Raw genomic sequence first — 72089 nt, 5'->3', positions numbered from 1 at the left:
GGGAGATGTATAAAATAAAGAGACAGGAGGTCAAGAGAAAGGTGCAAGAGGTGAAAAAGTGGGCAAATGAGAGTTGGGGTGAGAGAGTATCATTAAATTTTAGGGAGAATAAAAAGATGTTCTGGAAGGAGGTAAATAAAGTGCGTAAGACAAGGGAGCAAATGGGAACTTCAGTGAAGGGCGCAAATGGGGAGGTGATAACAAGTAGTGGTGATGTGAGAAGGAGATGGAGTGAGTATTTCGAAGGTTTGTTGAATGTGTTTGATGATAGAGTGGCAGATATAGGGTGTTTGGGTCGAGGTGGTGTGCAAAGTGAGAGGGTTAGGGAAAATGATTTGGTAAACAGAGAAGAGGTAGCAAAAGCTTTGCGGAAGATGAAAGCCGGCAAGGCAGCAGGTTTGGATGGTATTGCAGTGGAATTTATTGAATAAGGGGGTGACTGTATTATTGACTGGTTGGTAAGGTTATTTAATGTATGTATGACTCATGGTGAGGTGCCTGAGGATTGGCGGAATGCGTGCATAGTGCCATTGTACAAAGGCAAAGGGGATAAGAGTGAGTGCTCAAATTACAGAGGTATAAGTTTGTTGAGTATTCCTGGTAAATTATATGGGAGGGTATTGATTGAGAGAGTGAAGGCATGTACAGAGCATCAGATTGGGGAAGAGCAGTGTGGTTTCAGAAGTGGTAGAGGATGTGTGGATCAGGTGTTTGCTTTGAAGAATGTATGTGAGAAATACTTAGAAAAGCAAATGGATTTGTATGTAGCATTTATGGATCTGGAGAAGGCATATGATAGAGTTGATAGAGATGCTCTGTGGAAGGTATTAAGAATATATGGTGTGGGAGGCAAGTTGTTAGAAGCAGTGAAAAGTTTTTATCGAGGATGTAAGGCATGTGTACATGTAGGAAGAGAGGAAAGTGATTGGTTCTCAGTGAATGTAGGTTTGCGGCAGGGGTGTGTGATGTCTCCATGGTTGTTTAATTTGTTTATGGATGGGGTTGTTAGGGAGGTGAATGCAAGAGTTTTGGAAAGAGGGGCAAGTATGAAGTCTGTTGGGGATGAGAGAGCTTGGGAAGTGAGTCAGTTGTTGTTCGCTGATGATACAGCGCTGGTGGCTGATTCATGTGAGAAACAGCAGAAGCTGGTGACTGAGTTTGGTAAAGTGTGTGAAAGAAGAAAGTTAAGAGTAAATGTGAATAAGAGCAAGGTTATTAGGTACAGTAGGGTTGAGGGTCAAGTAAATTAGGAGGTAAGTTTGAATGGAGAAAAACTGGAGGAAGTAAAGTGCTTTAGATATCTGAGAGTGGATCTGGCAGCGGATGGAACCATGGAAGCGGAAGTGGATCATAGGGTGGGGGAGGGGGCGAAAATTCTGGGAGCCTTGAAGAATGTGTGGAAGTCGAGAACATTATCTCGGAAAGCAAAAATGAGTATGTTTGAAGGAATAGTGGTTCCAACAATTTTGTATGGTTGCGAGGCGTGGGCTATGGATAGAGTTGTGCGCAGGAGGGTGGATGTGCTGGAAATGAGATGTTTGAGGACAATGTGTGGTGTGATGTTGTTTGATCGAGTAAGTAATGTAAGGGTAAGAGAGATGTGTGGAAATAAAAAGAGCGTGGTTGAGAGAGCAGAAGAGGGTGTTTTGAAATGGTTTGGGCACATGGAGAGAATGAGTGAGGAAAGATTGACCAAGAGGATATATGTGTCGGAGGTGGAGGGAACGAGGAGAAGTGGGAGACCAAATTGGAGGTGGAAAGATGGAGTGAAAAAGATTGTGTGTGATCGGGGCCTGAACGTGCACGAGGGTGAAAGGAGGGCAAGGAATAGAGTGAATTGGATCGATGTGGTATACAGGGTTTGACGTGCTGTCAGTGGGTTGAATCAGGGCATGTGAAGCGTCTGGGGTAAACCATGGAAAGCTGTGTAGGTATGTATATTTGCGTGTGTGGACGTATGTATATACATGTGTATGGGGGTGGGTTGGGCCATTTCTTTCGTCTGTTTCCTTGCGCTACCTCGCAAACGCGGGAGACAGCGACAAAGCCAAAAAAAAAAAAAAAAAAAAAATATATATATATATATATATATATATATATATATATATATATATATATATATATATATATATATATATATATATATATATATATATATATATATATATATATATTTATATTCATATATATATATATATATATATATATATATATATATATATATATATATATATATATATATATATATATATATATATATTTATATATATATATATATATATATATATATATATATATATATATATATATATATATATATATATATATATATATATATATATATATATGTATCATAAGAAGAGGTAAAGCAGGAAACTAAAGTAAGTGGAATAAAAGTGAAACGATACTGAAAACGTTCATCGAACAAGGAGGAGCAAACAATAGAATTTCTCTCATTTGTGTACAAACAAGAACTACCGACGAGAGATATTGAGCAGAATGAAAACTACTGACGAGGGTAACAAACACGGGACAAAGGGACGGTATGGGTAGACACAGAGGTTGAAGGGTCCAGTTGAGCGTAGACACATCAAAGCCTCAGCAGTGGAACATTGTTTCCGTGCACAGACGACCTGCCAGACCCTGCCACCTCTTCCTCCTCCTGTCAGGCTCTCCTGCCCATATCTGGTGGGGCCGAAGGAAAGGTGCAGTCATACAACACTGCCTACCGTGTGTGTGTGTGTGTGTGTGTGTGTGTGTGTGTGTGTGTTCGTGTGTGTGTGTGATGGAGTGGGATGCCTCTTGCATCAAAGAGGTCATCCCTTACAAAGGAATGAGAAAAAAAAATATCCTTTCCAAAGAGAAGCAGTGACTCATAAAGCCGGGGATGGTTGGGTTACAAGGGCCTTAAAAGGCGTAAATCCTGCCCGGAGATCGAGGTCCATGTGGAATCAAGAGTTTTTCTGCCATGAATGAGTGACTAAAGCTGCTTTTGGTAACGTTTGATGACCAAACATTTTCCTGCGGGAAGGATGACACAAGTTTCCAAAAAAATTATGTCGAGGGAATAACAGACTCATTTAGGTTCACTCATGCGAGAATAAACTCGAGTTTGTTAAGGTCTCGAATGTAGGTCCTCATCTGAGTGGATACTAGAATCAAACCACGTTCAGAGAAAGACGCACAGAAGCTAGGTTACCCTCAGCAAAAGAGACATATCCAAAGACTCTGTCATCAGACATTCTGCCCCGTAATCTGAGAGTGTTGCCTGATGTGCACCTCAGTGTTACAGCCGTACCTAGTCAGAATCTTTGGTGTTTTACCTCTTAGAAGGTCCAGTGTTATGGATTTTTCTGTTACTTTAATCATATCATGATAACTTTTCTCAGCTTTAGAATCATCGAGGTTAGATATTAGATATTCTCTTCCTTGTCATCTTTGTCCTTAAATTTTCCCTTAATCGCATCTTTCAGAAGATATCTTCTTCCAAAACACTTTTCTTGCTACGTCAGTCCTACGGTAAACTTCGTCCTTCCACAACGTAAATCTTCATCTTTTCTTCTTTTTCTTTTTCTTCTTCTTCTTATTATTATTATAATTATTATTATTATTATTATTATTATTATTATTATTATTATTATTATTATTATTATTATTATTATTATTATTATTTTATTTTTTTTTTATTATTATACTTTGTCGCTGTCTCCCGCGTTTGCGAGGTAGCGCAAGGAAACAGACGAAAGAAATGGCCCAACCCCCCCCCCCCCCATACACATGTATATACATACGTCCACACACGCAAATATACATACCTATACAGCTTTCCATGGTTTACCCCAGACGCTTCACATGCCTTGATTCAATCCACTGACAGCACGTCAACCCCGGTATACCACATCGCTCCAATTCACTCTATTCCTTGCCCTCCTTTCACCCTCCTGCATGTTCAGGCCCCGATCACACAAAATCTTTTTCACTCCATCTTTCCACCTCCAATTTGGTCTCCCTCTTCTCGTTCCCTCCACCTCCGACACATATATCCTTATTATATATATTATTATTATTATTATCATTATTATCATTATTATTATTCTTCATACCTTTAATGTCCCACTCAGCTTATCTTTATCTTTCTTTTCCAGATCGACATTTCAATAAATTTTCGTTAGATTCTTATGCTCTGCTTTCAAGGTCGATGTTTCTCTACATTAAAACCTATTTTCAATGTTAGATGCGTTCTTCTTCGTTACTGCAAATCAAGTATCTGCTGCCTTTTCTCGTTGTTGAAAGCTGCTTTACCCACAGCAATTACAGTCCTCACTTCTTTGCAGAAATGACCATTGAAAGATACACTACGTACCTTGTACTTGAAAAGGTTGTATTCTAAGTGTTCGATATTCAGTCTCCATAGTTACTGAACCTTGTTCTTTCCTCGCAAAAGTCCATTCGTTGGACACCTTCACCTGTGCTGCTGATAAATGTTTTGTCATTAGCACATCTGACTGCTTTTACTAGTTCCCGTCCAGATTTCATTCATATGACACTGCTATGACATGGCATGACATGATTTACCAAATCCGTCTCCTGTATTGATCTTCCAATAAAACGTTATGAAAAGGCTCTAAATCTCTAACTTATCAAAACACAAAAATCCTTTATACAATTTTCTTACCAACACAATGTCTAGCAAAACCAGCTAGTCTTGCAAATTTGTCACCAGTGGAAGGAATTTTTCCGCTTGCGTCTTTTCCAACATTATTCCTGAGACGTATAGCCAAGGCTGAGAGGCCTGCCCTAGTTGCTTTAATGTGGAAATTTACTTCTTCCTCTCTGCAGTAGTTTGTAATCAATTTCCTCGTGACTTGATGCTCTGTGAAGAAAGCGGTTTTATGCGGCACAACGCTACATCTGTCCTAATCTGAGACCATATGATAGACGCTTTTCAACCATCAGTTTTTCTTCTGCTTGATTCTCGAAACTCCCGTCCCTGCTTTCCTCAGGCCTGACAATATTTAGTGTAATTCTTTATTTCAGAGTTTGCAGCAGCATTTGTTGCATTAGAAGAGGTTTCATTTTGAAAATTTGCAATGTGTAACACTATATACACATGGCTTATATTTTTCTATCTCTTCAAATATTCTTAAGAAAGATATTAGAACCTAACCCCGTTTTCTGATTTTTTCATGACTGAAAGTAATGAACTATCACACATCTTGTTTATCTTAGTCTACCAGCAGGTGCAGCAATGTTAGTCTATAAGAGTTTTGATATTCTTTATTTCATCACCCTAATGATTACCTCCAGGCATCTACTATAACAAAGTCCCTAGTAATCCTTGTGGGATTTGGAGATTCATACATACAAAATAAATACATAACTCTGAATTTTCATTTTCAATAATGCTCTGAATAATATGATACCTAAAAATTTTATTGATCTTTTTTTTAATCCTGAAAATTTTTCCATCTATATAACATATAATTAATAATCATGATATCTGGCTGGGTTCGTAGTGATCTATCATCCAAATGACAGGTTGCCCTCTACATCCTCCAGATTACCTGCAATTTCACAATAGCTAGTTGTTGTTAAAGGATATAGTGTACTCGCCTTGATCGGTCCATTTGGTTGCAGAATTTCACAGGTCTTCCTTTGATTAGACATACAGGTCTGAACTGCTATGCATCAGGCACTGGTGCCATGCACAGATCACAGGACCGAAGGGGGGACGTATTGTGATAAATGCGTCTGGTTACACTAGGAAGGGAAAGCAGGGCTTGTGACTGTGTATCAGTGCGACTGCTCCGGATCTGCCCGGCTGTCTGGCCTACTTCTGTGACGCCTGAATCCGACCAAAGTGAACTGGGTGCTTGTCAAGGTTCAACACCAAAAAATATCGTCAGTCTTACCACATATGTCTTCACGTGTCAGCCACCCTCATTGTTAGAAAATCTTTTATGCCAAACAGTTTACTTTCTTTGACAGGTATATATACTCGGGCTGGTTGTGCTAATAGCAGGGAAAATAATGACTGATCGCTCATCCCTGTAATTACTGTAATGATCATTAGCATAATCATTTTCTAACTGAAACAAGACGACAGAATGGGTACTGCTGAAGATATTACCATCCGTACTACAGCCTACAAATCTAATCACCAGTAATTCACCACATTACTTAATTCGATTATAGTTCTATCAGCTAAGCAGTCCAAGGACTCAAATGTGCAGCTTCATCTTTGGAAGAATAGACCACCTATGGATTTTCAATAGAGTTGAGAGGATGGAGCCTTGAAAGAGTTTCTGTGTAGTAGACACTTCTCTCTGGCTCAGCTCAGACTATCTGCAGGATCAAGGGATTGAAATGGTGCATATGTTAGCATTATCTAAAGTACCTCCAGACCATCTGGTCGAGCAGAGGATAACAAACATTTTCGTGTTTTCATCTATATTAGAGTATACAGTGAGGCATGACACTACAGTCCAACGCTCCGTGATTGAATGGTGCATATTGCTCGTTACAAATTGATTTAGATCTCAAGTCGGACAATTATTCACAGCAATATAAAAGAAATGTAATTGACAGTTATGATCACCCTACACACTCCACACACTAGTGTTCATTCTACGCAGATCACACTCTCGTAATCCACTACACACACCACACACTAGTGTTCACCCTACACACACCACACACCAATGTTCACCCTACACACACCACACACTAGTGTTCACCCTTCACACACCACACACTAGTATTCACCCTACACACACCACACACTAGTGTTCACCCTACACACATCACACACTAGTGTTCATCCTACACACACCACACACTAGTGTTCACCCTACACACACCACACACTAGTGTTCACCCTACACACACCACACAATAGTGTTCATCCTACACATACCACACTCTAGTGTTCACCCTACACATACCACGCAATAGTGATCACCCTACACATACCACACACTAGTGTTCACCCGACACACATCACACACTGGTGTAGTGTGTGTTCACCCTACACACACCACACACTAGTGTTCACCCTACACACATCACACAGTCTGTTCTGTCTCTGTCTTATACTGGGTCACACGTCTGCCTCTGTCTTATACTGGGCCACGCGTCTGCCTATGTCTTATACTGGGTCACACGTCTGCCTCTGTCTTATACTGGGTCACACGTCTGCCTCTGTCTTATACTGGGTCACACGTCTGCCTCTGTCTTATACTGGGTCACACGTCTGCCTCTGTCTTATACTGGGTAACACGTCTGTCTCTGTCTTACACTACACACGTCTGTCTCTGTCTTATACTGGGTCACACAGTCTGTCTCCGTCTTATACTGGGTCACACGTCTGTCTTATATTTCAACAATGTTCCTCATCCTCTAATATGCTGGACATTGAGGACCTGTTACTCTTGTACAAACTGAAGTCCAGATCTGTGGTTCCTTATCCTATGCGGTAATGCTTGGTTTGTGATAATTCCAGCGTGAATGTGTGTGTGTGTGTGTGTGTGTGTGTGTGTGTGTGTGTGTGTGTGTGTGTGTGTGTGTGTGTTTGTGTGTGTGTGTGTGTGTGTGTGTGTGTGTGTGTGTGTGTGTGTGTGTGTGTGCGAGGCTGCAAGTTTGGGTTCTGGCATTGTTGGTACAACTTTAGAATTTAGTTTTAGGTTTCGTTAATACTCATATCTTGCGTGAGAATGTTATCATATATATATATATATATATATATATATATATATATATATATATATATATATATATATATATATATATATATATATATATATATATATATATATATATATATGTAATAGAAATTATGGGAACCAATGATTAGCATACTTAATTACCATTTAATTGCTTGTCGGTCATTTAAATCTATTCAGCAGTTTAAAGTGACCCCATTTTATTTCGAAATTTACAATTCATATAAATCAAGCTTACAATTTGTAGTTACCTGTAAACTCTTCGAATTACTTAAATATCAGAGAATGTCCATTTATCTTGCACTTGCTATTGTAACGTATGTATATCTTAAGTTCCAAACAGAAACTGGTCTGTTTATGTCTCGGAACTTTAAAGTTTCTATAACGTTCTTTATTCATTTTAGAAATGATAATGTTCTTTTGCAGTCCAAAGGATACAATTTCTTTTGCAATCATTCAGGATTCAATAGACCGTTTATTTCCATGTGTTGGGCCTCGCTGTCTGGGATACGCTTTATCGCCATCAATCCACTGAGTTTAGTAGAACACAGATAATCTTTATGGTCGTCATTGTTCTCCAGCAGCGTCAGTTCTTGTTTTTTACGAGGGTCTGTCTATACCTCACAATACGAGACATTATTTATCAAACATTGATTTCAAAAGAATTTCAGTAGTTTGATGAGTATGTAACAGAAGCAGCTGCCGTCTGAGAGTCTTCGTGAAATCTTTATTTCTTAAAAATCCTGGACGGACGAGTTGGTGACGACACTGTCATGAGAACTCTACAAGGTTCACCCAAAGCAAAGCACTTCTCAATGTATTGTTAACACCACTACTCCTGCTGCTTGCTACTCCCTTTTCTACACTCCAGTTCTGTGTTGTGTTAATGTGTCAAAGTGCTGGTTGTGAACTAGAATATATTGCATTGTTATTAGCCATGTGTTCCCCGGATGTTATTGGTGTGTCAAAGGTCACTCGCTGGTTGTTTGGTGTTACATAGTGTGGGTGGAGTGAGATATTTTTCGTCGTGGGTTGTCGATACGTTTACTGGTGTTTCACAGGTTATTATATGTACAACAATAGTTTGTAGGCACAGGATGGTTATAGCAGTGTCATTGGTTGCTAGCTTGCTGTAGCTGTATCAGGGATAGTTGGTTGGGCACCTGCGTGCTAGAGGTTACTAGGTGGATCTTCGTGGGTTTTAATGATCAGAAGTTTGTACGTGTCAGTGTCTCTTTAACTTTATCTTAATTCTAGGTTCTGTTACTTGTCAGGGATTATTCTTTGCGTGCCATTTTTCATTACCATCAGTAGTCTAACAGACGCTCTGTAATATATGAGGAGAGAGAGATCTCTATGCAATTTGTTGTCAATGAAACTTAGATACCAAATTTGAGATTACTTTCTTACTGCTTATTGCAGCTTTCCGTCCGAATCACCAGTGTAATTTCTCAGAATTAGTAGTTAAACGTGAAGAATATGGAATTATACAAAATTAGAAATATTGCATAGTTTACGTAGATCTTTCACATACATATTATCTTAAGATACGATATATTACGATATATTCTTGTCTCGTCCAGGACTTGTTTTAGTTTAGGGAAATGATTATTCGAATACTATGTACTCGAATATCCTTCATTTCCCTATTAGGGGCGATCATAGCCTAGTGGTAGTGCTCCAGCCTGTTGGACAGGGGTCCCGGGTTCGATCTTGGCTGTTGGAGGTGTGTATGTTCTATGAAGGTGCGCGTTCACATGCACTTTGTTCGCATTCATATACCTCCGCGTTGTGCAGTTAGGTTCGGTAAAATGTTATCTGCTGGCTGTGCGAACCTGATGGGAAATAACCAGTGTAAACTCCGTTGCTCACCAACGCGAGACGAAGGGTATTCGAGTACATAGTATTCGAATAGTCATTTCCCTATTAGGGGCGATCATAGCCTACCGGTAGCATTCCCGCCTGTTGCACAAGGGTCCCGGGTTCGATCCTGACTGTTGGAGGTTTGTATGTTCTATGAAGGTACGCGTTCGTATGCACTTTGTTCGTATATATATAGATGTGGAAAGGGAGCTGTGGTTCTGGTGCATTACACATGACAGGTTGTGACTGAGTGTGAACGAATGTGGCCTTTTTTTTGTCTTTTCCTGGCGCTACCTGGCTGGAGGAGCGGGGGGGGGGGGGATTGCTATTCCTTCTGGCAACTGTTACATGGTACACGTATATAATTTGGTTTCTTTGATTCTCTCTCGTTTAACCTGGCTAACTACATAAGTGAGACTAGAAGCATGATTTCCAACAGTCTTACTTTTAATTGCCTTAAACGATAATTCTTCTCATCGTCAGATGATTATCAAAGTTAATCTAACAATTCAGTGATGAAGACTGAGAAAAGTATCATGGAACTACCCTCAATATCATCGCCACCTTCACTATCATCACCACCACCAACACCAACACTTTCACCATCACGGCCACCTCCACCACCACCACCATCAATGCCACCATTATCACAACATTTCAACATAATGACCACCATAGACACCACAGTCAAAACTATTAGCATCAACACTACCTCCCACAACCCGTACCACCGCTAACACAACTTCTACCACTATCATCATAGTCTCTACCACACCAAAAACAACCGCCACTGTACCAGCTTCCATCAACACTGTCATCACCTAACAACCATAACAGTCACGAACACCTAACATCATCAGCACTACTATTCCATCAGTTACTACTGCAGCCATCCATAGAATCATCACAACCATGACCGCTGTGAACACCTGTTACATCTGCACTACTATAGTCTCCTCTACCACTACTACCACCACTACCACCACCAACACCACTACCACCACTACAAGAATCATAGATATGAACACATTGCAATCAAGACCATCTTAACTGCCACTACTATCACCACCATCCCTACCACGACCACAACCATCGTGAACATATTGATATCATCCACACCATCTTCATCATCACCACCACCACCACCATTCCTATCACCACCATCATCATCATCACCACCACCACCACCATTCCTATCACCACCATCATCATCATCACCACCACCACCACCATTCCTATCACCACCATAACCATCATCACCACCACCACCATTCCTATCACCACCATAACCATCATCACCACCACCACCACCACCATTCCTATCACCACCATAACCATCATCACCACCACCACCACCACCATTCCTATCACCACCATAACCATCATCACCACCACCACCACCACCATTCCTATCACCACCATAACCATCATCATCACCACCACCACCACCATTCCTATCACCACCATCATCATCACCACCACCACCACCACCATTCCTATCACCACCATAACCATCATCATCACCACCACCACCACCATTCCTATCACCACCATCATCATCACCACCACCACCACCACCACCACCATTCCTATCACCACCATCATCATCATCACCAACACCACCACCACCATTCCTATCACCACCATAACCATCATCACCACCACCACCACCACCATTCCTATCACCACCATAACCATCGTGAACATCTATCACCATCAGCAGTGCTACCCCCTCCATGATCACGACGACCACGACCAGCATCGTCACTACCAGCATCATGGTCTCCAACACACTAACAGTTCGCCGCAGGTTAGTCTCAGTGATAGAGCAAAACACCGTAATGGGATAGGCCTCAGGAAAATCCCCAATCACAAGGACCAGTGGCAGGCAATACGAGGCATTACCCTACCAATTACGACCGTAGCGTCGCCAAATGTAATTGTAATTACTGCACGTATATTGGTACAGTATCTATTAATTACACAGTAAAAGTGGTATTGGACTCTCCTGCGGGGTTTTCCTGCAGTAATTGACCTGCAGTGGATTCATGCCTGAGAGCAGGTGTGTGTGTGTGTGTGTGTGTGTGTGTGTGTGTGTGTGTGTGTGTGTGTGTGTGTGTGTTGGTATTTGTTGGTAAAAAGTTATACTTGCCTGTGTTTTCGCATATGTTATTTTGTACATGTTTGCGTGTGGATGCATGGTGTTACATGCGCATACATGTCCAATATCTACATAAATGTCATCGTGTACCTCAGACATGTGGCAGGCATGAAACTTAAAGTCGGTGACACTGAATGGCAGCCCATATGGTCTACAGACTGAGAGGGGCTTTAACACGTCTATACAACACTAGCTCCCTAGCATGTCTAAACAAAACTGTCTCCTTGTAACAGATCTGCATAGCACTGGCTTCCTGCCACGAGTCTGCACAAGAGAGGCTTTTTGATAAAGGTCTGCACAAAACTGACTCCTTACAGGCCTGCAGAACACAGGCTCTCACGCTGTTTGTGCTCATTTGGTCTGTTGAGAGGCCTCGATCTCGGCCAACTGTAGATACCAACCTCTCATTACTCACACATCATCGCTCATACCGTGAATGTTGTACAGTGTTGTACAGTGTGCCAACTGATTCGATGAACATGCTATGGGTAAAATGTGCTGCCTCCTCGGAAAACTTTTGATATACTGCGCTCCGGTACATAATCTTATTCAGTGTCGCATTGGTCATCATTTTCCACTGTGATTTTCTTGACTTTATAAGCAAAGTGTTAACCTCCGTGGAAAAGTTAAGCCAAATGTCTGTAAGGTTTTGTAAGAGGCCACACTCGATGTTTAACATTTTAGTATAAAGATGAATGACTATTTAGTTACGAACATTCATACATTCATACATTCATTCATTTCTAAATCTACCATCTCGTCCTCTTGATGATTGATTCACCAGTATCTACCCTTCACGAAAGGATCCAAAATCACGATATTCATATCCTCCTCAAAGATTAACAGAACATCAGCCTACCATCGTATTGCGCAAAATGATATAGATACACATTATGATTTTGGTCGAGATAAAACAAAATAAGATTTTCCATTTCATTACCCCTCAAAATATTGCCTAATTATCCATTGCTGATTGAAAAGTATTTAAATATTTTGACAAAGTTAAGACTTTAAATTTCCTATATTTGTTTATATGTTTATTGAATTGATTTTCTAGATATCATGAAACAGGACCCGGACAGTGATTCCTTTTGACTACTTTGTAGTCTCTCTCTCTCTCTCTCTCTCTCTCTCTCTCTCTCTCTCTCTCTCTCTCTCTCTCTCTCTCTCTCTCTCTCTCTCTCCTTAATAGAATTGAATTCAACATTGTAACTAGCTATTGTACATGTTAAACTCCCTCTTCTCTTGCTTTTCAGTTTAAAGGTTGATCAGTATCTATGTGCACAGACTGTTTCTGGATACTGTGTAAACAGACTTAATCAGTCTGATATAAAAGAGATGTTGACTTTATTAGCGACCATTAGACTCTCTCTACTAAGACCAAACATAAATACAAGCACAGAGGAAAGTGACGTCATATCCAACGATAACGACTTCGGTTAATGCGATTTCCTTTCATAACAAAGTTAGATTATTAAACGACGATCCTGTGGATGTTACAGTTTCATTAATGTAATGGATATATTCATGATACATTCTAACCAAATTTCTCAGTATGCTTCATACATACATAAGGTGGATCACTTATTTTTCCACATCCGGATCACAAATGATGGTAATTGCTTTAACACACAGTATACTTTGTATACATGGTTCTTATTATTACTTCAGAAAATTATAAAAATAGTTTTATAACACTAACATATCTTGCATTGCATTGCTGCTTCATGCTATAAATATTTCATATTATCATAATACGCAATGGCTGTTTATTAGAATGTTTTATGAAGTCTTACCCTAGATATACTGTATTAAAAGGGGCATATAAGTTGAACAAGCAAATGATCACTGTTCAAATAACATCTTTTATTCATTTATGGTCTAGTAAAAGACTTTACTCGGCAGTCGCTCAACTAGACGTATTCATAAATTTTTTCTCAAGTACCAGACAACAGCCACGCTGAAAGTTAAGAAACGCTCGGGACGTTTCCGAGTTCGAAAATGTCCTACCGACAGAAATACATTCCTTTATGGCTTACAAGTATAAATGTAACAATTGTAATGCATTGTATATTAGCAGTCGAAAGAGAATATTCGTCGTAAAATTTTAAGCATTTTCAAGTTCTGTCTACTGAAAGTAGCCGGTCACTACCAAACCATCATGCTCAGCCAATGGGACACTGGTGTGTGTGTGTGTGTGTGTGTGTGTGTGATCCGCCCCTCACCTCACGGCGTTAGTCAGACAGTAGCGTCCCAGCCCAGACATGGGCCTGGTGACAGTGAATCACTAGGGGTATAGAAACTTAAACATACTCCTGGATACCAGAAGCTTTTTGCAGGGCTGCTCACTTGAATTCTGAATAGGTACGTGTCACCTCACATTACTGGAGGCTTATATATAACAGTTCTATAGATATAGTTTCATTTCATTGTTCTGCCAGAGCCCCCCAGTCGTTAGCTTTTCTGCTCCACACTAACAGACTGTACGTTGAAATATTTTCATGTCGTCATTGGACACAAAAGTTAGTGTCAGTAAACCAGCCGTTATTCCTGGTGTTACATATTTACTTCCCAATGACAGTGATAACAGACGTACCTTTGTACACACACACACACACACACATATGTATATATATGTATATATATATATATATATATATATATATATATATATATATATATATATATCATACAAACCTCCAACAGCCAGGATCGAACCTGGGACCCCTTGTGCAAGAGGCAGGCATGCTAACCGCTAGGCTAAGGGACTGTATAATAGGAAACATTTTTTTTTTTTTTTTTTTTTATACTTTGTCGCTGTCTCCCGCGTTTGCGAGGTAGCGCAAGGAAACAGACGAAAGAAATGGCCCAACCCCCCCCATACACATGTACATACACACGTCCACACACGGAAATATACATACCTACACAGCTTTCCATGGTTTACCCCGGACGCTTCACATGCCTTGATTCAATCCACTGACAGCACGTCAACCCCTGTATACCACATCGCTCCAATTCACTCTATTCCTTGCCCTCCTTTCACCCTCCTGCATGTTCAGGCCCCGATCACACAAAATCCTTTTCACTCCATCTTTCCACCTCCAATTTGGTCTCCCTCTTCTCCTCGTTCCCTCCACCTCCGACACATATATCCTCTTGGTCAATCTTTCCTCACTCATTCTCTCCATGTGCCCAAACCATTTCAAAACACCCTCTTCTGCTCTCTCAACCACGCTCTTTTTATTTCCACACATCTCTCTTACCCTTACGTTACTTACTCGATCAAACCACCTCACACCACACATTGTCCTCAAACATCTCATTTCCAGCACATCCATCCTCCTGCGCACAACTCTATCCATAGCCCACGCCTCGCAACCATACAACATTGTTGGAACTACTATTCCTTCAAACATACCCATTTTTGCTTTCCGGGATAATGTTCTCGACTTCCACACATTTTTCAAGGCTCCCAAAATTTTCGCCCCCTCCCCCACCCTATGATCCACTTCCGCTTCCATGGTTCCATCCGCTGACAGATCCACTCCCAGATATCTAAAACACTTCACTTCCTCCAGTTTTTCACCATTCAAACTCACCTCCCAATTGACTTGACCCTCAACCCTACTGTACCTAATAACCTTGCTCTTATTCACATTTACTCTTAACTTTCTTCTTCCACACACTTTACCAAACTCCGTCACCAGCTTCTGCAGTTTCTCACATGAATCCGCCACCAGCGCTGTATCATCAGCGAACAACAACTGACTCACTTCCCAAGCTCTCTCATCCCCAACAGACTTCATACTTGCCCCTCTTTCCAAGACTCTTGCATTTACCTCCCTAACAACCCCATCCATAAACAAATTAAACAACCATGGAGACATCACACACCCCTGCCGCAAACCTACATTCACTGAGAACCAATCACTTTCCTCTCTTCCTACACGTACACATGCCTTACATCCTCGATAAAAACTTTTCACTGCTTCTAACAACTTGCCTCCCACACCATATATTCTTAATACCTTCCACAGAGCATCTCTATCAACTCTATCATATGCCTTCTCCAGATCCATAAATGCTACATACAAATCCATTTGCTTTTCTAAGTATTTCTCACATACATTCTTCAAAGCAAACACCTGATCCACACATCCTCTACCACTTCTGAAACCACACTGCTCTTCCCCAATCTGATGCTCTGTACATGCCTTCACCCTCTCAATCAATACCCTCCCATATAATTTACCAGGAATACTCAACAAACTTATACCTCTGTAATTTGAGCACTCACTCTTATCCCCTTTGCCTTTGTACAATGGCACTATGCACGCATTCCGCCAATCCTCAGGCACCTCACCATGAGTCATACATACATTAAATAACCTTACCAACCAGTCAACAATACAGTCACCCCCTTTTTTAATAAATTCCACTGCAATACCATCCAAACCTGCTGCCTTGCCGGCTTTCATCTTCCGCAAAGCTTTTACTACCTCTTCTCTGTTTACCAAATCATTTTCCCTAACCCTCTCACTTTGCACACCACCTCGACCCAAACACCCTATATCTGCCACTCTGTCATCAGACACATTCAACAAACCTTCAAAATACTCATTCCATCTCCTTCTCACATCACCACTACTTGTTATCACCTCCCCATTTACGCCCTTCACTGAAGTTCCCATTTGCTCCCTTGTCTTACGCACCCTATTTACCTCCTTCCAGAACATCTTTTTATTCTCCCTAAAATTTACTGATAGTCTCTCACCCCAACTCTCATTTGCCCTTTTTTTCACCTCTTGCACCTTTCTCTTGACCTCCTGTCTCTTTCTTTTATACTTCTCCCACTCAATTGCATTTTTTCCCTGCAAAAATCGTCCAAATGCCTCTCTCTTCTCTTTCACTAATACTCTTACTTCTTCATCCCACCACTCACTACCCTTTCTAAACAGCCCACCTCCCACTCTTCTCATGCCACAAGCATCTTTTGCGCAATCCATCACTGATTCCCTAAATACATCCCATTCCTCCCCCACACCCCTTACTTCCATTGTTCTCACCTTTTTCCATTCTGTACACAGTTACTTCTTCACACAGGTCTCCTTCCCAAGCTCACTTACTCTCACCACCTTCTTCACCCCAACATTCACTCTTCTTTTCTGAAAACCCATACTAATCTTCACCTTAGCCTCCACAAGATAATGATCAGACATCCCTCCAGTTGCACCTCTCAGCACATTGACATCCAAAAGTCTCTCTTTCGCACGCCTGTCAATTAACACGTAATCCAATAACGCTCTCTGGCCATCTCTCCTACTTACATAAGTATACTTATGTATATCTCGCTTTTTAAACCAGGTATTCCCAATCATCAGTCCTTTTTCAGCACATAAATCTACAAGCTCTTCACCATTTCCATTTACAACACTGAACACCCCATGCATACCAATTATTCCCTCAACTGCCACATTACTCACCTTTGCATTCAAATCACCCATCACTATAACCCGGTCTCGTGCATCAAAACCGCTAACACACTCATTTAGCTGCTCCCAAAACACTTGCCTCTCATGATCTTTCTTCTCATGCCCAGGTGCATATGTACCAATAATCACCCACCTCTCTCCATCAACTTTCAATTTCACCCGTATTAATCGAGAATTTACTTTCTTACATTCTATCACATACTCCCACAACTCCTGTTTCAGGAGTATTGCTACTCCTTCCCTTGCTCTTGTCCTCTCACTAACCCCTGACTTCACTCCCCAGACATTTCCAAACCACTCTTCCCCTTTACCCTTGAGCTTCGTTTCACTCAGAGCCAAAACATCCAGGTTCCTTTCCTCAAACATACTACCTATCTCTCCTTTTTTCACATCTTGGTTACATCCACACACATTTAGGCACCCCACTCTGAGCCTTCGAGGAGGATGAGCACTCCCCGCGTGACTCCTTCTTCTGTTTCCCATTTTAGAAAGAAATAGGAAACATATATATATATATATTTCTTTCAAACTATTCGCCATTTCCCGCGTTAGCGAGGTAGCTTTAAGAACAGAGAACTGGGCCTTTGAGGGAATATCCTCACCTGGCCCCCTTCTCTGTTCTTCTTTTGGAAAATGAAAAAAAAAAAAATAATGAGAGGGGAGGATTTCCAGCCCCCCCGCTCCCTCCCCTTTTAGTCGCCTTCTACGACACGCAGGGAATACGTGGGAAGTATTCTTTCTCCCCTATCCCCAGGGATAATATATATATATATATATATATATATATATATATATATATATATATATATATATATATATATATATTGACGTATTGTCAGTGGAATGAACCAGGGTATGTGAAGCTGCCAGGGTAAACCATGGATGTCTGTGGGCCCTGGTTGTGGATAAGGAGCTGTGGTTTGTGCATTACGACAGATAAACAATGGATGGGAAGGAATACGGCCTTCCTTCGTTTGTTCCTGGCGCTACTTGCTAACGCAGGATACAGCGATATAGTATTGATAATACATATACCTGAAGTGTATACTTATTTTTTTCATACTATTCGCCATTTCCCTCTTTAGTGAAGTAGCGTTAAGAACAGAGGACTGAGCCTTTGAGGGAATATCCTCACTTGGCCCCCCCTTCTCTGTTCCTCTTTTAGAAAATTGAAAAAGAGAGGGAAGGATTTCCAGCCCCCCACTCCCTCCCCTTTTAGTCGCCTTCTATTCATTATACTTGATCACTATCTCCCGCGTTACCGAGGCAGCGCAAGGAAAACATACGAAAGAATGGCCCAATCCGCCCACATACATATGTATATACATAAACGCCCACATATGCACATATACATATATATACATAGACATATACATATATATACATGTACACATCCACACTTCCTGCCCTCATACGATCCCGTCGCCACCCCGCCACACATAAAAATGGCACCCCTTCCCCCCGCGCGCGAGCGAGGTAGTGCTAGGAAAAGACAAAAAAGGCCACATGCGTTCACACTCAGTCTCTAGCTGTCATGTGTAATGCACCGAAACCACAGCTCCCTTTCCACATCCAGACCCCACAAAACTCCATGGTTTACCCTAGACGCTTCACATGCCTAGGGTCAATCCATTGACAGCACGTCGACCCCGATATACCACATCGTTCCAATTCACTCTATTCTTGCACGCCTTTCACCCTCCTCTATGTTCAGGCTCCGATCGCTTAAAATCTTTTTCACTCCATCTTTCCACCTCCAGTCTGGTCTCCCACTTCTCCTCGTTCCCTCCACCTCTGACACGTATATCCTCTTTGTCAATCTTTCCTCACTCATTTTCTCCATGTGACCAAACCATTTCAATACACCCTCTTCTGCTCTCTCCACCACACTCTTTTTATTACCACACATCTCTCTTACCCTTTCATTACTTGCTCGATCAAACCACCTCACACCACATAGTGTACTCAAACATTTCATTTCCAGCACATCCACCCTCCTCCGCACAACCCTATCTATAGTTCACGCCTCGCAACCATATAACATTGTTGGAGCCACTGTTCCTTAAAACATACCCAATTTTGCTCTCCAAGATAACGTTCTCGCCTTCCACACATTCTTCAACGCTCCCAGAACCTTCGCCCCCTCCCCCACCCAGTGACTCACTTCCGCTTCCATGATTCCATCCACTGCTAAATCCACTTCCAGATATCTAAAACACTGCACTTCCTCCAGTTCTTCTCCATTCAAAATTACTCCCAGTTAACTTGTCCCTCATGTGCAGAGTGGAAAAAAGGTGGGAGCAAATGACGTAAAGGGAGTGAGGGAGGAATGGGATGTATTTAGGGAAGCAGTGATGGCCTGCGCAAAAGATGCTTGTGGCATGAGAAAGGTGGGAGGCGGGCAGATTAGAAAGGGTAGTGAGTGGTGGGATGAAGAAGTAAGATTGTTAGTGAAAGAGAAGAGAGAGGCGTTTGGACGATTTATGCCGTAAGTAGTGCGAATGAATGGGAGATGTATAAAAGAAAGGCAAGAGGTCAAGAGAAAGGTGCAAGAGGTAAAAAGAAGGCAAATTAGAGTTGGGTGTGAGAGAGTAACATTAAATTCTAGGGAGAATAAAAAGATGTTTTGGAAGAAGGTAAAGTGCGTAGGACAAGAAAACAAATGGGAACATCGGTGAAGGAGGCTAATGGGGAAGTAATAACAAGTAGTGGTGAAGTGAGAGGATGGACTGAGTATTTTAAAGGTTTGTTGAATGTGTTTGATGATAGAGTGGCAGATATGGGTATTTTGGTCGAGGTGGTGTGCGGAGTGAGAGGATCAGGGAGAATGGTTTGGTAAACAGAGAAGAGGCAGCGAAAGCTTTGCGAAAGATGAAAGCCAGTAAGGCGTGGGTTTGGATGGTATTGCAGTGGAATTTATCAAAAAAGAGCGTGATTGTGTTGTTGACTGGTTGGCAAGTGCCTAAGGAATGGCGGAATGCATGCATAGTGCCATTGTATAAAGGCAAAGGGGATAAAGGTGAGCGTTAAGATTACAGAGGTATAAGTTTGTTGAATATTCTTGGGAAACTACATGGGAGGGTATTGATTGTGAGGGTAAAGGTATGTGCAGAGCATCAGACTGGGGAAAAGCAGTGTAGTTTCAGAAGCGGTAGAGGATTCGTGGATAAGGTATTTGCTTTGAAGAATGTATGTGAGAAATACTTAGAAAAGCAGATGGATTTCTGTGTAACATTTATGGATCTGTAGAGGGCATATGATAGAGTTATGGGAAGTAAAAGACATGGAAACATATGTTTTAGTCAGCAGAAATCGTTTTGGCCAACTGAATATCATTATAAGGTCTGGTGTTACGAGTACAAGGTACAATAAGTCTATACTAAGTTGAGAGCAAGTGAATAAGAGTAAGACTGAAGGTAGATTGCCGAAAATATGAATGTGAGAAGAGGAAGAAAGAATGAATAAGATTTACCGAAGAAAGATATAAGGAGGGTCTGAGACAATCCAGACTGTTCGTCCTTATTACCATCCTCACTGTTGCTGCAGATATAGCGTGATAAAATGGGATCGTAAGGAGCTTAACAATGGCTTAACTGGATATCGCTGGTACTGCAGCTGTGAGAAGCTTCGAAAAGGCGGCTGGTGTAAAAATTGGCAGAGCGGAAGGAGAACTGCTGGAACGTCCAGGCTTTCCAGGCGACCAGATGATCTCACTGTAGGGAAATATGGCAGTTATTGCCATGATTCCTCTCTTCTACTTTGACCCTATCTTGTAATGACCCTACCATGACCCCACCGCTGCCATGATCTCTCCTCCCGTCTCAATAATTTCTACCAAGACGTGCTCTCTATCATAATCCTACTAATTCCATGACCAACCATCTGCATTGTTTCCACTTTGCTGTGAACTGTCTTATGATGATGACACTTCCACGAGACCATCATGAACCTCCGCCCCTCCTCTCTTTTCAAGATTCCCTGCTTGTTTCGATTTTCCTCCTACCAGGAGTCTACTTCCTATATGGCGCCTTACCTACCGTCCACTGTGGTGGTGACCTTCCCTCCTGCCATGATCCCCTGCCATAACTATCTGCTATGTCCCCACCATGGTGTGGTTGGGGATTCTCCTCAATGGCCGATTCATATTTTCACCTAACAGTATGTTGTCAGACGACCACAGTTCTCATATATATTGCTTGTGTGCCTTTATGTGTGTGTGTGTGTGTGTGTGTGTGTGTGTGTGTGTGCGCGCGCGCGCGCGTGGGTAGGTGGGTCGGTGGGATTGCATGTAAGTGCTTGTGCGCCTGCGTACGGACTTGCAAAAAGGATATATATATATATATATATATATATATATATATATATATATATATATATATATATATATATATATATTTTCTATTTTTCATTTTTTTGGCTTTGTCGCTGTCTCCCGCGTTAGCGAGGTAGCGCAAGAAAACATAAGAAAGAATGGCCCAACCCACCCACATACACATGTATATACATACACGTCCACACACGCAAATATACATACCTATCAATCTCAATGTATACATATATATACATATACAGACATATACATATATACACATGTACATAATTCATACTGTCTTTCTTTATTCATTTCCATCGCCACCTCGCCACACATGGAATAACAACCCCCTCCCCCCTCATGTGTGCGAGGTAGCGCTAGGAAAAGACAACAAAGGCCCATTCGTTCACACTCAGACTCTAGCTGTCATGTAATAATGCACCGAAACCACAGCTCCCTTTCCACATCCAGGCCCCACAGAACTTTCCATGGTTTACCCCAGACGCTTCACATGCCCTGGTTCAATCCATTGACAGCACGTCGACCCCGGTATACCACATCGTTACAATTCACTCTATTCCTTGCACGCCTTTCACCCTCCTGCATGTTCAGGCCCCGATCACTCAAAATATTTTTCACTCCATCTTTCCACCTCCAATTTGGTCTCCCACTTCTCCTCATTCCCTCCACCTCTGACACATATATCCTCTTGGTCAATCTTTCCTCACTCATTCTCTCCATGTGACCAAACCATTTCAAAACACCCTCTTCTGCTCTCTCAACCACACTCTTTTTATTACCACACATCTCTCTTACCCTGTTATTACTTACTCGATCAAACCACCTCACACCACATATTGTCCTCAAACATCTTATTTCCAGCACATCCACCCTCCTGCGCACAACTCTATCCATAGCCCACGCCTCGCAACCATACAACATTGTTGGAACCACTATTCCTTCAAACATACCCATTTTTGCTTTCCGAGATAATGATCTCGACTTCCACACATTCTTCAAGGCTCCCAGAATTTTCGCCCCCTCCCCCACCCTATGATTCACTTCCGCTTCCATGGTTCCATCCACTGCCAAATCCACCCCCAGATATCTAAAACACTTCACTTCCTCCAGTTTTTCTCCATTCAAACTTTCCTCCCAATTGACTTGACCCTCAACCCTACTGTACCTAATAACCTTACTCTTATTCACATTTACTCTCAACTTTCTTCTTTCACACACTTTACCAAACTCAGTCACCAGCTTCTGCAGATTCTCACATGAATCAGCCACCAGCGCTGTATCATCAGCGAACAACAACTAACTCACTTCCCAAGCTCTGTCATCCACAACAGACTTCATACTTGCCCCTCTTTCCAAAACTCTTGCATTCTCCTCCCTAACAACCCCATCCATAAACAAATTAAACAACCATGGAGACATCACACACCATTGCCGCAAACCTACATTCACTAAGAACCAATCACTTTCCTCTCTTCCCACTCGTACACATGCCTTACATCCTCGATAAAAACTTTTCACTGCTTCTAACAGCTGGCCTCCCACACCATATATCCTTAATACCTTCCACAGAGCATCTCTATCAGCTCTATCATGTGCCCTCTTTCTTTTCTAAGTATTTCTCACATACATTCCTCAAAGCAAACACCTGATCCACACATCCTCTACCACTTCTGAAACCACACTGCTCTTCCCAATCTGATGCTCTGTACATGCCTTCACCCTCTCAATCAATACCCTCCCATATAATTTTCCAGGAATACTCAACAAACTTATACCTTTATAATTTGAGCACTCTCTCTTATCCCCTTTGCCTTTGTACAATGGCACTATGCAAGCATTCCGCCAATCCTCAGGCACCTCACCATGAATCATACATACATTAAATAACCTTACCAACCAGTCAACAATATAGTCACCCAATTTTTTAATAAATTCCACTGCAATACCATCCAAACCCGCTGCCTTGCCGGCTTTCATCTTCCGCAAAGCTTTTACTACCTCTTCTGTATTTACCAAATCATTTTCCCTAACCCTCTCACTTTGCACACCACCTCGAACAAAACACCCTATGCCAGCCACTCTATCATGAAACACATTCAACAAATCTTCAAAATACTCACTCCATCTCCTTCTCACATCACCACTACTTGTTATCACCTCCCCATTAGCCCCTTCACTGAAATTTCCATTTGTTCCCTTGTCTTACGCACTTTATTTACCTCCTTCCAAAACATCTTTTTAATCTCCCTAAAATTAAATGATACTCTCTCACCCCAACTCTCATTTGCCCTCTTTTTCACCTCTTGCACCTTTCTCTTGACCTCCTGCCTCTTTCTTTTATACATCTCCCACTCATTTGCATTATTTCCCTGCAAAAATCGTCCAAATACCTCTCTCTTCTCTTTCACTAATAATCTTACCTCTTCATCCCACCGCTCACTACCCTTTCTAATCTGCCCATCTCCCGCCCTTCTCATGCCACAAGCATCTTTTGCGCAAGCCATCACTGCTTCCCTAAATACATCCCATTCCTCCCCCACTCCCCTTACCTCCTTTGTTCTCACCTTTTTCCATTCTGTATTCAGTCTCTCCTGGTACTTCCTCACACAAGTCTCCTTCCCAAGCTCACTTACTCTCACCACTCTCTTCACCCCAACATTCTCTCTTCTTCTCTGAAAACCTCTACAAATCTTCACCTTCGACTCTACAAGATAATGATCAGATATCCCTCCAGTTGCACCTCTCAGCACATTAACATCCAAAAGTCTCTCTTTCACGCGCCTATCAATTAACACGTAATCCAATAACGCTCTCTGGCCATCACTCCTACTTACATACGTATACTTATGTATATCTCTTATTTTAAACCAGGTATTCCCAATCACCAGTCCTTTTTCAACACATAAATCTGCAAACTCTTCACCATTTCCATTTACAACACTGAACACCCCATGTATACCAATTATTCCCTCAACTTCCACATTACTCACCTTAGCATTCAAATCACTCATCACTATAACCCGGTCTCGTGCATCAAAACCACTAACACACTCATTCAGCTGCTCCCAAAACACTTGCCTCTCATGATCTTTCTTCTCATACCCAGGTGCATATGCACCAATTATCACCCATCTCTCTCCATCAACTTTCAGTTTTACCCATATCAATCTAGAGTTTACTTTCTTACACTCTATCACATACTCCCACCACTCCTGTTTCAGGAGTAGTGCTACTCCTTCCCTTGCTCTTGTCCTCTCACTAACCCCTGTCTTTACTCCCAAGACATTCCCAAACCACTCTTCCCCTTTTCCCTTGAGCTCCGTTTCACTCAGAGCCAAAACATCCAGGTTCCTTTCCTCAAACATACTACCTATCTCTCCTTTTTCTCATCTTGGTTACATCCACACACATTTAGACACCCCAGTCTGAGCCTTCGAGGAGGATGAGCACTCCCCGCGTGACTCCTTCTTCTGTTTCCCCCTTTAGAAAGTTAAGATATAAGGAGGGGAGGGTTTCTAGCCCCCCGCTCCCGTCCCCTCTAGTCACCTTCTACAACACGTGAGGAATGCGTGGGAAGTATTCTTTGTCCCCTATCCCCAGATATATATATATATATATATATATATATAACATACAAAGCTCCATCAGCAGGATCGAACCTGGGACCCCTTGTGCAAGAGCCAGGTTCGATCCTAGCTGATGGAGCTTTGTATGTTCTATGAAGGTGCGCGTTCATATACACTTTATTCGTATACATATATATATATATATATATATATATATATATATATATATATATATATATATATATATATGTATATATGGTGTGGTTTTAGAAGTGGTAGAGGATGTGTGGATCAGGTGTTTGCTTTGAAGAATGTATGTGAGAAATACTTAGAAAAGCAAATGGATTTGTATGTAGCATTTATGGATCTGGAGAAGGCATATGATAGGGTTGATAGAGATGCTCTGTGGAAGGTATTAAGAATATATGGTGTGGGAGGCAAGTTGTTAGAAGCAGTGAAAAGTTTTTAATGAGGATGTAAGGCATGTGTACGAGTAGGAAGAGAGGAAAGTGATTGGTTCCCAGTGAATGTAGGTTTGCGGCATGGGTGTGTGATGTCTCCATGGTTGTTTAATTTGTTTATGGTTGGGGTTGTTAGGGAGGTGAATGCAAGAGTTTTGGAAAGAGGGGCAAGTATACAGTCTGTTGTGGATGAAAGAGCTTGGGAAGTGAGTCAGTTGTTGTTCGCTGATGATGCAGCGCTGGTGGCTGTTTCATGTGAGAAACTGCAGAAGCTGGTGACTGAATTTGGTAAAGTGTGTGAAAGAAGAAAGCTGAGGGTAAATGCGAATAATAGTAAGGTTATTAGGTACAGTAGGGTTGAGGTTCAAGTTGACTGGGGGGTAAGTTTGAATAGAGAAAAACTGGAGGAAGTGAAGTGTCTTAGATATCTGAGAGTGGATCTGACAGCGGATGGAACCATGGAAGCGGAAGTGAATCATAGGGTCGGGGAGGGGGCGAAAATTCTGGGAAGTCGAGAACATTATCTCGGAAAGCAAAAATGGGTATGTTTGAAGGAATAGTGGTTCCAACAATGTTATATGGTTGCGAGGCGTGGGCTATGGATAGAGTTGTGTGGAGGAGGGTGTGGTGTGAGGTGGTTTGATCGAGTAAGTAATGATAGGGTAAGAGAGATGTGCGGTAATAAAAATAGTGTGATTGAAAGAGCAGAAGAGGGTGTTTTGAAATGGTTTGGGCACATGGAGAGAATGAGTGAGGAAAGATTGACCAAGAGGATATATGTGTCAGAGGTGGAGGGAACGAGGAGAAGTGGGAGACCAAATTGGAGGTGGAAAGATGGAGTGAAAAAAATTTTGAGTGATCGGGGCATGAACATGCAGGAGGGTGAAAGGCATGCAAGGAATAGAGTGAATTGGGACAATGTGGTATACCGGGGTAGACGTGCTGTAAATGGATTGAACCAGGGCATGTGAAGCGTCTGGGGTAAACCGTGGAAAGTTCTGTGGAGCCTGGATGTGGAAAGGGAGCTGTGGTTTCGGTGCATTATTACATGACAGCTAGAGACTGAGTGTGAACGAATGTGGCCTTTGACTGAGTGTGAACGAATGTGGCCTTTGTTGTCGTTTCCTAGCGCTACCTCGCACACATGAGGGGGGAGGGGGTTGTTATTTCATGTGTGGCGAGGTGGCGATGGGAATGAATAACGGCAGACAGTATGAATTATGTCCGTGTATATATGTATATGTCTGTGTGTGTATATATATGTATAAGTTGAGATGTATAGATATGTATATTTGCGTGTGTGGACGTGTATGCATATACATGTTTATGTGGGTGGGTTGGGCCATTCTTTCGTCTGTTTCCTTTCACTACCTCGCTAACAGCGTCAAAGCAATATATATATATATATATATATATATATATATATATATATATATATATATATATATATATATATATATATATATATATATATATATATATATGTATATATATATATATATATATATATATATATATATATATATATATATACATATATATATGTATATATACATATATATATATTCCTATGAGTCCACGGGGAAAATGAAACACGAAAAGTTCACAAGTGCACTTTCGTGTAATAATCACATCATCAGGGGAGACACAAGAGAGAAATATAACAGTCAGTTGATATACATCGAAGAGACGAAGCTAGGACGCCATTTGGTAAACATGTGATTTATCTCTTGTGTCTCCCCTGATGATGTGATTATTACAAGAAAGTGCACTTGGGAACTTATCGTGTTTCATTTTCCCCGTGGACTCATAGGAATATCTTGATCACGTGCAAAATTGTGATCCTTTCCAATATATATATATATATATATATATATATATATATATATATATATATATATAAAATACTTAGTCGTTGTCTCCCGCGTTAGTGAGGTAGCGCAAGGAAACAGAGGAAAGAATGGCCCAACCCACCCACATACACATGTATATACAGAAACGCCCACACTCGCACATATACTTACCAATACATTTTAATATATATATATATATATATATATATATATATATATATATATATATATATATATATATATATATATATATACATAGACATATACATATATACACATGTACATATCCATACTTGCTGCCTTCATCCATTCTCGTCGCCACCCCGCCAACCCCCCCCCCCCTCCCCTCCCCCCGCGTGCGCGCGAGGTAGCGCTAGGAAAAAACAACATTCGTTCACACAGTCTGTAGCTGTCATGGGTAACGCACCGAAACCACAGCTCCCTTTCCACATCTAGACCCCACAAAACTTTCCATGGTTCACCCCAGACGCCCCACATGCCCTGGGTCAATCCACTGACAGCACATCGACCCCGGTACATCACATCGTTCCATTTCACTCTATTCCTTGCACGCCTTTCACCATCCTCTATGTTCAGGGCCCGATCGCTCAAAATCTTTTTCACTCCATCCTTCCACCTCCAATTTGGTCTCCCATTTCTCCCCGTTCCCTCTATATCTGACACGTATATCCTTTTTGTCAATCTGTCCTCACTCGTTCCCTCCGTATGACCAAACCATTTCAATACACCCTCTTGTGCTCTCTCAACCACACTCTTTTTATTACCACACATCTCTCTTGCCCTTTCATTACTTACTCGATCAAACCACATCACACCACACATTGTCCTTAAACATCTCACTTCCAACACATCCACCCTCCTCCGTAAAACCCTATCTATAGCTCACGCCTCGCAACCATATAACATTGTTGGAACCACTATTCCTTCCAACATAACCATTTTTCTTTTCAAGATAATGTTCTCGCCTTCCACACATTTTTCAACGCTCCCAGAACTTTCCATGGTTACATTCGCTGCCAAACCCACTCCCAGATATCTAAAACACTTCACATTCTCCAGTTTTTCTCCATTCAACTTTAACTCTCAGTTGACTTGTCCCTCAACCCTACTGTACCTAATAACCTTGCTCTTATTCACATATACTCTCAGCTTTCTTCTTTCACACACTTTACCAAACTCAGTCACCAGTTTCTGCAGTTTCTCACCCGAATCAGCCATCATCGGTGTACCATCAGCGAACAACTGATTCACTTCCCAAGCTCTCTCATTCACAACAGACTGCATACTTGCCTCTCACTCTAAAACTCTTGCATTCATCTCCCTAACAACCCCATCCATAAACAAATCAAACAACCATGGAGACATCACGCACCACTGCCGCAAACCGACATTCACTGAGAACCAATCACTTCCCTCTCTTCCTACTCGTACACATGCCTTACATCCTTGATATAAACTTTTCACTGCCTCCAGCTACTTGCCTCCCACACCATATATTCTTAAAACCTTCCACAGAGCATCTCAATCAACTCTATCATATGCCTTCTCCAGATACCTAAATGCTACGTACAAATCCATTTGTTTTTCTAAGTATTTCTCACATACATTCTTCAAAGCAAACATCTGATCAACACATCCTCTACCACTTCTGAAACGACATTGCTCTTCCCCAATCTGATGTTCTGTACATGCCTGGACCCTCTCAATCAGTACCCTCCCATATAATTTCCCAGAAATACTCAACAAACTTATACCTCTGTAATTTGAACACTCCCCTTTATTCCGTGTGCCTTTGTACAATGGCACTATGCATGCATTCCGCCAATCCGCAGGCAGTTCACTATGAGCCATACATACACTGAATATCCTCACAAACCAGTAAACAACACAGTCACCCCCTGTTTTAATAAATTCCACTGCAATACCATCCAAGCCCGCCGCCTTGCCGACTTTCATCTTCTGCAAAGCTTTCACTACCTCTTCTCTGTTTACCAAATCATTCTCCCAGACCCTCTCACTTCGGACACCACCTCGACCAAATCATCCTCTATCTGACACTCTTATCATCTAACACATTCAACAAACCTTCAAAATACTCACTCCATCTCCTTCTCACATCACCACTACTTGTTATTACCTCCTCATTAGCCCCCTTCACCGATGTTCCCATTTGTTCTCTTGTCTTACGTACTTTGTTTAACTCCTTCCAAAACATCCTTTTATTCTCCCTAAAAGTTAATGATACTCTCTCACCCCAATTCTCATTTGCCCTCTTTTTCACCTTTCTCTTGCACCTTTCTCTTGACCTCCTGCCTCTTTCTTTTATACATCTCCCAGTCATTTGCACTATTTCCCTGCAAAAAATCGTCCAAATGTCTCTCTTCTCTTTCACTAATAATCTTACTTCTTCATCTCACCACTCACTACCCTTTCTAATCTGTCCACCTCCCACGCTTCTCATGCCACAAGCATCTTTTGCGCAAGCCATCACTGCTTCCCTAAATACATCCCATTCCTCCCCCACTCTCCTTACGTTCCTTGTTCTCACCTTTTTCCGTTCTGCACTCAGTCTCTCCTGGTACTTCCTCACACAAGTCTCTTTCCCAAGCTCACTTACTCTCACCACTCTTTCGTTTTCAGAGCGTTTCTCTATCTCTGCGAGAAACTTACAAAAACTTGGAGCACACTGACCTGTCCATGTTGGTCACCTAAACCTTGTAACTTCAACTTCTGATCAGCAAGACTCTGCACTTGATTGCGACGCCATTACCTCTGTCAATAAGACAAAGCTTCTTGGGTATTAGGTCTTCATCTGCTCACTAATAGCTTGCCACCTGTTGACCAAGATTGTAAGTCCTGGCATGTAATATCTTGAGAATCAGACCCTATCAGCCATGTCATTATAAAGTGCCTTCTGGCTAGGAACATCTTGCTTCCTCATGTCTAAAATCTTGCTTCCTTATAAGTAAGACCTTGAGTCCAGGTCAGCGTAACGTGACCGTGAGGTCAAAGAGACCTTATTCTAGGGCAGCTGGATCTCATCCCGCAGTCAGTGCTATCCTAACCACAGGTCAGTAAAACGCTGCCTTTCCCTCGGCTGGAGGTTACCTCCAGCTAAGTGCAGCATACGTTCCCCATAGTCAATAGGATTTTACCTGTATGTAATTGGAGTGTCAGCTCCTAGAATGTCTGTAATTGATATAATTCTGCATCTTGATTAGTCGAAGCTTGAATCTTGCCCGGTAAAACTTTACCTTTAGATGAGGGAAAGACCCTACATCCTGGTCTAAAAGACCTTATTTCTAGATCACTAGGAGATAACCTCTAAGCTTGCGAAGGATCCAATTCCTAGTTAGTAAAATCATATGTTCAGGAAGATTTGATATCGCTTGCATATCATAAGTACTTTGCTTATTTATGAGTCGGAGAGCATTGCCTATCAGTCGTTATGATCTTGGCCCTCGACGTTTATGGAATATAAGAAAGCCATCACCCTGCACCAGTCATCTCGAAAATGGCACCACAGTTCACAAGCTCCGTCAACCCGACAGACCTCGCCAGGTCTACGACAGTGAACGCTGCTTGAAGTGTTTTCCTGACAAAATTTTTTACAAAACAGACCGTCCAACAGTACTTATGTTCTGCGGTGGAAATGTAAGTGAGCATCCGCTCAGTGAGGTACATGATGATCTGCTCTTAAGAATATTTAAGGAATCACAGTGTTGATGGTTATGGAATCTCCTCACCTTCTGCTTCCAGTGGTGGTCATGACTACTGTTGTATCAACACGAATAAAAATATTTTCGTTGATGCAGAGGGAGAATATCCTGTCCTTTCCATCCACGCAAGAATCTGAAAATAAATTTACGGTCCAAGTTTTCTTCAGGGGTCATAGAGCGGACCACCTTGGCCGGAGGTCGTCCTTCTTTCATCATTTTCTTCTGCTTCTCCTCCCGCTCTTCTCAGCATAGTTTCTCAGAGGCAGGGATAATCCGTCCTCAGCTTTCTTCTTCCTTCTCGGATTATATTCTCCCTCGTTATGCGGTATGAAAATTATGCGAACTTGATTTCGGTCATGTGTAAGAATAGTCTCATATTTCATGCTTTATGTTGACCTTATTGCTTCCTCTTGCACACCTCGTATCATATTTCCGCTTGTCCCAGAATTTTTCTTTTTATGAAACTATTGTGTTATGAAGTATGATGCCTCAATGTGGAATATTAAAACCGAATAGTATATTTTACAAACTTCTTCCTCAGCTGCCATCTACTGTGCTATCACTCCACTCCAGTACACTTGGTGGGGACCTGCGGTATGGCTACTTACTACCCACTCCACGATAAACATGCAACTAATTTGGTTCTCCACAACTTTTTAGTACACGTGGAGTACAGTGCTGTTGTGACTTCTCTGTATGTCTAATTTTCCTCCTTTCCACAACACAGAAATGCAACAGGAAAAGATGGAGAAAAGGTGATGCAAGATCATCCTGGGTCCCATTTACACCACCTATCAAGAGGCGCTCAGCACACTAGGTACTCTCAGCTCTCTCCAGCCATCAGTTAGACTTCAGTCGGCAAATACTAGGATGCTACGCATCATTTTCAACATCGTCACTTCTACCATCTGAGATCCATTGTCTACGGGTACCAGTTCCTCAACCAATACAGACATACCTTGACAACGTTGAGCAGAAGACTCATAGGTAAGGCTCTGCGTTGTTTGTACTCCTCGTCGTTGAACACGAATACCCCAAGTCTGACACAAAAAGACACTAGTTTCAAATAGGCTGTTTCTGATGTTGGTAGTTCCTCATCCACACTGCTATCTACTGCCTTACTGACAGTTTGTATGGCCTCCTCCAACAAACGTTGGTAAATAAGTTGTAACATCAAAGTTCGGCAATGTATTCTTGTCAGGGTCAATGTTTTTCATCTTCTCAATTAAATCTGTTTTTACATGTGTTCACCACTGATGGTTCCTAAAGCGTTAAACAGTGATCTGGTTAACCTGTAGGCCAACTATGCGGTGCATTTCATATGCCGATTGTTGTGGAAGTCATTGTTATACCTGACTTATGAACTTTCGTGAGGCTTCTCATTATTGGTGGGTTGGGGAGGGGGTTCTTCGAAAGACTTTGTTGATTTCTTTCCCATCTTTGATCTGTTTAGTATTTTTCTCATTCCTTTCGAACTTTGTTGCTTTGTTGTTCGCATACCCCACATGTTTCTCTTCAAGGAATGTTACCTCATCATTGAGCGAGTCCATCATTTCATCAACAAAATCAATACTGTTCATCATAACTACTCCAACACCCTTGTCCACCTGTGTTGACTGTCAGTATGGCCTGGTCTTCACAACCACTTGGGCTTTTTCATTCCGTTCGGGAAATGCAGTTAGTCATTGGCCAAGTCCATGCAACATGCTTATAATGCTTGCGTGATCTTTTTGTCGGCGTCATAATCCTTATACTTGTAATTCCTGGTCACAGGTTCAACATGATTCTTTCTGTCTTCCTACTTCCAGTCTGTAACGCTAGCAATGACGACTCTACTACTGTTTCTGTTTCGTTAAAGAGTTTATATCATATTCCTACGTCTTCCTACCCACGGGTTTTACATACATGCACTGATTTTCGTTGCAGTTTCTCCTTCTGTGGATTGCAATTTCTTTCCAGTTTATTGATTAAACGGTGGGACAACGCTGCATAGCTCGTGTCATCCATTAATTTGTTCACTTTGCTTGATGCAAGCAACCCTCCCCTAAACTGTCTCAGAATGGCTTCCCACTGTTTCGGAGGTGACCTGGTAGCAGCTATCTTGGTTGCATTTGTTCGTCTAAGCAATATTGTAGGAATATCCAGCCATTCAAGTAACTTATGATCTTATTTCTTATGTAGTTATCTTTTCCATGTGTGAATCGAACAAACAAAATCTACAAGTTAAAGGATGATACACGCAATATACCGTTGTCTCAACGATAGATCAATAAATTGAAATAAAAGCAGTACGCAGAAACAGTGAGCGGAAAGAAGTGGGAAGGTCGGACATGGTGTCGACGAAACAGCTGTGGCAGAAACATTGAAAGAAGCATTATCGCTAAGTTGAAAATATGATGGGAAGTGGAGAGCATAAACGGACGCTCGTGTCGTGTGTATGTGTGTGTGTGTGTGTGTGTGTGTGTGTGTGTGTGTGTGTGATTGCTATTTGCATGTTATGAGGAAGGAGTTTTACACTTCTGTTAACCTTTCATATGTGTAAAATGTTTTCATTCATGTACACACACACACACACTCACACAAGCTTAAGCCAGAGGTGTTTGCTTGTGTTTATAACTCTGTGAGCGTCTTTGTACTTAGGCATAAATCTTGTGTTCATACTTGTCCAGAGAAGTCCCTTTAATGACCCTCACATGAATTATTTATTTGAAAGGCCGTCAAATTGCTGATTATATACATTTATCGAGAGTTACAGGAAGAAAATTAGCTATATAGTGACATATGAGGCACGCATTCAATTTATGATGTCTTACCTCTAGCTTTTACTCTGACGAAGGACAATGATGAATTATAATTATTCCTTTACACAAAACCTCTCATACAGAACTTGATGGGGAATCGAAGACTTTGTTAAACAGGGCGGTAGTTCCCCTTCACTTAGAGGGCGAGCTAGTCCTGGACGCTGGTATCGAGGCAACACTATATGTCATCAGTACACCAGACCCCAGAGCAAGCTGCTCTTGTTAGATCATTTAGGATACATTGTAAGTTTTTTTCTGCCGTGCAAATGATTTGGAAAATTTCATATAGGAATCACTTGCCTATCATAAACAACCGCATAGCTAACAGCAAGTATTATGATTATGTTGAAGTGAACATGTGAACTCACATTATCATATGGATCGAACATTCTTTTGTAACTGTTAATGGTCTTTTTCTTTCCATTCTGTAACTCTTTGTCTATTTGTTACGAAATTTAGAAAGTATGTCTATGACAAATAAACTTATTCGTTGGAGAGAGAGAGAGAGAGAGAGAGAGAGAGAGAGAGAGAGAGAGAGAGAGAGAGAGAGAGAGAGAGAGAGAGAGAGAAGATTTTCAAGGGAAGCTGTTGCCAAAAGCAGTATCTTCCCAGCTAAGTTGCATCCCTTCCCACAGTATCACCTGAGACCGCAGGCCTGGATGAGCCTGCGTCAGATTGCAGTCGATCACGCCTTCTTGAGTTCTTTATGAAGAATATTTTAGTTTCCGCTTTACATAGGTCGACACGACGAAACCTGTAGCCTTGAGGCCGGAACGCTTCCTTCATGCAGTAGACAAGAGGTTGACGATGTTCAGACCTACGACTCCTTCCATAGTATTGGCTACAAGTTTTGCCCTGGCCTCATCCTAGGATCATTTCTTGTGTTGCTTCAGTGTTGTTGTTACAGAGATCGTGGAGCGGAGTGTGACTTCACGTTAGGTTCTTCTTGTTTCTCCTAAATAGCGTCAATCACGTAGCATCGTTCACTGTCGGCTGCTTAGAACTGCATCTTTGTATAAGTTTGCATGTGTGGGTAAGATTCATCTTGGAGTCTTATGAATGCAGCAAAATCAAAGGTCTACTTTCAGAATTATGAACAAATCTGTTTTACTTCAAATCTTTATTCCAAAGCTATAAACATTGTCATTACAAGTTTCTGTTCAGTCTCTCCCTCGGTGAACATATACATTGGGAAAGACTAATGTTGGGAAATAGTATACGTCTAATAACTTGTTTAAATGCTGTTCATAGTTTATGATACCTGTGTGATTGCAAAAGGGTCTGCGGAAGTTCATAATTTTGTCTCAGTCATGTAAAATGTACATGTTTAGATGAAGCTATTTCAACCTGATAACGCGTTTCTCTTCGGATTTTCTAACTGGTACTAAATGGTTATTCATTTATATAATGTTAACAGGTCACGCTGCCCAGAAGTTCCTATTTTTCAATTGCAGATTTGATTCTTCTCCAGTGTGATAGGAACGTTAGATCCACTTTTATTAACGACTTTTTTTCAAATACATTAAAGTGTTTTTGGAAGAACATCCTTGAAGAATAATGTTCTTGATCAGGCCATCAGTAACTAGACAGCTGACATATTCCATCGCAGAAAATTTCTGTCTGTAAAGTGTATCGATCAGTCAGATTTCTCTGAGACCCCGCAGTGAGTTGCTGTGCTCTCTTTACACCCATTCAGACTTCTGCGACGTCACATTTTAGTGTGAACGTATACCGTCTTTGTAAACTTGTGACGTCATGGCACATTTCGTAGAAGAATTTCTCCGCTGATATCTTGACAAGAGTGTTTACAAATGAGGAGGTGGTTGCTGCATTTGTTTTCACTTATCTGAGGAAGAGCTTAGGACAGGTGATAATGATGTTTGGAGCAAGAATTTTTCCATAAGATTAGGCGAAATGATACGTAACACTGCGTGAGATGCGTGAGAATCATGCGTGAGATGGACACACGTGCGCTCTGAATCTGGACCATCCTAATGGAAAATCCCGCCGCAAATTCTGCCCAGATAATGTAAATGCTTGAAGATATATAAAATGAGCCGACCATTTTACCAGAAAGAAGTCTCGGATAGGAGAAACAGGCATCATCGGTACGAGAGAACGACGGTTTAGGTCAAATCTACTCTAAATGCGGCATGTCTTACATGAAGTGGTTGCGTTGTGAATATCCTGAACTGACAACGCAGAGCGTCATCCAGGGACATCATACAGCCGCCCCTAGAAACACCTTACACACACCGTCATCACACCCCACCTTACCACTGGCACCTTCCTCACCTTATCACTTACACAATTTCACTTTGATCTTTTCACACACCGCACGTCACGACTTACACACATTACCTTATGTACTTTAAGAATTGTAATCTTCATCATTCTTGAGGATACTACCAAACTGTGTGCCAGTTTGTCCCCAGATTCACTTTCTTTTATTTCTTATCTTTATTTTCAGTTATATAGTGTTTTCCCCTGAACAATTTTTCATTCATGTTTCTTCGCCATATTTTGTGAACTGATATGATTGTTAAGTTTCTGTAAATATCAGATTACAGGAAGATTAGCGAAAGAACAAACTTGTACAAGGGAAGTCAATATGAAATGGTGGAAAAGCCAATTTGCGGTCTATTTGATAATATCTACATAGGACAGGAGAGAAATTGAAAAAAGAAAACAAGTGCAGATATTTAACAGAGAGAGAGAGAGAGAGAGAGAGAGAGAGAGAGAGAGAGAGAATAAGTCAGGACTTGATAACTGTTGGTGTGGAGAACATGAGAGTAATAGGAGGAGCGGAAGACTCTGGAAGCATTTGGCTCCACAGGAATGTTTTTATAACTCACCTTCGGTTATTAAGTCCTCTGCGTATAATCATACGGTTATTAATTCCTCTGCGTATAATCATACGGTTATTAAGTCCTCTACGTATAATCATACGGTTATTACGTCCTCTGCGTATAATCATACGATTATTAAGTCCTCTGTGTATAATCATACGGTTGTTGTGACGGTAAAATGTATTACGAAGGTAAACTGTATACTAGAAGGTAATAAGACAATTACGCACTTGACTACCCTTGCGTCGTAATTATTCAGAAAGTCTTAAGATTATGGATTTCTGGCACCTGTCTAATATGCGTACACAGACGTTATGAAAAAGTGCCCGCATTTTTACATGCATGTCACGGTGGGCTGGGTTGCAGTTGTGCCTTTCATTCATAATATGGTTGATAGATGGTTGTTTGTGCTTAGGGACTATCGGTTACCAGGATTATTAAGACCATCAACGTTAAGCTGTATCCACCAGCCGGAAAATCTATTACACCTTCTTCAGGTGTTAATTATATTTCTGAGACTTCATACACTCTCATTCTCTTTATGGCCCATGTTTTCATTACTGATGATGATGATGATGTATAATGTTCACTGATTTTGTTGTAGTGAGCTTGCTGATGATATTTTACAATGCTTGCTAATGATGTTTTATAATGTTTAATGATGACGTCTTGTAGTTCTTACTGTTTTCTAATGTTTGGTAATGCTTAGTATATTGTTTGTAATGCTTTAGGATATTTTGTAGCGCTTACAGTTAGTTTAAGATGTTTACTGATGATGTCGTATGCGATATACTTGTACTGTTTGACTCTGACTAATCTTCTTGCATAATACTTGTTTTATACTATACTTTTGAAGCTTTCTCGAGTAGTTGTGTTCAGACAGCAAAGTAACCTAACCAGACCCATGTGGTTTAGATCAGTAGTTTGTATTTAACAGCAATAGTGAAAGTCGGGATAATAGCATTTCTGATAGTACTTATTCAAATTGTGATGTTACAATATCACAAGAGTATTATTTGTAGAGTTGTTTAACGAAGGAAAATATCAGCTGTCTAGTTACTGCTGATCTGATAAAGAAAATTATTCTTCAAGGATGTTTTTAAATACTGTAATGTATTTCAAAACAATTGGCTGATAATACTGGCTCTGCCATTCCTATTACTATTACACTGTAGAAGCATCAGATCTTTACGGAAGACATAAAGAGGAGAATAAAACAAGTACACAAGTTCTGGTTTATTGTAAAAATATCTTCACAAATTTATCGAGATGTACAAAAACTCCATATAATTTTATAGTTCGGTTTACACCATTTTAAGCTATTATGACTGCTACCACTTTTCTTTGGTATCACAAAGTGAGTTTTCTCTATTTTCTGAGTTCGTAAGGTAGATGTAGTGTAGCAATGAAGTGATTTGTCTTAAACATATATACACTAATGAAACACTTACAAACAATGAATAGATGTCCAAAGCTTTACAATATCAACAATTTGTAATGCACCAATGGGCAAAGACTAACGTAATTTTCTTTGCCTTTATTCTAGCAAATATGTGACTATGGGATCCTGGCTACGGGAGAAGTTATATGCTCACAGGAGGTCATGTGGTGATGGGTGTTGCACCGAGGGAACCAAAGTGTCTGTTGTGTCAGGACTGAAGGAAGAGTCAAGCCCTCGAGCCGCACTCCGAGATCGCTCTCGTCACCACTGTTCACGTTCAGTAAGAAAGATTCATGAATATGTGAGTTCTCTCTTGTCACATTGCATCACAGCTTAGAAGTTTCACCAAATATGCATTCCATTTGATAGGCATCCCTTTTTAAGTCACAATTTTAACGGGTCTTCAGAACGATGATCCCTTCTTCCCACTTCATATCTTTTCACACACCATCGTGGTATACGTTTATTTGGAAGAGTCACTGTCCATTGCATGTGTTAACGTGTGGTGGCAGACCTTTATAACAGGACAACAGTCTGTGTTCCTTCACGTATCAAATGGATAATACAAAAACCTGTATGTAAATAACGGATGGAAGAAACCAGCAGCACTGACACCCTCGCCCAGTTTGTGACAGTTCCTAGTCATGACACATAGACGGAGTGGTGGCCCAGCGTAGGTGGAGCAGGATGGTGAAAGGAAGAAAAGGACGGAAGGAAAAAATTATGTAAAGTCTGGAGGATGATGAAGGAAGAGGGAGCAAGAAACGATTGTAGAAAGATGTGTTAAGAACTTAACAGTGAATAGAGTGAAAAAGAAAATTTAAATCACATATATTTTGCTAAATTGTACGACAGATGGTTCATAGTATAAGACGCTGATGGAATGACTGGCTGTGTAAGCCAAGTCACGAGTGGTGCTGGCGGATAATACGCGGGAGATGGGCCCTACAGGTTTACATATCTGAATATTAAATAACACTGACCACAGGAAGACAATCCGAAATCATGATATTCCTGATGACTATCTTTTAGCAGTATATTCAGTCGCTTCATAAATCAGTTTAATCAGCAGTTACATTCAAGTCCACTGTCATCCATACTAAGTGAACTTTTACAAAGTTGGAGGAAGTTATGGTTCAATTATTTTCTTCATCCACAAACATCTGAGAGCTATCACTAGGTACATCTGTGTACGTGGCCACACCCATATCATGCATTCAGGAACATTTAATTGCTGCCGTTTTGTCTCTGAGGATGTATGGCTGCAGAAGTCTTCTGTCACTGGAAGATCCAGGATACAGATGCAAGAACCTTGTGTAAACATTCTCCTTTTACCTTTAAATCACTTGAGGTAACTCAGCTAATGAATTATGTAATAAGTCAACTCAAATCTCCATAACAAGGAGTAGGAAACACCACAGCTCCCATTCCTAACAGCAAGGTACACCACAGTCACCACACCCTGCAGCAACACACACCACGCCCTGCAGCAAGGCACACCACAGTCACCATACCCTGCAGCAACACACACCACACCCTGCAGCAAGGCACACCACAGTCACCATACCCTGCAGCAGGGCACACCACAGTCACCATACCCTGCAGCAAGGCACACCACAGTCAACACACCCTGCAGCAGGGCACACCACAGTCACCACACCCTGCAGCAACACACACCACACCCTGCAGCAAGGCACACCACAGTCACCATACCCTGCAGCAGGGTACACCACAGTCAACACACCCTGCAGCAGGGCACACCACAGTCACCACACCCTGCATCAACACACACCACGCCCTGCAGCAAGGCACACCACAGTCACCACGCCCTGCAGCAGGGTACACCACAGTCAACACACCCTGCAGCAGGGCACACCACAGTCACCACACCCTGCAGCAACACACACCACACCCTGCAGCAAGGCACACCACAGTCACCATACCCTGCAGCAGGGTACACCACAGTCAACACACCCTGCAGAAGGGCACACCACAGTCACCACACCCTGCATCAGACACACAGTCAACACACCCTGCAGCAGGCACACCACAGTCACCACGCCCTGCAGCAAGGCACACCACAGTCACCATACCTGCAGCAGGGTACACCACAGTCAACACACCCTGCAGCAGGCACACCACAGTCAACACACCCTGCAGCAGGGCACACCACAGTCACCATACCTGCAGCAGGGTACACCACAGTCAACACACCCTGCAGCAGGCACACCACAGTCACCATACCCTGCAGCAGGGCACACCACAGTCACCACGCCCTGCAGCAAGGCACACACAGTCACCATACCTGCAGCAGGGTACACCACAGTCAACACACCCTGCAGCAGGCACACCACAGTCACCACGCCCTGCAGCAAGGCACACCACAGTCACCATACCCTGCAGCAGGGCACACCACAGTCACCATACCTGCAGCAGGGTACACCACAGTCAACACACCCTGCAGCAAGGCACACCACAGTCACCATACCTGCAGCAGGGTACACCACAGTCAACACACCCTGCAGCAACACACACCACAGTCACCATACCCTGCAGCAGGGCACACCACAGTCACCATACCTGCAGCAGGGTACACCACAGTCAACACACCCTGCAGCAGGCACACCACAGTCACCACGCCCTGCAGCAAGGCACACCACAGTCACCACACCCTGCATCAACACACACCACGCCCTGCAGCAAGGCACACCACAGTCACCACACCCTGCAGCAGGCACACCACAGTCACCATACCCTGCAGCAGGGTACACCACAGTCAACACACCCTGCAGCAACACACACCACACCCTGCAGCAACACACACCACAGTCACCATACCCTGCAGCAGGGCACACCACAGTCACCATACCCTGCAGCAGGGTACACCACAGTCAACACACCCTGCAGCAGGCACACCACAGTCACCATACCTGCAGCAGGGTACACCACAGTCAACACACCCTGCAGCAGGCACACCACAGTCACCATACCTGCAGCAGGGTACACCACAGTCAACACACCCTGCAGCAGGCACACCACAGTCACCATACCTGCAGCAGGGTACACCACAGTCAACACACCCTGCAGCAGGGCACACCACAGTCACCACGCCCTGCAGCAGGGTACACCACAGTCAACACACCCTGCAGCAGGCACACCACAGTCACCATACCTGCAGCAGGGTACACCACAGTCAACACACCCTGCAGCAGGCACACCACAGTCACCATACCCTGCAGCAGGGTACACCACAGTCAACACACCCTGCAGCAGGCACACCACAGTCACCACGCCCTGCAGCAAGGCACACCACAGTCACCATACCCTGCAGCAGGGTACACCACAGTCAACACACCCTGCAGCAGGGCACACCACAGTCACCACACCCTGCAGCAGGGCACACCACAGTCACCATACCCTGCAGCAGGGCACACCACAGTCACCATACCTGCAGCAGGGTACACCACAGTCAACACACCCTGCAGCAGGCACACCACAGTCACCACGCCCTGCAGCAGGGTACACCACAGTCAACACACCCTGCAGCAGGGCACACCACAGTCACCATACCCTGCAGCAGGGCACACCACAGTCACCATACCTGCAGCAGGGTACACCACAGTCAACACACCCTGCAGCAGGCACACCACAGTCACCATACCCTGCAGCAGGGCACACCACAGTCACCACACCCTGCAGCAACACACACCACACCCTGCAGCAAGGCACACCACAGTCACCATACCCTGCAGCAGGGCACACCACAGTCACCACACCCTGCATCAACACACACCACGCCCTGCAGCAGGGTACACCACAGTCAACACACCCTGCAGCAGGGCACACCACAGTCACCACACCCTGCAGCAACACACACCACAGTCACCACACCCTGCAGCAGGGCACACCACAGTCACCATACCTGCAGCAGGGTACACCACAGTCAACACACCCTGCAGCAGGGCACACCACAGTCACCACGCCCTGCAGCAAGGCACACACAGTCACCATACCTGCAGCAGGGTACACCACAGTCAACACACCCTGCAGCAGGGCACACCACAGTCACCACGCCCTGCAGCAAGGCACACCACAGTCACCATACCTGCAGCAGGGTACACCACAGTCAACACACCCTGCAGCAGGGCACACCACAGTCACCACACCCTGCATCAACACACACCACGCCCTGCAGCAAGGCACACCACAGTCACCACACCCTGCATCAACACACACCACGCCCTGCAGCAAGGCACACCACAGTCACCACGCCCTGCAGCAAGGCACACCACAGTCACCACACCCTGCAGCAGGGCACACCACAGTCACCATACCTGCAGCAGGGTACACCACAGTCAACACACCCTGCAGCAGGGCACACCACAGTCACCACGCCCTGCAGCAAGGCACACCACAGTCACCATACCCTGCAGCAGGGTACACCACAGTCAACACACCCTGCAGCAGGGCACACCACAGTCACCACACCCTGCAGCAGGGCACACCACAGTCACCATACCTGCAGCAGGGTACACCACAGTCAACACACCCTGCAGCAGGGCACACCACAGTCACCATACCTGCAGCAGGGTACACCACAGTCAACACACCCTGCAGCAGGGCACACCACAGTCACCATACCTGCAGCAGGGTACACCACAGTCAACACACCCTGCAGCAGGGCACACCACAGTCACCATACCCTGCAGCAGGGCACACCACAGTCACCATACCCTGCAGCAGGGTACACCACAGTCAACACACCCTGCAGCAGGCACACCACAGTCACCATACCCTGCAGCAGGGCACACCACAGTCACCATACCTGCAGCAGGGTACACCACAATGTCCAGGAGTCTCGTGGTCCTAGCACACAATGTCCAGGAGTCTTGTGGTCCTAGCACACAATGTCCAGGAGTCTTGTGGTCCTAGCACACAATGTCCAGGAGTCTTGTGGTCCAAGCACACAATGTCCAGGAATCTCGTGGTCCTAGCACACAATGTCCGGGAGTCTCGTAGTCCTAGCAGAACAATGTCCAGGGGTCTAGTGGTCCTAGCACACAATGTCCAGGAGTCTCGCGGTCCTAGCACACAATGTCCCAGGAGTCTCGTGGTCCTAGCACACAATGCCCAGGAGTCCCGTGGTCCTGGAGCGCCCACAAATAAAGCAAGTCATTAACAGTTCATTTTCAGCAGTAGTGATATGTTTACACATGGAATAAGGGAGAACAGGCAGTAAATAATGCGTACAATTTTCTCTATAAAAACATTCTCAAATATTGTAGTGTGCATATTATTCATATGCCAAGGGCTTGGTATAAAACATACTGAAGTAATCTTTTCAATCATTTATGCCCTTCTCCAATCCTTGATCATTCAGCGAGGTACTGTTTATAGAAAGTCACCACTCCATGGTTTGCACCACCAATTGTAACTATTTCTTGTGTACTTGTGGTTGTCAAAGAAAAACGTAAGAGCGGAACACACTTCTTAAGTACCATAAATTTTTTTACATTTTCATTATTTCTCTGACGATGCTAAGTTATAATCCCGTAGTCTGTCTTCACAAAATTCCTGTTTGTTATCATGAGGTTCTTAAACTATACTTACAACTGCCTGGCACTTGATCATATCATCAAAACGAGCCAGTTGCTAGATTTAATGACATTAAGTTTTTAGATTTACTAACACTGTCAGTAGTTCCAGCAATGTAGAAAGAAGGGAGCGGGGCGAGTGATACACGGCCTCTGTGAAAACCTTCAGTAACAGTCACTGACGAGAACTGTTTTCCGGGGTAACTCCCTCACTGCACCTGGATTCCTTTAAAATCGCCATATCAACCTTAAAAAAGTTGAGAAATCCTACGTTCACACTTTCTCCGCCCAATAGCTGCCCAAGGTGGTGGTATCCGAAAGTTCTGATGAATCTAGGGACTACCAAGGGCTAGACTCATCATACCCGGGAGGACCGGATGCAGATAGTGGCTGCCAAGAGCTGTACTTATCTAAAACGACAAGATAGTACCTCCTCCGAAAGTGTTACAGAACTCTGAGGAGACAGTGACAAGCATTTACACGGATCACTCTGTCCACGTTACTTAAGATGTAGTACACATTTCCCTGAGCGCCTCATGTTTTCCCATATCATCTCTCTCAACCTGACCAGAAACATGCGATCATCTCATTAAGACGGTAGTGGCTCAAGCGGAGACGGTGGCCACATGGCTGCTTTTCTGAGAGCTCGTCTTGAGGATGTTGTAAGACCGGTGGAGTTGTGCAACTGCTAAAGTGGTGGCAGTGTGCGGCTGTTTGGAGACGAGATGCTATGCAAGTCCTTATTATATATATGAGAACGTTGGGCCAAGAGTGGCCGACAAGCGGAATAATGGAGGTGAGGGAAATTAACTCTGCGCTGGTGATTAGACGGCACTCTCCTGGTGACTTGTGGCTAAGAAGGTGCCCACTGCTCGGGGGTGAGGGGGACCACCCTCCCGCATCCTGTCTCCCCCACGACGTAGCGTCCCGTATACACTGACGCTCTCGTCTCGACCCATTGTGGGCGTCTGGGAAGAATGATGACCCCGAACAGGGTGAAGCGCGCCCGCCAAGTCATGCAGGGAAGTTGTGGTGGGCATGCAAGCCTCAGTTATATCGTGTCCATAGTCCCTTGGGTCCACTATTCCCTGTGGCATGTGGGCAGCGTGGGCAGAATAGGGGTGGTAGGGATGTGGAGCGATACTAGTATATACGACGGGGTCTTCACGACGCCTAATGGTGGTACTGAGAGGAGCTCCCGACACTACTTCCACGTACTCCACGTCCACTCCCTGAAATACAGGTAGCTACATGTTACTGATTACATGAACATATCTGTGTTCACTGTTTTAACGATAAAGTGATATATACTGCCTATGCCCCTATACCTTTGTAAGGCATAATAGTTATTTACAGAATTCTTCCCAACTCGTGTTAAGGAATCTGTCATCAGCTATCCATCCATCTTTCTGATCCATCTAAAGTGATTTATTACACACTCTCAATCAAGGTAAATTTAACGTATTTCACTAATTTACTTACATCCCACTTCAATCATTCTATGCACTGCGCATGCACGGAGGTGTTGTCTGGTACTCTGCTGTAGCTAGTCATGAAACAACTAAGTCTGTCAGACGATAAGTGCAAACAATTTACCTTAAAAATGAAAACAATAATGATCTAAAGGTGGCCGGTGAATGTAGGAATAATTAGACTTCTGCCGGCCAATCTGAGAGTGCATTATAATAATAATCAAATTTGAAAGTGAAATGGAGGTATTGTAATCTGAATTTTGTGTCCCTCTGAAGGAGGGAACCATGAAAACTTTTGTCACTTTCCGTTCATTTCCTTTCTTAATTTTTCTAACAATCCACACTGGTTAGATCATATGCATCTTCACTATAGTACAGACGATGTCAAGGTTGTGGTGAAGATGAGGGTGTAGTGACGATAGTGACGTGTGACCAGTAAGAGATAAGCGAAAGGCCAACATGGCCAAAGATGGCCTTGGTATCAACTCGTAAGGTTCAAGTAAAAGGTAAACGGTGTCAAGGTGTAGTGGAGATTTAGTTTAGTGAAGATGAGGATGTAAGGAAGTTGGCCTTTGACACGTGACCCCTAAAATGATCACCATTAGATCAAGGCCGCCCGCAGAAACTAGTGAAGATAATGATGTAGGGAAGTTTAAAGTTGCCGTCAACTGAAGTTAAGAATTTAATGTAATGAAGATGAAGATGTAGTGTACGCCAGAATGTGAAAATTAGGCGCAGTGAAAATCAGTGTATACTGAGGATGGCGAACGAACTGACCTATACGACTGTAGTGAAGTTAAGGGTGCAGTGACGATGGGAATGTTGACAAGATGACAGTGCAATATAAATGAAGGGTAAGGAAAGAGTACCTTTTTGATCTATGGAAATATAGCGAAAACAAAGCTCTAGTTAAAAAAGGGTTATGAGAGTTAAAGTACAATGAAGATAAGGGTGTACTGAAGATGGCTTTTGATCTTGCCATAAAGGAAAGGCTAAAAGGAGGTAGTATCGAGGGTGCAATGAAGATATAAGTATAAAAAAGCTGCTATAAAAATGGTGTAGTAATTGTGATGGTGCAGTGAAGATGAAGATTTCGTTACAGTAAGATAGTGATAAGGAAGTTGTGAAGATTGCTTTTGACATAAGGCATACACTTGCAGTGAAGATGAAGACAGAGTGAAGATAACAATCTGAAGATGGCCTTTGAAATGAATTCAGGATTTTCGAAGGTGTATTGGTTAATTTGCTTGCTTCAGCTTCCGTAATGAGCACAAAGGTTAGTGATACAGTTGAAGAAATATTACGTTTGTCCGCAAATAAGGTTTTTATAACTTTTAATAAAGTTTTGAACAATTAGCAGCTTTCCTATGTATAGTGAAGAAGCTTTTGATCTGACCTGTAAGGGTCTGATCAAATGCATCTTTACTGAAGATAAGTAGTGTCCAGGATATAAGGTAGATGAAGGTGTCGTGAAGATGAGGGTGTTGTGAAGATGAGGAATGGGTGAAAATGAGATTTCTAAGGACGGCCTTTTGACTTGACCTGTAAGGTTTGGCTCAAAGGCTATTGGCGTCAAGGGTGTAGTAAAGACCAAAGGATGGTGAAGATGAGTTTGTGTAGCGAAGGAATATGTGTAGAAGACGGCTTTTGACTTAACCAGTAAGGATTAGCTCAAAAGTGAATGGTGTCGAAAATGTATGGAAGATACGGGGCATAGTGACGTTGAGGAGATAGTGAAGAGTGTGTACTGACAATGGCTTTTACCTGACATATAAATGAAGTTGTAATGAAGGTGTGGGTATAGTGAACACAAGGATGTTGTGAAGATGGACTTATACTACATGTATAGGTGAAGTGAGCACAGATTTTATCGAGGATGCAATAAAGAGGCATTTGGCATCTCCCTTTGTAGAGAACATATGGTGAGTGGGGGTGTGGGGAGAGACAAAGAGTTCCTCGAGAATGTTGGCGTATCTAATTGTAATAGCATTTTTACGTCATTGAACGAAAACAACAATCATTGTATGCTTATTTGAAGATAAGAGGAGTGGGGAGCTGATGGCCCTTTATCCTGGGACTCGGCAGGCCTCACCTTGTGCGGGTCTGGTAGTGTAGTGGTGACCCCTGCCACGTTGTTGCCTTGAAGGATAGCCACCGCCTCCACGCACCTCGGCGCTCCCATCCCCACGGCCTCCTCCACGCCCATGTCTTCTTCACCTTCATGAGAAAATACCATCTTGGAGACGAAGCTAATTGACGAGTGAGGATGTCAATGTTTCTGTACCGGTCGATCACTTTAGATTCAGTCTGTAGCTAGAACGTGAGTGGTTGGATTCCCGTTCTAATTGCTACATGCATGAAAGTAAGTGGTAACTATACCTACCTACCATTATAACTCATACAGGACAATTCTAGTGTATACACAGCATCAATGTAAAGACTTGTTGCTCTAAAAACTCAGTCCAACGTTAATGTACATTCATTCTATAAGAAGGATTTACACATCCAAACATGTGTGTAACACATACCCACACGCACACATATAAGAGCAAAAGACCCGGTACTTATATATAAGGTTGAATTGGGGCAACGCGATTGTAAAACTCTCTCCCTGTACTATAGTAATAACAAGTTGTGATGACACACATATACATTCATATGCACGCAGAAACCGTTGATAACAACATTACAGCCTCAAACGAATTTACTTTAAACCTTAATCGTGTGCGCACTTGCCTCACACAAATGTATGTACTATTCAGAGTATTAAATCAGAGTACTCACTTCCTCACGCCACTATACACAGTGCTTCACACTCGTATACTCATCCTCACACTAACGTACCTAGTCTCACGTTAGTATACTAACATCTTAGCACTAATGCTTTGATAGCCTCGCCACACCATAGTCAGCCCCAACATCGGCAGGCGCTTGAGCTATACATGTCTCATTAGAAGGCAAATTGATAAAGAATACGTACTCACGTCACGTACCGCTTGCAGCAGCCGTAGAAAAAAGAAAAAAGTGTCCCCAATATTTTATGTAAAACTCATATAAAAATGACTAATTAAAATGCAAATTAAAAACTCTCCTATATAACATACACCGTAAAATGTTACCCATATTTTTAAGAGGGCTTTATCGCATAAACATTATCAGCCTGGAAAAAAAAAAATCATTCACCATAGTTTCACACGACAGAAATTTCCATGACCACAGACACAACTGTGCTGCTTAGTACATCTAACGAGGGAGACAACTATGCACTCGTAACCTGCGACGCACCTGTGGTAATCAGTGCACGTGAGCACCTACACACCTGTGTTGCTAAAAAGGACACCTGGACAGTCCTTGGCTGTTGTTCCACAATCCCTGACCATTATCTATACTCCTTACCACACATCAGTCCTCACCGGCGATATTTCCCCCACACCAGGTTCTGATATTTCCCTCACACCAGGTCCCCACATGTGATCCTGACCACACACAAGGTCCTCACATGTGATCCTGACCACACACAAGGTCCTCACATGTGATCCTGACCACACACCAGGTCCCCACATGTGATCCTGACCACACACAAGGTCCTCACATGTGATCCTGACCACACACAAGGTCCTCACATGTGATCCTGACCACACTCCAGGTCCTCACATGTGATCCTGATCACACACCAGGTCCCCACATGTGATCCTGACCACACACAAGGTCCTCACATGTGATCCTGACCACACACAAGGTCCTCACATGTGATCCTGACCACACTCCAGGTCCTCACATGTGATCCTGATCACACACCAGGTCCCCACATGTGATCCTGACCACACACGAGGTCCTCACATGTGATCCTGACCACACACAAGGTCCTCACATGTGATCCTGACCACACTCCAGGTCCTCACATGTGATCCTGATCACACACCAGGTCCCCACATTTGATCCTAACCACACACAAGGTCCTCACATGTGATCCTGACCACACACAAGGTCCTTACATGTGTTCCTAACCACACACCAGGTCCCCACATGTGATCCTGACCACACACAAGGTCCTCACATGTGATCCTGACCACACACAAGGTCCTCACATGTGATCCTGACCACACACAAGGTCCCCACATGTGATCCTGACCACACACCGGGTCCTCACATGTGATCCTGACCACACACCGGGTCCTCACATGTGATCCTGACCACACACAAGGTCCTCACATGTGATCCTGACCACACACAAGGTCCTCACATGTGATCCTGACCACACAAAAGGTCCCCACATGTGATCCTGACCACACACAAGGTCCTCACATGTGATCCTGACCACACACAAGGTCCCCACATGTGATCCTGACCACACACCAGGTCCTTACATGTGATCCTGACCACACACCAGGTCCCCACATGTGATCCTGACCACACACAAGGTCGTCACATTTGATCCTGACCACACACCAGGTCCCCACATGTGATCCTGACCATACACAAGGTCCTCACATGTGATCCTGACCACACACCAGGTCCCCACATGTGATCCTGACCACACACCAGGTTCTCACTGATCCTGACCACACACCGGGTTCTCACATGTGATCCTGACCACACACCGGGTCCTCACATGTGATCCTGACCACACACCGGGTCCTCCTCACATGTGATCCTGACCACACACCGGGTCCTCACCTAAGGGTCAGCGGAAGCTTATTCTGTAAAATTGTTCATGCAAGACTTTCATCCTAGAAATAGCAGACATGACTGAAAGGATAACTTTAAACATCAATAGGTTCTCTGACCATCTCTTATTTTTATCAAACAAAATATTTGCAGATATAAATACGTCTCTGGTGTCATATGCCTCAGAACAGCGCGACTGATAACTAAGACTGGTATTTGTTGTCAGCAACTCACTGTGGCACGTTATAGCAAAACAAGGGGGTTATGACGGGTGCTGGGGCAAGATGGGGCTACAGTGGAACTTTAGCAGGTATTTCCAATGCCTGAAGCCCGACCGAGTCAGACTGGGAAGATCAACTCGAGATAGACAGACTGCTGAAGCGCTGAAAAACACTGGGGATGGTATCTGACCAGGTCTACAAAATCGTTGAATAAGTTGCTGGGGATCAGATTGAAGTTACGGGTACGCCGAGACACACTAGAAGTAGGGATTTGAAGCTGCAGGATGGTTGAACACAGAGTTGGGGGCCAGGCTGGCGCTACACATCGAGTGTTGGGGAATGGGGACAGATTGGAAATATGAGAGAATTGTAACAAACTGGAGCAATGGTCTCAGAGTTACTAGGGGCGCAGTCCGGTACGAAATCATGCGGAGAGCATTTAGTGAACAAGCATAGCCAGTGTTATCATGGTGGAAATGGTCAAGAATACAATGAACAAAGATAAGGAAGGATTGTCCACTGCTGCAACGTCACTCTCACTATCACGAGGCAACAGAAACTTGTTCAGAGACACTTCTCACTCAAGATAACTTCCTTAAAAGACTTGGAGACGCTGGGTTGTCTAAGCATTTCTTATGAAAAATGAAAACTTTCCAGATATGACAGACAGGGTTTCTGGCAAAAGGCATTACAAAAAAGAGCGGTCGACCACGAACAAGCTCTGGTGTGTACTTCAGCTCCCTGTGAGGCATCGCTAAGTCCAAAGTTTCCAGACTGGATACGTGTGGTAACTGTTTGTCTACATCCGACTACACCCACACTCCTGACCTTACAATACTTGGTCCTCACCTGTGCCCCTGACAACATCCGGGTTGCCAGTCTTGGTCAGGGTGCGCGTTTCGTCACCGCTACCGTCACCCACGTATACATTAGTGAGTGTGGGCGGAGACTCAGTCTTCGGAGTGTGGTTCTGCGGGCGGGTTCGGTGGGCGTAGTGCGTAAGGACCAGCCCTGCCACCACCAATAGGAGCACCGCGCCAACACCGCCCACAACGGCACCCACGACGGGAGGAACGAAGACCTCTTCAGGAGGGCCTGTGGCAGGGAGATGTGAGAACGTTAGTCAGATCAATAATAATAATTTGACATTCATGAGAGTAGGATTAGTCACACTGAGGTTGTCTTCTGCTAAAGTACTGCAAGTTACAGTCGGAAACCTTTTCAACGGACGTACTAGAGGAACTTTTTCAATGATATTCGAAGGAAACTTTGATTAATGTGCCAGAAATTATTCAGCTGACATTCTGGGGGAGTGTCTCGGAACAAACTTCAGACAGGATCAAAATAAGTGGTAATAAATTAGTCAAACAAAAATGGTTCAACACAAATGTTACACAAACTTAGACAGCTTACGAAAAACAAGCTAACTTTAAAAGTGTTTTGAACTGTGAACTTCATGGAACACAAGCGCACCGAGTTATTACTTTTTAAAAGAACATGTGTATCATATTCACAGTTGTTCCACGCCTGCTGGAGAAACTGTGGTCAGTATCAACAGTGAAGGCACTACATCCTCGCTGGAAGCGTAACCTAACCTTCAGTTAGAGGGCACGTCAGTCTCCTATACGGTAGGGCCCCATATTTCACCTTGTACCCAGTTGGAGCACTTTCCATCTTCCTACTGCGGTTAACACACTAACCGTCTAATCACTGAGGAAGAACATTCGTCTAAACACGTGGAGCATTATACTCTGCGTCTAATCAATGGTATAACACATTCACAGTCTGACTAATCACACTAACAGTCAAACAGATAGGTCACTATCTTTACCGTATAACCGCTGGGGCACCATACTCACCTTCTAACCTATAGGGCACCACACAGGAAGACTGAGGTTACTCACCCATGCGTTTCTCTGCCACCTTCATGATGTCTGCCTCGAGGGTGACGGAGGCGCTCTGTCCACGGTTGTTGGTGGCGCGCACTTTGAGGGTGACGCCCATGCCGGCCTCCAACCCACGCACTACGAACTCCGGTGCAAGGCTATAAGGGAATGGGAAGGAACGCTTGGTCAAGAGCCGCTGTCTACCTCTCTTACCACAAGCACTGATGGTCAACAGTCAACAGCACACACATCACTGGCTCTGCAACTTTTCCAGTGATGGCTACCACTGCGCGGAAACACCGGGTGTGATGTTAGTGGAACTGTTGTATGGATAGGCGTTACGTCGAACAGATCTAACAAGTCTTAAACGTAAAATACTGTTACATTAATCAGAGTCTCTCTTTCTGGTAGGTCTGTGCATGATTCTTAGCTAGCGAATCACGCGCTAGCTCGCCAGGGTTCGATCCTGTAGAGGGCGTTGATAGAGAGTGAGAAAGAAAAAGTACTTGTGAAATTTTGCCAAAAGGTAGGGCTAGCACACAAAGCTTGAGAGAGAGAGCTTGAGAGAGAGAGAGAGAGAGAGAGAGAGAGAGAGAGAGAGAGAGAGAGAGAGAGAGAGAGAGAGAGATTTAATGCTATCCTATAAGAAAACCTCTAATACATTGTTTAATGTCTAGGAGCACGAAAATGGATCGTAAAGAAATCGAAAGAAAATGGCTTCTGATGTAAAACTACTGTTTAAATACGTTCCGGTGTGATGCTGTGTTCTTCTCCTGAGGTACAGAGATAATACTGATACAAGGAAGAAACAGCGTAGTAAACTATGGGAAAACAGATCTGTGAGTCATGCAAGTAGCACTGGCCTGGAACAATAGCAACAATGTTTCCGAAAATGAGCCGTAAAGTACGAACACCAAAAACGAGTTTAAATGGAAATGATCTAGAAATCTAATCCCTGGATACACTGGTATAAGTTTCAATCTAATATAATTTATGGTCCCAATGAAATAACGATTGAAGTACACTGATATCGCATAGTCGCTCGAATAAGCTCAGTCGTATGAAAAAAAGAGAAAACTGCCGCCAGAAATACTGATATCAAAATGGTTGGAGTTAAAGAAACTCTCAACTTTTTTTCTTAGATATGGAGAAACCTGTTTCCACTCAGTGAACTGTTGAGATAATTCATAGCCACAGACCCTTATACCTGTGATCACGGTTAACATAGGTCATGTTGTCGTGAAAATAAGCATATTAAGAAAATATAAAACTGTCGCAACCAGAGAGCACAATTCCACGAAGAAAACTAGGATTTTTGCTTGAAGCATCAAACTGAAAATATAAAAAGGTTAGTTCTGGGGATTTCTTTACCGTCAAGTGTCGTCTGAGCCAGGATAAATGTCGTTTGTCTTGATGGTTAACTCAAGACTTTCTAGACGTAATAACTTCAACATGACAAGAAGTAGCATCAAAAATAATACTTTTTCTTCACTCGTTACCACCGGAAGGATCAATGTTAGTGATCTTCAAGATATTCTGCCACGGATTCCTACAGAAGGAGGCTTATAGACAAGTGAGGTTCCGCCAGTAAGTGGCATACAGACTAGTAAGGTTGTGATAGCAAGTATACAGACTAATAAGGTTCTGACATCAGGAGGTGTACATGCTAGTAAGGTTCTTAACACACGAGGTGCACATCCTAGTAAGGTTCTAACACAATATAGTGTAGAGACCAATAAGGTCATAACAGCAAGAGGTGTAGAGACTAGTAAGGTTCTGACAGCAGCAGGTGTAGAGAGTATTATGGTTCTAACAGCAGATGTACAGATTAGTAAGGGTCTAACAAGAGGTGCAAAGACTAGTAATCAGATAGTGAACAAATTGGTTATGGCATTAAGCTTTTGATGGCAAAATATCTTGTTGGAGAAACAAGCTATCAACAAGTTTAGTAGCCTTGCGAGGTAGAAAATAAGTTAACGTAAAGTCTAATGCCACATGAAGCGTAAGCTAGAGATAGCGCAAGATATGGTTATTTGGTAAAGAGGTTCTGGAAACTTCAGTGACCTCTAATGTAGATTTTAGAGATATCAGGAGACATAAGGTCTTCATAGTGAAAGCAAAGTAGCGCTGTCAGTATGCTTAATGACCTTGGTTTCGTGAAATCTATAGATATCAGCAGGTTCACTAACCTAGTCCTGAACGATGCCATACACATGCCAGGAGCAGAAACCTGCAATGATGGAGGAGACAGGCTGGTAATCGACCCATCCACCAACATATGACAGCTATGCCTCAGCAGATAAAAACCAAACATTCCTTCCTCCTTCTCTATATTTCAAGACAGTATTGACGATCCTGTGATTGTTTTCAACATCTGCTTAAATGAACTCCATCCATGGCTCTTTCAGCTGCGAGTCCTACTGCAACCAGTTGGATGGCTTCCGTCATCCGTAGTGACACATGCCATAAATGCCTTTGTAATCAACTGTGGATATCCCATCAGCTGCAGCTGATCCTGTCATCTCTAGCACTATCACCAACTGTAGCTACAACCACTGTTTATAAAAATCACCACCTGTTACCAATACCTGGGTGTAGCCAGTGTTATCAATTATTTTCATTAGTACCTCAAACTCTGACCATTATCACAAGCTAGGTTAACGGCTTTAAGCTATGGTCACCATTGCCACCAACTGTGATCATCTCTACCAGTTGTGGCCGCCACCACAGCTCGAGCATTTCCCACTTGTGGCCACTCTCCCAGGCTTGGTTAAGCACAACTAGCAATGATCACTAAAGCTGGCCTTGGCAAATCATTGCCAGCTTTCGTCAAATATGACATCTGCTGTAGCCACTGATGTTTTGTGTGATTACTAAGAACAACTTTGGTTATTATCATCAGCAGTAGCCAATCCCACTGGTAGTGACTTTCATATGCTGAGGGTACTACCGTCACCTCTAACAACTACAAAAACTTTGGCCAGTTCATTAGCTGTGACCGCTACCATCACATTCGGCCAGTACAATCAGTTATTACTTCTCCCATCATCTATGATCGTTACCACCACCTTTACCTAATCCCCTCAGTTGTGGCCATTACAATCATCTGCAGCTGTAGCCACCACCTGTCGAAGTTGACACCAGCTGTGACCATTTACATTAGTAGTTAGTTAGCCCTTTACCCTATGATTGCTTTCTGGTAACAGCCGCTTAGTTGTCAATGACGAAAGTTGATATGAAATGATAACTGACGGAAAATTTCTTCCAATTCTTCGTAGATATATTCTCTCATGTTAGATACCTTTCACATTCTCTCTCTCTCATATATATATATATATATATATATATATATATATGGAGAAAAACTGGAGGAAGTGAAGTGTTTTAGATATCTGGGAGTGGATCTGGCAGCGGATGGAACCATGGAAGCGGAAGTGGATCATAGGGTGGGGGAGGGGGCGAAAATTCTGGGAGCCTTGAAGAATGTGTGGAAGTCGAGAACATTATCTCGGAAAGCAAAAATGGGTATGTTTGAAGGAATAGTAGTTCCAACAATGTTGTATGGTTGCGAGGCGTGGACTATGGATAGAGTTGTGCGCAGGAGGATGGATGTGCTGGAAATGAGATGTTTGAGGACAATGTGTGGTGTGAGGTGGTTTGATCGAGTAAGTAACGTAAGGGTAAGAGAGATGTGTGGAAATAAAAAGAGCGTGGTTGAGAGAGCAGAAGAGGGTGTTTTGTAATGGTTTGGTCACATGGAGAGAATGAGTGAGGAAAGATTGACCAAGAGGATATATGTGTCGGAGGTGGAGGGAACGAGGAGAAGAGGGAGACCAAATTGGAGGTGGAAAGATGGAGTGAAAAAGATTTTGTGTGATCGGGGCCTGAACATGCAGGAGGGTGAAAGGAGGGCAAGGAATAGAGTGAATTGGTATACCGGGGTTGACGTGCTGTCAGTGGATTGAATCAAGGCATGTGAAGCGTCTGGGGTAAACCATGGAAAGCTGTGTAGGTATGTATATTCGCGTGTGTGGACGTATGTATATACATGTGTATGGGGGTGGGTTGGGCCATTTCTTTCGTCTGTTTCCTTGCGCTACCTCGCAAACGCGGGAGACAGCGACAAAGCAAAAAAAAAAAAAAAAAAAAAAAAAAAAATATATATATATATATATATATATATATATATATATATATTATATATATATATTTCTTATTTTGCTTTGTCGCTGTCTCCCGCGTTAGCGAGGTAGCGCAAGGAAACAGACAAAAGAATGGCCCAACCCACCCATATACACATGTATATACAAACACGTCCACACACGCAAATATACATACCTATACATCTCAATGTACACATATATATACACATATGTACATTATTCACACTGTTTGACTTTATTTATTCCCATCGCCACCCCGCCACACATGAAATAACAACCCCCTCCCCCGCACGCGCGCGAGGTAGCGCTAGGAAAAAACAACAAAGGCTGCATTCGTTCACACTCAGTCTCTAGCTGTCATGCATAATGCACCGAAACCACAGCTCCCTTTTCACATCCAGGCCCCACAAAACTTTCCATGGATCACCCCAGACGCCTCTGCCCCGGTTCAATCCAGTGACAGCATGTCAACCCCGGTATACCACATCGTTCCAACTCACTCCATTCCCTGCACGCCTTTCACCTTCCTGCATTTTCAGGCCCCGATCGCTCAAAATCTTTTCACACCATCCTTCCACCTACAATTTGGTCTCTCACTTCTCCTCGCTCCCCCCACCTTCGACAAATATATCTTCTTTGTCAATCTTTCCTCACTCATTCTCTCTATGAGACCAAACCATTTCAATACACCCTCCTCTGCTCTCTCAACCACACTCTATTTATTACCACACATCTCTCTTACCCTTTCATTATTTACTCGATCAAACCACCTCACACTACATATTGTCCTCAAACATTTCATTTCCAACACATCCACCCTCCTCCGCACAACCCTATCTATAGCCCAAGCCTAGCAACCATAGCAACCCTGTGACTCACCAGTTTCCATGGTTCCATCCGCTGCCAAATCCACTCCCAGACATCTAAAACACTTCACTTCCTCCATTTATACCTCGCAATTGACTTGTCCCTCGACCCTACTGTACCTAATAACCTTGCTCTTATTCACATTTACTCTCAGCTTTCTTCTTTCACACACTACCAAACTCAGTCACCAGCTTCTGCAGTTTTTCATCCGAATCAGCCACCAGCGCTGTATCATCAGCAAACAACAACTGACTCACTTACCAAGCCCTTTCATCCACAACAGACTGCATACTTGCCCCTCACTCCAAAACTCTCGCATTCACCTCCCTAACAACCCCATCCATAAACAAAGTAAACAACCATGGAGACATCACACACCCCTGCCGCAAACCGACTTTCACTGAGAACCAATCACTTTCCTCTCTTCCTACTCGTACACATGCCTTACATCCTCGATAAAAACTTTTCACTGCTTCCAACAACTTGTTACCCACACCATATACTCTTAATACCTTCCACAGAGCATCTCTATCAACTCTATCATATGCCTTCTCCAGATATCCATAAATGCTACATACAAAACCATTTGCTTTTCTAAGTATTTCTCACATACATTCTTCAAAGCAAACACCTGACCCACACATCCTCTACCGCTTCTGAAACCACACTGCTCTTCCCCAATCTGATGTTCTGTACATGCCTTCATCCTCTCCATCAATACCCTCCCTTATAATTTCCCAGGAATACTCAACAAATTATACCTCTGCAATTTGAACACACCTTTATCCCGTTTGCTTTTGTACAATGGCACTATGCATGCATTCCGCCAATCCTCAAGCACTTCACCATGAGCCATACATACACTGAATATCCTCACCAACCAGTCAACAACACAATCACCACTTTTTTTTAATAAATTCCATTGCAATACCATCCAAACCCCCCGCCTTGCCGGCTTTCATCTTCCGCAAAGCTTTCACTACCTCTTCTCTGTTTACCAAATCATTCTCCCTGACCCTCTCACTTTGCACAACACCTCGACCAAAACACCCTCTATCTGTCACTCTATCATCTAACACATTAAAAAAAAACTCAAAATACTCACTCCATCTCCTCACATCACCACTACTTGTTATTACCTCCCCATTAGCCCCCTTCACCGATTTTCCCATTTGTTCTCTTGTCTTACACACTTTATTTACCTCCTTCCAAAACATCTTTTTATTCTCTCTAAAATTTAATGATACTCTCTCACCCCAACTCTCATTTGCCCTCTTTTTCACCTCTTGCACTTTTCTCTTGACTACCTGCCTCATTCTTTTATACATATATCAGTCATCTGCATTATTTCCCTGCAAAAAATCGTCCAAGTGCCTCTATCTTCTCTTTCACTAACAATCTTACTTCTTCATCCCACCACTCACTGCCCTTTCTAATCTGCCCACCTCCTACGCTTCTCATGCCACAAGCATCTTTTGTGCAGACCATCACATTGCTTCCCTAAATACATTCCATTCCTCCCCCACTCTCCTTACGTCCTTTGCTCTCACCTTTTTCCATTCTGCACTCAAGTCTCTCCTGATACTTCCTCACACAAGTCTCCTTCCCAAGCTCACTCACTCTCACCACTCTCTTCACCCCAACATTCTCTCTTCTTTTCTGAAAACCTCTATAAATCTTCACCTTTGCCTCCACAAGATAATGATCAGAGATCCCTCCAGTTGCACCTCCCAGCACATTAACATCCAAAAGTCTCTCTTTCACACTCGTATCAATTAACACGTAATCCAATAACGCTCTCTGGCCAACTCTCCTACTTACATACGTATACTTATGTATATCTCGCTTTTTAAACCAGGTATTCCCAATCACCAGTCCTTCAGCACACAAATCTACAAGCTCTTCACCATTTCCATTCACAACACTGAACACCTCGTGTACACCAATTATTCCCTGAACTGTCACATTAATCACCTTTGCATTCAAATCACTCATCACTATAACCAGGTCTCGTGCATCAAAATTGCTAACACACTTATTCAGCTACTCCTAAAACACTTGCCTCTCATGATCTTTCTTCTCATGCCCAGGTGCATAGGCACCAATAATCACCCATCTCTCTCCATTCACTTTCAGTTTTACCCATATCAATCTAGAGTTTACTTTCTTACACTCTGTCACATACTCCTACCACTCCTGTTTCAAGAGTAGTGCTACTCCTTCCTTTGCTGTTGCCCTCTTACCAACCCCTGACTTTACTCCCAAAACATTCCCAAACCACTCTTCCCCTTTACCCTTGAGCTTCATTTCACTCAGAGCCAAAACATCCAGGTTCCTTTCCTCAAACATGCGTGACTCCTTCTTCTGTTTCCCCTTTTAAAAAGTTAAACTACAAGGATGGGTGGGTTTCTACCCCCCCACCCCTTTAGTCGCCTTCTACGACACGCGGGGAATGCGTGGGAAGTATTCTTTCTCCCCTATCCCCAGGGATATATATATATATATATATATATATATATATATATATATATATATATATATATATATATATATATATATATATATCTGAGAGAGAGAGAGAGAGAGAGAGAGAGAGAGAGAGAGAGAGAGAGAGAGAGAGAGAGAGAGAGAGAGAGAGAGAGAGAGAGAGAGAGAGAGAGAGAGAGAGAGAGAGAGAAATTCATCAAAGAAAATTTTAGTAATAAATTTGAGTTTCATCACTCACAGCATTTTCATTACATTCTTTCTTTCTTTCATACTATTCGCCATTTCCCGCATTAGCGAGGTAGCGTTGAGAACAGAGGACTGGGCCCTTGAGGGAATATCCCCACCTGGGCCCCTTCTCTGTTCCCTCTTTTGGAAAATTGAAAAAAAAAGTGAGAGGGGAGGATTTCCAGCCCCCCGCTCTTCATTACATATTTACTTATATCTTCAAGACGAAGTTGAGAGTTTGCGAGTATAAACGCACCTGGTGGTGTTGGAGAGGAGGGTGCCCTGATCCCAGGCTTCCATCACAAAGTGCTGGGGCAGCCCACCGTCGAAGCCTGGACTACACTCTACCACCAGCGCCTCGCTTGTCTGGTTCGCGATGGAGCAGTTTCGTGGTGGGTCTGGAGGACCTGTCAAGGTAACACGTCAAGCGTTGGTTTCTGCCGATACATATCCTGCACTCCTGTCACTCTATGACACTCGTCACATCACGAGACTTGTCACGTTTCAACACCCTAATCATACCAGCACACCCGCATCACGCCAACATACATGTCACGCCACCACAAGAGTATCACAGCATCTGACACGTCTCTGCAATCTGTACCACAGTACACCTTATCTCACGATCCACGTTAGATATCACAAAGTAACACATTTTCAAGACACCTGTGTCACTGTGCACCCGAGTCATATCGATACATTTATTATAATAGACACCTGTATCATAACACGACATATGAGAAATGCTATGACTCTTGTGTCAAGGGACAAAACTTACGCAGCAACATCTGCTATGGTGAAAGAACTACGTTATGCCTCACGTTACATTGCTACAGCACCGGTCTCATGCCTGGCACTAGTTAGTATCGTGCTGCGACCCTACGAGCATGCATTCTCAACTCCTCCCTCTTCTACAGTTGTATGCACAATAAAAAGGCTACAAGGATTTAGTGCCAAATGCATTAAAATTCGAACTTCAATCGGTGGTTTTGATCTTCACATCAAGTATGTATTGAGGAGAGCGCCTTGCATAGTGCGCTTACCGTTTCAGCTGTCCGTGTTAGTACTGGTGCTCAATTGTCTTCTGACTTCAGAGAAGGTCTTTATTTCAAGTTTATAGATAACCTCTCTTCGACATTCTTCCAATAAAATTAGCATATTCCAAAAAAATGTGTGATTAATATTTCATCTTTTGCTTTCAGACAACTGCCACTTGCCCAGTACAAACATCGGCTGACCAGTATTTCAGTAACACAGTTTTTTTTTTTTTTTTTTTTTTATACTTTGTCGCTGTCTCCCGCGTTTGCGAGGTAGCGCAAGGAAACAGACGAAAGAAATGGCCCAACCCCCCCCCCCCATACACATGTACATACACACGTCCACACACGCAAATATACATACCTACACAGCTTTCCATGGTTTACCCCAGACGCTTCACATGCCTTGATTCAATCCACTGACAGCACGTCAACCCCTGTATACCACATCGCTCCAATTCACTCTATTCCTTGCCCTCCTTTCATCCTCCTGCATGTTCAGGCCCCGATCACACAAAATCTTTTTCACTCCATCTTTCCACCTCCAATTTGGTCTCCCTCTTCTCCTCGTTCCCTCCACCTCCGACACATATATCCTCTTGGTCAATCTTTCCTCACTCATTCTCTCCATGTGCCCAAACCATTTCAAAACACCCTCTTCTGCTCTCTCAACCACGCTCTTTTTATTTCCACACATCTCTCTTACCCTTACGTTACTTACTCGATCAAACCACCTCACACCACACATTTTCCTCAAACATCTCATTTCCAGCACATCCATCCTCCTGCGCACATCTCTATCCATAGCCCACGCCTCGCAACCATACAACATTGTTGGAACCACTATTCCTTCAAACATACCCATTTTTGCTTTCCGAGATAATGTTCTCGACTTCCACACATTTTTCAAGGCTCCCAAAATTTTCGCCCCCTCCCCCACCCTATGATCCACTTCCGCTTCCATGGTTCCATCCGCTGACAGATCCACTCCCAGATATCTAAAACACTTCACTTCCTCCAGTTTTTCTCCATTCAAACTCACCTCCCAATTAACTTGACCCTCACCCCTACTGTACCTAATAACCTTGCTCTTATTCACATTTACTCTTAACTTTCTTCTTCCACACACTTTACCAAACTCAGTCACCAGCTTCTGCAGTTTCTCACATGAATCAGCCACCAGCGCTGTATCATCAGCGAACAACAACTGACTCACTTCCCAAGCTCTCTCATCCCCAACAGACTTCATACTTGCCCCTCTTTCCAGGACTCTTGCATTTACCTCCCTAACAACCCCATCCATAAACAAATTAAACAACCATGGAGACATCACACACCCCTGCCGCAAACCTACATTCACTGAGAACCAATCACTTTCCTCTCTTCCTACACGTACACATGCCTTACATCCTCGATAAAAACTTTTCACTGCTTCTAACAACTTGCCTCCCACACCATATATTCTTAATACCTTCCACAGAGCATCTCTATCAACTCTATCATATGCCTTCTCCAGATCCATAAATGCTACATACAAATCCATTTGCTTTTCTAAGTATTTCTCACATACATTCTTCAAAGCAAACACCTGATCCACACATCCTCTACCACTTCTGAAACCGCACTGCTCTTCCCCAATCTGATGCTCTGTACATGCCTTCACCCTCTCAATCAATACCCTCCCATATAAATTACCAGGAATACTCAACAAACTTATACCTCTGTAATTTGAGCACTCACTCTTATCCCCTTTGCCTTTGTACAATGGCACTATGCACGCATTCCGCCAATCCTCAGGCACCTCACCATGAGTCATACATACATTAAATAACCTTACCAACCAGTCAACAATACAGTCACCCCCTTTTTTAATAAATTCCACTGCAATACCATCCAAACCTGCTGCCTTGCCGGCTTTCATCTTCCGCAAAGCTTTTACTACCTCTTCTTTGTTTACCAAATCATTTTCCCTAACCCTCTCACTTTGCACACCACCTCGACCCAAACACCCTATATCTGCCACTCTGTCATCAGACACATTCAACAAACCTTCAAAATACTCATTCCATCTCCTTCTCACATCACCGCTACTTGTTATCACCTCCCCATTTACGCCCTTCACTGAAGTTCCCATTTGCTCCCTTGTCTTACGCACCCTATTTACCTCCTTCCAGAACATCTTTTTATTCTCCCTAAAATTTACTGATAGTCTCTCACCCCAACTCTCATTTGCCCTTTTTTTCACCTCTTGCACCTTTCTCTTCACCTCCTGTCTCTTTCTTTTATACTTCTCCCACTCAATTGCATTTTTTCCCTGCAAAAATCGTCCAAATGCCTCTCTCTTCTCTTTCACTAATACTCTTACTTCTTCATCCCACCACTCACTACCCTTTCTAAACAGCCCACCTCCCACTCTTCTCATGCCACAAGCATCTTTTGCGCAATCCATCACTGCTTCCCTAAATACATCCCATTCCTCCCCCACTCCCCTTACTTCCATTGTTCTCACCTTTTTCCATTCTGTACACAGTCTCTCCTGGTACTTCCCCACACAGGTCTCCTTCCCAAGCTCACTTACTCTCACCACCTTCTTCACCCCAACATTCACTCCTCTTTTCTGAAAACCAATACTAATCTTCACCTTAGCCTCCACAAGATAATGATCAGACATCCCTCCAGTTGCACCTCTCAGCACATTGACATCCAAAAGTCTCTCTTTCGCACGCCTGTCAATTAACACGTAATCCAATAACGCTCTCTGGCCATCTCTCCTACTTACATAAGTATACTTATGTATATCTCGCTTTTTAAACCAGGTATTCCCAATCATCAGTCCTTTTTCAGCACATAAATCTACAAGCTCTTCACCATTTCCATTTACAACACTGAACACCCCATGCATACCAATTATTCCCTCAACTGCCACATTACTCACCTTTGCATTCAAATCACCCATCACTATAACCCGGTCTCGTGCATCAAAACCGCTAACACACTCATTCAGCTGCTCCCAAAACACTTGCCTCTCATGATCTTTCTTCTCATGCCCAGGTGCATATGCACCAATAATCACCCACCTCTCTCCATCAACTTTCAATTTTACCCATATTAATCGAGAATTTACTTTCTTACATTCTATCACATACTCCCACAACTCCTGTTTCAGGAGTATTGCTACTCCTTCCCTTGCTCTTGTCCTCTCACTAACCCCTGACTTCACTCCCCAGACATTTCCAAACCACTCTTCCCCTTTACCCTTGAGCTTCGTTTCACTCAGAGCCAAAACATCCAGGTTCCTTTCCTCAAACATACTACCTATCTCTCCTTTTTTCACATCTTGGTTACATCCACACACATTTAGGCACCCCACTCTGAGCCTTCGAGGAGGATGATCACTCCCCGCGTGACTCCTTCTTCTGTTTCCCATTTTAGAAAGTTAATACAAGGAGGGGAGGATTTCCGGCCCCCCGCTCCCGTCCCCTCTAGTCGCTTTCTACGACACGCGAGGAATACGTGGGAAGTATTCTTTCACCCCTATCCCCAGGGATAATATACATATATATATACATATACACACACACACACACATACACACACATACGCACATACACACACACACACACACACACACATATATATACATATGAAAAATGTAAGAAACAATTTAGAAAACAAACTTTTAGCACAGTTACATCAAAATTTTTCATGAAATGGCGCTTCCTGTTTATCAAGTTTCAGTCTTATGTTTACCATGTCAACCTTCATCTCCATGCGACCCTTATCGTCCTCCCATAGTCTTCAAACCACTACGTCCTCTATGTTTCGTCTGTATCCATCCTTTCCCGATCTTCTAGGATCATTGATTCCTGTTTTTGTCGAACTCATCCATATCTGTTCTTCCCTTTACACTGTTAATGTCACATCCCCCAACCCCTTGCGTGTCTTTAGTACTTTCTTTGTTCTGTCTGCGTTGAGACCCTTGTATCTTCCCTCTGCCAGTCTTGTCCTCTATGGCTTGTGATTGACTGCTATTTCGATGTCTCTCTGTCAAAGTTTTTCCGCCCAAAGCCTATTTCTTCATTTTTGAATTCTTTCTTTCTTGCACACTTTCACATATAACCGTTACTCCGTTCCTTACCACATTCTTTTACCCAAACATCCAGTCATCATACATCCTTAAATGTTCTCCCTCCTCCTCCTTATCTTTTTACTCCCTTCTTTCCGTGATCCTTCCTAGTTTCAATTACCTCTGCGGTTTTACTCTTCTTCCTCCCTTCCGTCACACGTTCTTTCTCTTACCCAAGTTTTCCCTTACTTAAGTCTTCCAATTTCTGACTCTTCTTCCATACCCAGACCTCCCTCAATTGCTTTGCGACCAAGCTCCTTCCATATAATGTCTTCATCCTCCATCATCTCACTCTTCTCTCTAGCTTACTGTCATCTCTACTTCCTTCCTTTCTTTATCCCTCAATCCCCAATACAAGAAAAAGGGAAGGTGAGTACCATGTTTCTGACCTGCAGGAATGAGGTGTATCACACACGGTTCCTTCTGGATTCCTATCTTGTTGGAAGCCCAGCAGAGTAGCGTGCCGTAGTCCTGCTCCATGGACGCCGTGTAGTTGAGCATGGAAGACGTGCCCTGGGTTCTGATGGCCTTCAGGGGCAATGCTTCGCCCTCAGATGACCCATTGAAACGCCAAGTAAAGTTGACCTGAAGGAGAGGCAGTAACGGGATCTTCGATGATACCGTGACGATAGAATATGTGTGTTTGTGTGTGTGTGTGTGTGTGTGTGTGTGTGTCGTACTTTTTTAGTTGGGCGTTTGTAAGTTGTGATACCATATGGAGCAGAAGTTAATTTGTCTCAATGACAAAGTGCGTCTGCTATAACAGTAGTATAAATGAGAATTTTCAGTTATGATCACACCTTATTTATGCCAACAGCTTTAAACAAAGTAAAGGTTAGGTGGTCAAGGGGTTATGAAAATAAGCTAATCTGTCGTGATCGTTGTACAAAATACGGATTAACATAATGAAGAATGCTGCGTTCGACCACGTAATCTCACTCCGCTAACTGGCTCTCAGTCATCACCATGACCTAATGACCGTAAGTTCAGGTGAGCCAAGATCATATTTGTCACATGAAAACATTTTTTATGTAAAATTTTAAAAGATCTGATATCTTGTAGTCCGTACGATCGGTGGATACTTTTATTGTCATTATGAAATTACAAATTTATAGTACGATCATCTTATTATGAATTATCTGATCTCAAGTCATAGTTATCTACGTAGAAAGAAGAAGGGTTTGTAAGGGGCCGTTCAAGTAACACCAGCCGCGTCTTCTGAACTTTCAGGAGGATTGTTGGAACAGTTTGTGTGTGTGTACACCAGGCGTGTGCACCATCAGACATAAGACGACTAAAACTCACACAAGACGGAAATTCCGTCATATTTTCAGTTAACTGAATTCAAATTTGTGTTTATCATAACTGACTAGAAAACATAAACTTGTTTTTGTTTATCTCAAACCTCATCGCTGACCCCAGGATCCCTTATCCAGGGTTCCTGTTACATACAAGGTTGCGCTTCACTCAGTAGCAGGGACAGGGTGAACTCCACGGAAACGAAAAATTCTTTGACAAAACTATACTTTATCTCGTCCTCTGGCGAAACGGTCAGAGAATCCAGCGATGATATATCACTGACTAAAACGGGTAAATTTTGTGTTAAGAAAATGGTTCAATTACGTTTTCTTTCATCTTAACATCCCAAGTAATGAAAAATGGCTAAACGCAATTTCTCTCATGGTAAGTGTACACTATGTAGGTTGATGAATTTCCACACAAAAAAAGAAGTGTTCACAAACTGATGGTTTGTCATACTACACCAGTTACTCCGATCATACAGAGGACGGGTTCGATTCTATTTATAGAAAACTGATGTCACAGCCTAGATGGTATATCAGATGTATATACTTACTGGAGTGATTCGTCTACTACCATCCGACTTACCACCTCTTTTAGCTTGATCTGAAACTTTAATCCACTTTCCCGACGCTAAGTTATTGTTCTCTTACCCTCTCCCGCCCACAGGTATTACTTGGGTTTTGCTCTCAAGAACTACCTGTTGGCGTCCCTCCTCCATTAGCGAGACCAAGCAATACTCAGTAAGCAGCTGCCTCGCATATTGACTGTGATCGCTGGTAACTTAAGCATGATGGGCCATTGTGGTAGGTATCTGTTCCTCTCCCAGTGCCAATAAACTTTTGAATCCATTACCATGTCAAGTCCTTCCAAACACGACTTGTTTCTTTGCAAGAGGCAAGATTTCCAATACCATAAATATTCTTAGATAATCTTTTTTCTTTCCGTATACACGAGTGACCGAATCTTTGGGAGATGAATAAAGAAAACTTAAGATGAACATACATTAAGAAGGTACAGTATATATACACATATATAAGATGAACATACATCAAGAAGGTACAGTATATAAACACATGAGGAACAATGACTCTCAGGTAATGAGCTTGCCTAATATAAAGGTGCTCGCCTGAGTGGAGTGTGCTTACCTGAGTGGGGTGTGCTCACCTGAGTGGCATGTGCTCACCTGAGTGGCATCTGCTTACCTAAGTGGCATCTGCTCACCTAAGTGGGATGTACTCACCTGAGTGGGATGTACTCACCTGGGTGGGGTGTACTCACCATTGTTGGGTGTGCTCACCAGAGTGGGGTGTGCTCACCTGAGTGGTATGTGCTCACCTGAGTGGTATGTGCTCACCTGAGTGGGGTTAGCTCACCTAAATGGGGTGTGTTCACTTAGAGAGGGATGTGCATACCTATAGAAGGGATGTGCTCACCTGCTGGGGGTATGCTTCCACTTGGCACACAACTTTGGCACTCTCCATCCTGGCCACGCCCTGTGTCCTTCTCCCAGGGGTGCTGCACACGGGCGCGACTGTCGCAGAAAACACATCAAACTCACATTATTGTCCGTTCCTGTTACCCTGACTTACATCAACGTCATACAGCTTTAGATCAACCCCATGTCGCCCCTAGTTAATTATTTCCTATATGACCAAGATGAAGACTCATTTCATTGTCATATTCTAAAAACGGATCAACAGCATAAAGGAAGGGTCTGTAGCGAATCAAGGAGTCACTGTCACGCCTTAAGCAATGCCCATGGCTGGGTGGTGCATGATTAACAAATCTAAATAATTTTGAGTCTCCACTTTTGTCGTATATGGTTGCTGATACCAGCAATATGAACGCATTATTCAAGTTTTCTGACAGAATACCAAATCTAATACGAAATTTTGGTATTTCTATGAGACAACATTTCCACAAAACTGCATGCAACGGACGTCAGCATAAGAGGGTGTATAATAGCCAAATAACTTCAGTACACAAGACATTCGCCAAAACAGTATTCATGGAGATGATAATCCACATAGCTCCACCATGTATCTTGCAGTCAGGACAATAGACTACATATTGCTCTGAGCATCTGTTGTTAAGTGCCTCTGTTTGTCTCCCACGTCAGCTCCATATTGCGTAGGCATCGTTCTAGGTCCAGTGTCCACTGTGCTCAATGTCTGTCGTTGTAACTGAGCAGAATACGTTAATAAAAGGTGTAGTTCGTGTGTAGTTCAGATGATGGTGATATAAACAGCAGAAAACATTCGCTATGGTAAGAAGTTAAAGAAGCTGTATTGAAATGGTACAACAGGAACTGCAACTCACACATAACGTTCAGGGTAACGGCATTGCTGCGTCCTTGACCTTCCAAATTGTGGGCGACACAGGTGTACACGCCTGCACGCCCACGCTCCACCTTCTGAAGCACTAGACTGTGGTCCGAGATGAGAAGACCGGCGCTCTTGTTGGTCTCCAAGAGCTCCCCCTGAGGAGGAAAATGTTAGAGTGTTCACTTAAGGAGAGTGGCAGAGTTAGCGGTTGAAACCACCAAGTTATATCACTTTCCAACATGACAAGAAAAAAACGGTATACAATCATTACGTATAGAATTATTCCAACACTTACCTAAGAAGTAAAAAAGATAAATACATCCGGTACCAGAGACAGTGAAGTATGGGTGTGGATAGTGAGGTTACCTAGAACCGTAGTACCAGATCTTACTGAAAAAATTCTTGCGTGACCAGAAGCTATCACCACCCAGTGGCTTTGGTCCCCTGACACACATGTCATGGTCATCCCTCATTCACACCCAGTATAGACGTAATAATACATATCCAGTACATTACACGACCCGACATAATCCAAGGTCTGGGGGAAGGGGGACAAATGAGGATATATTGCACGTCTTCACGCGTCGTTTGTGACCAACAGAGGTGACGATCAAGTTGAGAGAGGTACATTGACTTTACTATCCATCATTTGAACCTGTTTAAAAGGGACTGTAGTGTCCTACTGAGCTAATCTGGTGTAAATCGGTTGATAAACCTTGACTGAGGGTTGTCAGTTTCTCACGTGATAGACACACAAATTCTTTTCTCTGGTCCACTTACCAACATCTACCTGCCATTCACGAACTTTCAGCTTGATGGTATGAAAATTGTCAGCAGTTGGTATAAGAAATGTCAGCAGATGGTATGAGAAATATTAGCAGATGGTATGAGAAATATCAGCAGATCGTATGAGAAATGTCACCAGATGGTATGAGAAATGTCACCAGATGGTATGAGAAATATCAGCAGATGGTTTGAGAAATGTCACCATATGGTATTAATAATTTCCGATTCACAGAAGCTTTACCGGACATCCACACAAACACTGTTACTGATAAAGCAGCAATTTTCCTACGCTGATGAGTAAGATTATACTAAGATAACTGGGGCACAGACTGAGAGGTGGGTGTGGGGCTATCTATGTGGACTCGTGTGGTGGGTGTACAACCTACATTGTGGTACCATGTGACGCGGTGGACGGTGGGGTTGGCGTGGATGGTACACTCGAAGTAGACGTCGTCCCCTTCCTTGATCACCTCGGGGTTCAACGCCCGTCCCAGCGCCAGTTCCACCTCCGGCTTATCTGAAGGACATCATGCTGTCAGTAGGGTGAGTAGGGAAGTGGGCGACAGAAGTCAATGGGGGCACACGGTAGCGGTGGGCTCATGGTAATGGGGAATTGATGATAGTGGTGGGCTAATGGTGGTGGTGAGATGATGGTAGTGGTAGGCTGATGGTAGTGGTGAGAGGTGGTATTGTGGAACTGGCGGCTGGAGTGGATAGTATTGCAGTTTAATTTCTTGAGACAGGAGGTGACTGTGTTACTGATTGGTTAGTTAAGATTTTTCAGAGTACATATGGATCACGGTGAGGTTTCTGAGGATTGGCGGAATGCATGTATAAAGCATAATACATACATATAGTTATATATATATATATATATATATATATATATATATATATATATATATATATATATATATATATATATATATATATATATATATATATTTTTTTTTCAAAAGAAGGAACAGAGAATTGGGCCAGGTGAGGGTATTCCCTCAAAGGCCCAGTCCTCTGTTCTTAACGCTACCTCGCTAATGCGGGAAATGGCAAATAGTTTGAAAGAAAAAAAAAATATATATATATATATATATATATATATATATATATATATATTACATACAGAGAGAGAGAGAGAGAGAGAGAGAGAGAGAGAGAGAGAGAGAGAGAGAGAGAGAGAGAGAGAGAGAGAGAGAGAGAGAGAGAGAGAGGACACAGCATCGCTACACTTTGCTTCAGCGAGGCAGCGTTAGGAATACACACAAAAATGGCCACATTCGTTCACACTCAGTCTCTAGCTGTCATGTGTAATGCAATGAAACCATAGCTCTCTGTCCACATCCAGGCCCCGCAGACCTTTCCATGGTTTACCCCAAACGTTTCAAATTCCCAGGTTCAGTCTACTAACGGCACATCGACTCCGGTATACCATATCACTCCAATTCACTCTATTCCTTGTATGCCTCTCGCCCTCCTGTATGTTCAGGCCCCGATCGCTCCATATCTTTTTCACTCCATCCTTCCACTTCCAATTTTGTCTCCCGCTTCTTGTTCTCTCCACCTCTGACATATATATCCCCTTTGTTAATATTTCCTCACTCATTCTCTCCCTATGTCCAAACCATTTCAACACACCCTCTTTTGCTCTCAACCACACTCTTTCCAAAAAAATTTCATACATCTATCTTACCCTTTCATTACTTACTCGATGAAACCACCTCACACCACATATTGTCCTCTAACATTCTATTTCTAACACATCCACCCTCCTCCGCACAACCCTAACTATAGCCTAAGCCTCGAAACCATATGATATTGTTGGAACTACTTTTCAAACACACCCATTTTTGCTCTCCGAGATAAAATTATTTCCCTCCACACATTATTCATCACTCACAGAACCTTCACCCCTCCCCCAACCTGTGACTCACTTCCGCTTCCTTTGTTCCATTCGCTACTAAAGTCCATTCACAGACATCTAAAAGACTTCACTTCCTCCAAATTTTCCCCATTCAAACATACATCCCAGTTGACTTAACCCTGAACCCTACTGAACCTACTAACCTTGCTCTTATTCACATTTACTCTCAACTTTCTCCTTTAACACACTTTACCAAACTCAGTCACCAACTGCAGTTTCTCACTTGAATCAGCCACCAGAGGTGTATCATCAGCGAACAACAACTGATTCACTTCCCAGTCGGTTATTAACTCTAACTCCTGTAACACGAGAAATATCATTCAATCTTCTATTATTAGATACATAAAGAACTGTAACCTTAATATTACTGAAGGTCTATACAAATTGGGTAGCTTTATTGTCGACAGAATTTGTAGACAGTTCCCCTTCTTGTCCACATATTAAGTTTACATACGTTTGTTGCCAGACTCGAACGAACCTGACATACATTCATGTAGTCAATTTTTTACCAAATGGCGTCCTAGCCACGTCTTTTCGTTGCATATAAACCGATTGATATAGTTCTTTCATGTATCTCTTCTGATGATGTGATTACTACACAAAAGTACACTTGGGAATTCATCGTGTTTCATTTCCCTGAATATATATATATATATATATATATATATATATATATATATATATATATATATATATATATATATATATATATATATATATATATATATG

The 72089-nt window shown here is 42.9% G+C and overlaps 1 protein-coding gene and 1 long non-coding RNA gene across 3 annotated transcripts in view; one reads left to right on the top strand and one right to left on the bottom strand.

Annotated features, from left to right (window-relative positions):
- The first annotated feature begins 13988 nt into the window (after positions 1-13988).
- On the top strand, positions 13989-40280 carry LOC139755767 (uncharacterized). Its single transcript, XR_011714157.1, has 3 exons — positions 13989-14109; positions 31921-32180; positions 38390-40280. It is a non-coding gene; the product is annotated as an uncharacterized lncRNA (long non-coding RNA).
- A 3012-nt stretch (positions 40281-43292) lies between these two features.
- The window catches only part of LOC139755833 (nephrin-like), a 237367-nt gene continuing 208570 nt past the window's right edge, over positions 43293-72089 (bottom strand). The window contains exons 8-16 of one of the 2 annotated variants that reach the window (XM_071674438.1): positions 69829-69959; positions 68652-68811; positions 67766-67863; positions 65408-65615; positions 60124-60274; positions 52144-52283; positions 51089-51334; positions 47443-47567; positions 43293-45110 (exon numbers count right to left, since the gene is read on the bottom strand). In XM_071674438.1, coding sequence (XP_071530539.1) covers positions 44703-45110; positions 47443-47567; positions 51089-51334; positions 52144-52283; positions 60124-60274; positions 65408-65615; positions 67766-67863; positions 68652-68811; positions 69829-69959 — 1667 coding nt within the window. In that variant the 3' untranslated portion in view covers positions 43293-44702. The remainder of the gene's footprint in view (positions 45111-47442; positions 47568-51088; positions 51335-52143; positions 52284-60123; positions 60275-65407; positions 65616-67765; positions 67864-68651; positions 68812-69828; positions 69960-72089) is intronic. The other variant, XM_071674439.1, reaches the window with a different exon arrangement.

This window comes from Panulirus ornatus, chromosome 20 (genome assembly GCF_036320965.1).
Source record: "Panulirus ornatus isolate Po-2019 chromosome 20, ASM3632096v1, whole genome shotgun sequence".
Lineage (NCBI taxonomy): Eukaryota > Metazoa > Arthropoda > Malacostraca > Decapoda > Palinuridae > Panulirus > Panulirus ornatus.
This window is presented reverse-complemented; position numbering and strand designations above follow the sequence as displayed.